The 69,728-nt window shown below is 41.5% G+C and overlaps 8 protein-coding genes and 1 pseudogene across 9 annotated transcripts in view; 7 read left to right on the top strand and 2 right to left on the bottom strand.

Annotated features, from left to right (window-relative positions):
• Positions 1-2,479, top strand: part of lclat1 (lysocardiolipin acyltransferase 1) — a 7,460-nt gene extending 4,981 nt beyond the window's left edge. Inside the window, exon 6 of the mRNA XM_083910486.1 lies at positions 435-2,479. Coding sequence (XP_083766612.1) covers positions 435-940 — 506 coding nt within the window. The 3' untranslated portion in view covers positions 941-2,479. The remainder of the gene's footprint in view (positions 1-434) is intronic.
• A 2,167-nt stretch (positions 2,480-4,646) lies between these two features.
• On the bottom strand, positions 4,647-7,741 carry LOC310944368 (protein yippee-like 5). The gene is made up of 3 exons (XM_083910136.1): positions 7,602-7,741; positions 6,641-6,801; positions 4,647-6,516 (listed from the first exon to the last, which is right to left on the bottom strand). Exons 2-3 carry the CDS (start codon positions 6,779-6,781, stop codon positions 6,292-6,294), a joined length of 366 nt encoding a protein of 121 aa, XP_083766262.1. The 5' UTR covers positions 6,782-6,801; positions 7,602-7,741; the 3' UTR covers positions 4,647-6,291.
• A 1,566-nt stretch (positions 7,742-9,307) lies between these two features.
• plb1 (phospholipase B1) lies at positions 9,308-19,951 on the top strand (the record flags this gene model as incomplete). Its single annotated transcript, XM_083906468.1, has 40 exons — positions 9,308-9,371; positions 10,289-10,352; positions 10,548-10,582; positions 11,053-11,119; positions 11,220-11,262; positions 11,639-11,704; positions 11,793-11,858; positions 11,943-11,998; positions 12,093-12,162; positions 12,235-12,342; positions 12,430-12,471; positions 12,758-12,826; positions 13,244-13,304; positions 13,393-13,451; positions 13,553-13,626; positions 13,723-13,766; positions 13,957-14,065; positions 14,149-14,200; positions 14,321-14,401; positions 14,966-15,031; positions 15,108-15,208; positions 15,448-15,529; positions 15,737-15,841; positions 15,930-16,025; positions 16,116-16,187; positions 16,261-16,338; positions 16,437-16,497; positions 16,565-16,623; positions 17,195-17,262; positions 17,336-17,379; positions 17,476-17,575; positions 17,671-17,722; positions 17,826-17,906; positions 18,621-18,686; positions 18,794-18,888; positions 19,051-19,132; positions 19,215-19,319; positions 19,401-19,496; positions 19,579-19,653; positions 19,745-19,951. The coding sequence occupies 40 exons, from the start codon at positions 9,308-9,310 to the stop codon at positions 19,949-19,951; spliced, it is 3,021 nt and encodes a 1,006-aa protein (XP_083762594.1).
• Positions 19,952-21,512: 1,561 nt separating this feature from the next.
• Positions 21,513-31,673, top strand: LOC310939324 (serine/threonine-protein phosphatase PP1-beta catalytic subunit). The gene is made up of 8 exons (XM_083904039.1): positions 21,513-21,591; positions 24,259-24,390; positions 28,358-28,588; positions 28,688-28,792; positions 28,889-28,960; positions 29,130-29,281; positions 29,947-30,081; positions 30,189-31,673. The coding sequence occupies exons 1-8, from the start codon at positions 21,540-21,542 to the stop codon at positions 30,291-30,293; spliced, it is 984 nt and encodes a 327-aa protein (XP_083760165.1). The 5' UTR covers positions 21,513-21,539; the 3' UTR covers positions 30,294-31,673.
• Positions 31,674-33,192: 1,519 nt separating this feature from the next.
• LOC310941304 (structural maintenance of chromosomes protein 6-like) lies at positions 33,193-39,967 on the bottom strand (annotated as a pseudogene). The gene is made up of 20 exons: positions 39,836-39,967; positions 38,550-38,701; positions 38,323-38,459; positions 38,105-38,166; positions 37,828-37,988; positions 37,609-37,707; positions 37,141-37,486; positions 36,806-36,984; positions 36,486-36,687; positions 36,157-36,271; positions 35,781-35,941; positions 35,404-35,539; positions 35,231-35,311; positions 34,981-35,151; positions 34,564-34,701; positions 34,313-34,462; positions 34,071-34,196; positions 33,839-33,940; positions 33,429-33,575; positions 33,193-33,294 (listed from the first exon to the last, which is right to left on the bottom strand). The product of its transcript is annotated as a structural maintenance of chromosomes protein 6-like (transcript).
• Positions 39,968-40,549: 582 nt separating this feature from the next.
• On the top strand, positions 40,550-42,846 carry manea (mannosidase, endo-alpha). The gene is made up of 4 exons (XM_083909883.1): positions 40,550-41,079; positions 41,626-41,735; positions 41,864-41,940; positions 42,064-42,846. The coding sequence occupies exons 1-4, from the start codon at positions 40,575-40,577 to the stop codon at positions 42,695-42,697; spliced, it is 1,326 nt and encodes a 441-aa protein (XP_083766009.1). The 5' UTR covers positions 40,550-40,574; the 3' UTR covers positions 42,698-42,846.
• Positions 42,847-47,196: 4,350 nt separating this feature from the next.
• On the top strand, positions 47,197-48,282 carry fut9a (fucosyltransferase 9a; the record flags this gene model as incomplete). The annotated part of the gene is made up of 1 exon (XM_083910228.1): positions 47,197-48,282. Exon 1 carries the CDS (start codon positions 47,200-47,202, stop codon positions 48,280-48,282), a length of 1,083 nt encoding a protein of 360 aa, XP_083766354.1. The 5' UTR covers positions 47,197-47,199.
• Positions 48,283-53,861: 5,579 nt separating this feature from the next.
• fhl5 (four and a half LIM domains 5) lies at positions 53,862-55,909 on the top strand. The gene is made up of 6 exons (XM_083909850.1): positions 53,862-53,944; positions 54,042-54,222; positions 54,305-54,479; positions 55,053-55,222; positions 55,309-55,495; positions 55,588-55,909. The coding sequence occupies exons 2-6, from the start codon at positions 54,061-54,063 to the stop codon at positions 55,737-55,739; spliced, it is 846 nt and encodes a 281-aa protein (XP_083765976.1). The 5' UTR covers positions 53,862-53,944; positions 54,042-54,060; the 3' UTR covers positions 55,740-55,909.
• Positions 55,910-56,684: 775 nt separating this feature from the next.
• LOC310941295 (transforming growth factor-beta receptor-associated protein 1) lies at positions 56,685-60,822 on the top strand (the record flags this gene model as incomplete). Its single annotated transcript, XM_083906446.1, has 11 exons — positions 56,685-57,348; positions 57,522-57,716; positions 57,803-57,957; positions 58,378-58,460; positions 58,536-58,883; positions 59,242-59,299; positions 59,377-59,520; positions 59,735-59,869; positions 59,953-60,103; positions 60,179-60,591; positions 60,676-60,822. 11 exons carry the CDS (start codon positions 56,685-56,687, stop codon positions 60,820-60,822), a joined length of 2,493 nt encoding a protein of 830 aa, XP_083762572.1.
• Between the last annotated feature and the right edge of the window lie 8,906 nt (positions 60,823-69,728).

Genomic DNA, 69,728 nt, shown 5'->3' with positions numbered 1-69,728 from the left:
CTTAAGGACATGCTGTGCACCTCTGAAGTCTGTTTTTACCCTGATAAACCTGAACTGCACACGATCAGACCTCAGCAGATGTCCTTTACACTCTGTTTTATTCAGCTCACCCCATGTGTTGTTAGGCTGTTGCACGTCACTGATGATGATGGTATAGCACTCATGTTAGGCAGAGAGAGGAGTGATGAAGTGTTAAGTCCCTGGGTAATTACAGGTACATGCCTACGTCAGTTAAGAGCTAGGATTTTGAAGGGCGTGTGACACGGTTTGAATAACCAGTCTGCTTGTGGAAAAAGGATAATAGTACGTCTCCTTGTAATCTCATGTCTGGAACTGCACTGTTTACATAAAGTCTGACTGAAAACGAAGTATTTTACATTGTTTAAGTCTTCATTTTCTTGAATCAAACTATGTTAGTGTTCTTCATTTCTTAGGGGACAACCTGGATGCCGTTCATGACATCACAGTGGCCTACCCCAAGACCATCCCTCAGACAGAACGCCACCTCATCCTGGGCCTTTTCCCCCCCGAGATCCACTTTCACGTCCGCCGCTACCCGGTAGCTTCCCTGCCGTCCTCGTCAGAACTACAGTCCTGGTGTCAAGAGCGCTGGGCTGAGAAGGAGATCCGTCTTCGTGATTTCTACTCAGGACAGCCCCGCGCCTTTGACAGAGACAAAGGTGCGTATGTGCCACCCTGTAAGTCAGAGTTCAGGGTGTCCCTGATCAAGGCGGCCTCGCTGCTGTCCTGGAGCAGCTTCATTGTGCTGTGCTTCACTGGCCTATGGCTGTGGACTCCATTCAGGCTCTTTCTCGTGGTCATTGTCGCAGTGTATGTGGTCCAGCACAAGCTGTTTGGAGGGATGGAGCTGATCGAGTTGGCCTGCCATCGATATTGGAAGTCCAGCGTAGCTCATGTTGGAGGCAAGAAGATGCAGTGAGGTGAGGATGGAAGACAGGATTGACTGGACCCCGAAAACTCTGTAGTCTCAGTCTGCTCCGTCCAGAGGGCTTAAAGGTTTCCTCAGACGGAACCAGAACTCCACGCCTTAGAGAGGGAGTAATAAATGCATTCCTGACAGTGAACATGGCTTCAGTGGAAAGCGCTTTCCTTTCATTTGAAGGAAGAAAAAGTAGGAATGTTGTGTACATGTATGTGTTGTTCATACATGGTGCGTCTCCTCTCTGTAATCATCACTGTTGACTCGCTTGCCATCAGATCATTTCAAGTTTTTATGTTGTTTAAGAACCTCAATGTTGACGTCTTATCATAAGATATAATGCTGTTCATGTTTTTTTTTTTATTCTGTTGCCATGTCCTTGAAGTCTTATGTTGTACTTGGTTTTATGTTCGTGTTATAAATTAAGGAGCAGAGCCATAGTACAGAGCAAATGTACATGTGATGACTTGACTCTTAAAATATTCAGATAAGCACTGTAGTTACTCAGATGAGTCAGATGAAATCAATCAGTCTCTAGCGAGAAGAGAAGGGGATTGATGTTATTTTTCCCGGAGAATTATAAAGTGTATACAGGTATGTGTACCGTTGTTTACCTTTATTGGGTATTTTTGCCCTTTTATACAAACTGGGGAAGGACATTGTCCCCAGTTTAGTCCTTAGATGCGTATTACTCTATAGGAAACATCATAGATGTTCTGCTTTTGCACAGAAAAGCCAAAGGTGAGGAAAAGCAGATGTGATCTGAAACCGTACCAAACACAGAATGTAAGTCCATCCTGTCAGGAAAATGGAGCTTCACTGTAATCAGGAACTTGACTGAGGATCTTGCATCTGGATAACTGTAGAAGCAGATGAGTGTTGTGCCCTTTCTAGGACTGAAGGGATGACTGGTAGAAGCAGGACGTGGTTGGAAGAACGTCTTGTTGGGACAACGTTACCCTCCAATGTGCAGGGGTGGCACGGACGACCTGACTTGGAGTGGAAAACTGTCCCCAAACTCGACCTAATCCAAAAAAGCCCGATAATGCCCACCTCTGCCGTTGACTGGCACTGATTTATTCCCCTGCTGAACTTCATTAGCAAGTGACAGCTGAGAAAGAAAGCTCCTCCATTTGTGCCATAAAAAAAAGAACAGAAAGTGAAGATTGAAGGTGTTACAGCCACACTTTGAGCTCACTATCCTTTTAAACCACATTAACGTGGAGGGGGTGAGGGATGATCTCTCACAGTGACTGTCATGTCAGAGACTGAGGTGTCATCGTCGTTTGTACCAATCTAAAGCTTCTGTATTTCATGTAAAAATGGGAGGCTGTTTCCAGTCACTGTGATCAGCTGTTACCAATTTTTATCAGCAGCATGTTGTAGTTTACCAAACACGGTACTCTATCCACGTTCCTTCAGAACTCAACTCAACCAGCTCAAATGTACCTTCACTTGTGCTGTTTTTTTTTTTTTTGTTTGTGTGTGTGTTGCTCATTTTACAATCACTCGCTGATGCTGGACCTCTTTACAGTCACTGTCCTCAGGTAAACACAGTGGACGCTGTTGTGAGTCTTGTCTCTTATAGGAAGAAGTATATATATATATATATATATATATGAATAAATCTATTATATCTACTCATTTGTATCTTGTATTCTTTGGATAAGTTACGCAATCGCCCTTTTTTAATGCCATGTCATAACATTGACACCGTTGTTGCTTTGCAGTGTTATGATACTAAATGACATGGGGGCTGTGACACACTGACTGCTGATTATCTCAGGTTTTATCTCAGTGCAGCGAAGATGAGTCGAGACCTCGAAGGCATTGTCGTGGTCCTTGTGTGTTCCTCGCCTGCTTTGCACACATACACGCACACAAATGCATTCTCGTCTAGCACCGGCAACTAAAAAGGTCAGGAGCTTTTGAAGGTGAAGTGCAGTTGCCATAGTAACTAATGTTGACTCCCCTGTCGCCTAGCAACAGGATATAGAGTGATGTCAATGGAAAGCATGCTATTTTCTCCCGCTGACAGAATGATGTCACTGCTTTTGTGTGTATGAGGAGGGAGGGGGTGAAAGTATTTTTGTATTATAAATATATATTTATATATATATATATGCTGAATGGATTGGTGGGGGCGATGCTAACATTGTGTGGAATTAAATTTTAAAAAAAAACTGAAATAGCTGTGTGTGTGAATGATGAATCACTGGCCAATTAAGTTTCCAATTCCACTTTTTTCTGGTCTCTTTTTTTTTTTTTACCCCATGCAAATAATTCTCTGCATCTAAATATACACAGCTTCTCATTTTTGGTGGTAGATTTCACTACCTACCTGCGTACTTCTTTCCCCCCCCTACTATTGTTAGATTTGTCTCTGAAAAACCTCGATCACAGTGATCTTAGTGATGGAACAGATAGAGGAGTGTAGGCTGCAGGAGCTTGCACTTCAAGTCTTCTGGGGATTTTGAATGTTCCATGTCCTGCCCAAGAGCACTGAGGAAGTCTCTGAAGAGAGGTGGTAAAGTGACTCCTTGTCAACACACACACACACGGACACTTAAAAGACTCTCATGTCCAGATTTGTCCAGAATTGCATGCAGACTAATAGGATCAACATGGCAGTGTAATTATCTTATCTGACCAGATGGCTATTTCAATAAAGATGGCACACAGCACCGAGGTTACGCTGGGACGTTTTGAAAAAAAAAAAAGACTAATATGAATTATAAAGTAGGACAGTCAGTGACTCCTTTTTTGCCTCAGGCGTTTAAATATGGTCATATAACAACTTCTTAATCCATTAATGCTTTAAACCGCTTTAAAAACAATAGCAGTGTCAAAAAATAGATCAGGACACTTTTGTTGTTTTATTTTTTTTGTAAAGTTTTATGCTTCAGAGTCTGAAAAGAGGCAGACCTGTTGTTTTATTTCTCCATTGTGACACACACACACACACACAGCAGCTAAGACGCCTTCCAATAGGAGCAGACCTATAAATATCTACAACGCACCACTCCGATATTAGTGGGTGGATTAGGGGGTGACTCGTCATTGCCTATTTATAACCAGAAATGCAGTCAAACCTCTGCATCGTGAGGTGATTCACACTGACGACAGAAAAGGTAAAAAAAAATGAAAAAGGATGTGAAAAATACTTTAGATGTGGTGTTTGTTCACTTTCCTTTCACGTTTCACTTGCACTTTCTTTTTGCATTCATTGGGCAATTTATTTGACTTAATAAGTAAATAATTCAGAGCAGTTCATTCATTTTTTTCCCTCAGTTCCAGTAGAGGAACATCATCTATTTCCAGGCTGCAGTTGAACCCTGGCTCAGCACACTGTCAGTGTTCTGCTGCCACCCACAGGCCAAAAACTCATGTGTGGCATTTTATTTGTGTCCTAACACTAAGCTTCAGAACCAAGCCTCACCACAAATATCTTTACAAATATCGATTATTATGGCCTTTTTTCTGAGGATGTGAGAGTCTAAGAAAGACTTATTTTAGTGGTGATGCAGATACTGATTCAGGATTCTTTTTAAACAATAACTAACCTTGCTATACAGGGGAAACACTGTGAAACTAAGACATTCATGCTTTCTCTAGTTGGAGTCACTGTGCTTCAACAGCTGTGTTCAATACGCGACAAAACAAGCACAGACATGACGGAATAATTGAACCCAGCACGACTGTTATCTTTATTTAGAAATCACGTCAAGAGAAAATCTTCCTTTAGCCATACAAGAAAACACTTTTAAAAAAAACCTCAAATCAGGAAACCATACAGTAAGTAATAATAAATGTATCAGTCGATAAAATAATAATGATAATAAGAATTATAAGGCAAATAAAATCAATAAAATACTAAAAATGCACAATAAATGATGTCTATACTATATATTGTGGACCTAGATGGTGTCTGCATCATTTTTCTTCTCCTCTGTTGAATTTACAGCTGGCTCTGTCCTGTGTGGCCTCACAAAGGTCGAGCAGAACCTTTTAACAGTGTCACGTGTGGAGGCTGCAGTGTTCTGGTGACGCCTGCAGGCATCCAGCCTCTGAAATGGCACATTGTTATACACCAACGAGCCGGTCCAGAAATACTCTCAAATGTCAGCAAAAGTGAGATAATTTCTTTTTTTAACAGCGTGACATTTTGAAAACCTTTGCAGGACAAAGACGGTAAAAAAAAAAGAGAGAGGGAGACACACAGGCTGGACTCTAACAATGTAATCTGTCATTAAAGGTTGTTTGGCTCCTTTTTTGTTAGGAATAAGTAATTTTAGAAAAACTAAAACAGCCCTGGATTACATAGAGAGAGAAATGATGACTTGGGCCGATAGCAGACAACTGTTAGAATAAAGAGAGTTCAAAAAACAGACTGAAGTATATTTTTGGTTTGTTGTTGTTTTAAAAAGACACTTCAAATTTGTGTATTCCTTCTGTCCCTCAGCTCACTTCAAATGTCCACATGATGTGAGCCTCTCTGTCTCCATCACATCTCACACACACACACACACTGTGCCCTCCTCCGTCACAGTAAACAAACAACAAACAACACACACACACACACACACACACACACACAGGTGGTAGAACTCAGTGAAACTGTGGGGTTAATTCTGTGTTTCACTTCCAACACATGAGCCAAATCGAGAAATCAAACTGCACACAAAAGTGAATATTTATGACTGTGTTGAATCTGTGTAGTTCTTGTGTGGAATCATTTGGATGAGAACAGAGATTCAAGAAAGAAAAACACCACACTAGTACATCCATTACAACACCAACTAGAAAAAAAGGTGACTGACAATTACAACTGTCATCGTCTGAATCGCTCACCAATGACAAATACAGCACAACACAACAGAAGCCCCACAAAGGAAATGTGCAGTGATATTTCTCATGTGACTGACGATGTCTATTATCATTCTGCTTTTTACTGTATATGAAAGAGGTTTGGAGCATGCCTTGTGCAGAGATGGAGAGAATTCTGTGTGACACTTTGACATAATATGAGGTTAGAGTGTGCCCAGCTGCTCTAAGAGTAAGAGGAGGAGGAGGAGGTGCCCAGGCTGTGATACGTGAATCAGGGAGTGTTTTGAGGATGCAAGCTATTCAGCAAGAATAGATCCAGCAAGCCAATCATCTAAATCAGCAGAGGTTTACGGCCAGCGGCCAGAGACAAGGAGAGGGGATGTGGGGAATGGGAGTGTCGGTCAGCCAAAAACTTCACTGACCACTAAGTCTGCAGGTGGCGCTATGCAGCCCAGTGGCGAGGAGGATAAAGGAGTACGAGGAAGGGGGAATACACAGGAGTGAGTAAATCCATTTTCAGCAGCTCAGGAGTTGTCTGAGGGGACATGCTCTTCGAAGCCCTCGCTCTCCCGAACCAGCGCCCTCTCCAGGATGACGCGTCCCTCCTTGTACCGCTGGCTGTCCTCGGTGGCAAATTCGTAGATCCAGCCCAGTTTGCTGTTGCAGTTCTTGCAGCTGACGTCTCTCACCATGTGCCTGCCGGTCAGCATCACTCTGTCCTGGACCTCGCTGTACTGGAGGTTCACCACCTGAAGGGTCGAGACACACAGGCACAGATTGAGGTTACAGTCATCAGACTGATATTTGATCTCAAACCACATACTGAAGAGACACAAATAAAGATACTGAATGTACTTTATGTGATCAGCTGACCTTATTGAAGAGGAAAGCTCTGCCCGTGGCTCCGGTGAAGCGCGTTGAGATGAGCTCAGACCGATTGGTGAGGATGGTGTCGCAGTTAGCGCAGGAGAAGAGGCGTGTCCCGCCAATGTGGTCCAAGAAGATGCGTCCCATTGTCCAAGCTCAGCGAACGACTGGAGGAGAAAACAAGAGGAGAACTAAATATGATAATATATGGACAACGACAGAGCATTATTGAGCTATCGCTGAGCATAGGGAGCAGTTAGTTGTATTTCTACAAGTGCTAATTCAAAGGCAGTGGTACAATAATATTGTTTTTCATTTTCTGAGTCAGTTATTCTTTCTCTAAAAAGCAAGGCTTTAATTTGCATTTTGTACAGTTGAGTTATGTCTACATTTGGATATGACAAAGTACCTTCATTTGTCGGATTGAAGAGTCAAGACGATACAACTTAGTGATTAAGCAGCAGTGATGAAAATACAGTGTAAAAGGTATAAAGAAAGGTCAAATAAAGTTGAATTAAATACTTAATTGTGTTGTTGTTGAGCCAATAGTTGACCAGATGTCATACAGTACAACATCTTCACCTTTAACAGACAACAAATATCATGAAATAATCCAAACACTTGTCAAAGGTGTTGTTGTCAAAGTGGCTCACGTTCTCGTTCCTGATTGGTTTGTGCTGAAAGAAGATGGCAGCACTTTGAATGGGGCCGCAAATAAAAGCCACAGTGGACGTGGAATAAACTCCATGTCAGAGGTTTCGCGTCATCTAGTCACGAAAACAACGGACCATCGGCGATGAGACAAACACGGAGGACATTTGCTGGTTTGCAGTCATTTGTCAGGTCAATAACAAACAGCGCAGGGTTAGCCGTCAAGCTAACGTCGGTTATGATAAAAAAGAAAACGTCCAGGAAAAAGAAAACAACAACACTAATACAAACGCTAACAAGACTGACGCTTTCTTACCGTTTCAGGAATGTTTAATGTTACGAGAGGACGCGGGTGTCACTAGTGTTTGAGAGGTGTTTTAGGCGAACATCTGTTGTTTGTGCTGTCGTCGTCGTGGCTTTGTTGTTCTTTTTCAGCTGTTCCTGTCTGAGCTCTGCTTCTCGCAACTATCAACATCCGGTCATGACGTAGGGCTGCACAGCCGCGCACGTCCAACAGGGGGCAGCAGAGGGCCGAGCAAAGAGCCGAGGAGAGAGCCGAGCGAGAGACGAGCAGAGACGAGTTGTGACGAGCAGTGACGAGCAGACAGTCGGGCACGTCCAAAGGCAATAAATGAATGTCAATAAAGAATGTCGTGGAAAAGTTAACTTATTTCAGTCATTCAAACCAAAAATGAGTCGCGTATGTTCGATAGAATAACCACATACCCAAGTATTTCAAGCCTGCATTTGTTTCAATTTTGATGATCAATAATGAAAATCCAAAGTCCAGTATCTACAAAAATGGCGGCCTTCTGAAAAGTACGTTCACGTGAGTTTCACTTTTTAAAATAAATTATCTTTTCCACGGGTTATCTGGCTCTGCCCACAGAAAATATCAGATTCAGTAAAACTATATTCTATATTTTATATTAAGTAAAACATGTGACAAAAACTTCACCAAGTAACTTTGTTGTTTTTTAAATTTCACACTAAAACTGTTTTTTTTGTACTGTTTTAATCTCTCCTCTTGTTTATCGCCACTAAAAGACGATGGATTCATTTAATTGAAGCAGACACAGTCCTTAATTGTTATATGAGTACATTAGAATGATTGCTGGTTCAATCCCGAGAAGTGCTCAGGGCTGGGTGCCTATGAGCAAGGCACCCAAATCCTAAAAAATTCTGCAAAGACAATATTCTGATAGATATGATGATGATAGCAGAGTAAAATGTTATGAACCATCATAAAAACATGAATAAAACAATGATAGCAAAGAGATAACTCTTTGATTCCAAGGGTCACTCTGCACACTATCTGCACCGACAATCTGAGGACAAACTTGTAAAAGTATTTAGTAATCTAATCATCATCTCATCATCTCCAAAACTCAACCTGTCCACTTCTGCTAAACTGCTGATTGTCAACATATTCTTATATAACCTTATCTTATTCTCTCTATTTATATTTATTTATAATGAGATTTTTTAAAATCCTGCTTAAATGGAAAAGTGCTGTAAGATTTATGGTTGTTTGAGGTTTCATCATGTATTCATTTCCCTGGAAAAAATCACTGTGGTTACTATCACTGTGTCCATACACTCTGCTCCATTCTTCAGCAAACCGTGTCCACTTTGTTAAATTTATGTCATTTTTTATCACTGTAAATGAATGACCATGATATATAAGCTGTAAAACAAACGTCAGACTGGATATTGTTTCTTTTATTCAGCATCTATAATACAATACAAGTGTTATGGTCATAGGCTTAAGTGTGACTTAACCTGAGGTTATTCTTCACATTTACAGGACTGTAACTGCCAATCATATGCACAGATATGGTGACGAGGGTTTGACAAAGTCATTCGGCCGATTGTTATCCAGATAATCGTCTAACGGGGAAGATATGACTGAGGATAAAAGAGTGTGTGTGCCGTTGTTGTCAAATCTTTGCCCTCTTGGATTCTCTTTTCCTTCCTGACATAGTGAACATTTACAGTAACTCTGAGTGTTTCCATCCCATCATGACTCCCAGGTCTGTGCTCCTCATTCTGGCAGCTCTGATTGGATCCTGCGCTCAGTTTACAGGTAAAGTACAAGCAATAATTATAATAATATGAATAACAGCAATAAGGACAAAATAAATGTTTCTATATTCACACAATTCATTCACAATTATTGACTTTGAATTATTGAACTGTTTATTTTATTGATTTCAATTATTGATTTGTTTTCTTGCTCACTGTAAACCACGTCATCATTGGTGTGTGATACAAATATTTCAAGGAAAGGCTCTACGTTTTAGCTTTTACAATCAGGACAAAATATACTTTAGTAAACACGTAATTACATCTTAAATGTGCTTTATTACGTCGCCATCTATTATGTTTATAAACCCACCTCGCCTATAGCAGGAGATAAACTTGTTTTAATACATTATTAACTGAATTGTTTCTCTATCTTAGAGCTGAACTAAAGTGTTACTGTTGTAAGACACACATTTAAAAAACAAAAAAGAAGGAAAAAAAAACGTGTTTTACTACATGAACATAAAGCACTTTAACCACGCTGAGGGTTTATTACACCACACTTCACTGCTCAGGCTTAGGCTGCAGGCAATAAGTAAACATCGGTAACTTGTGAATCTTTTATAACCTTAAAGGTAAAGTAAAGAAACATGAATCTTTCTTATGGCACTGTAGTGAGAAATGGAAGTGTTTTTGACTCGTTTTTCCAGAAACTGTCAGCACTGCAAGAGAAAATGAAGACTCAACAGAAACATCAGAGAAGGTAGAGTTTACTGTGAGTTCACTGTTTCATTTTCACTCATCCATACAGAAATTAAACAACAATATTTGTGTCACAGACGGACGATTACATGTCAGTACTGTGCTCGGCAACGCCTGCACCTGTGTCTCCATCAACCTCAGGTACTTGTTCCTATGAAGGATCAGTTTTATCAAATAAGTGCTGCCTTCTGAAATTGATTTGTCTCTCACGTTCAGTCGATGCTCTCACACCTGCTGAGATCTCAGCTCTTTACACCGTGGGATTACCGCTCAATCACAGGTAAGAGCTGAGAGGAATCATGGTGAAATTTTGTGTATTATTTATTATTATTAATGAGCCTGCATTCTGACAGTTTCATACTATATTCTTACAATGACAATACAGTATGTAATCTGATCTAATATATATATTTAAATCATTGGAAGTGATTTGCAGTCAGTGTTTTCTGACACTAACGTGTGTTTTCATCATCAGGGAGGAAGCGTCCAGAGTGGTCCGTAGATTAGCTGGTAAGTCTATAGAATGTCACCTAAAACAAAATACATCTTCGTCATAGAAAATACTGGGATTACAGCATTGGTAGTTGAATGGATAATAATAATAAAAGCCTCGACTCCTTGAGTCATTTTTTCTGCTCTGTTTATGGATTTTTGTCTTCGCTGACCACAATAATCCTGTCACTGATTAACTGTCTGTGGATTTAAGATAAAAGTCAAGAGCACAGGTCAGAGGTCACAGGTCACAGGTCATTGTGAGTGACTGTCAGTGAGCGACAGAAGAAGAAGAATCATATTTTTGTCTCTCAGGATAAGAACGTTGGCCATAAACACAGGTTCCTGACCCATATTTTAAATGATATTAAGCAGCAACAACACCTCAGAATGTTCATAATCCCATAATCTGACTGTGTCATATCAGGGAATAAAGATAGTAGTGATGTATATGGTTATTTAACGTCGTGTCCATGTGATTTTAATAGAGTTGCTGTCCATGTTTACTCCTGAAATCATCACTCATGGTGTGGATCAGACCTTACTACAGCCCAGGTATCACACACACACACACACTGATTAATGGAGCTGCTGAGGTGAAGTGTGTGTGTGTGTGTATGAGAGCATGAGGTTGTGTTGTGTATTTGTTTTGCAGGAGTTTGTTGGAGGAAGCTGAAGAACTGACTCTGTCACATCAGGTGCACATTAACCCTCTTATAACAGTAATAAATACATTAGGGGGAAGAAAATCAGACTTGAACAGAATCAAATGAACGATTCAATGTAAACTGCTTTCTTTTCTGCCTTATCTTTGCGACCCCACACTTCGGACATCTAAGTTCCTCCATTTGAGATAAATAACAAGTTACCGTACATCTTTGGCCTGAGAAATAGTTCCCCAAATAAAATCTATTTAACTTTGACTTGTCAAGATGTAAGGAAATCACCAGAAAACTATGATTTGGTACCTGGTGCTACAGTTACGGTCCTCTTTCTAGTATTTATTTAACTTTTTCATTTATCGTCCCACCATGCACAGAGTATTCTCACTTCAGCATGTTCTTACTGTTGCAGGTCTCAGGCTGGAAGTTTGTGCTGTTGTTTGTCTCTGCAGATTCCACGTGTGCCTGTTCACCGCATGTAAGACCTTGTGTTTCATACAAAATAATGTTAAACGTAGTTATGAATGAACAAATGGAGTTAGTGACTGTGTCTTTTTCTACTTCAGGCTGCTGCCGATGTCACAGCTGTTGTTCAGGATGTGGACGCAGCTCTGCAGACGTTACAAACAACGGTATGTTCTGACCTGGTGTGTTGACTTGAATGAAAAAAAGGGGGAGAATGAATCTCTGAATATGTTTGGTGTGTATGTTGACAGATGCACCGCGCTTTGGTTCATGTCGCAGTATGGAGCTCGTATCCTCAGCACGATAAGTAAGACTTTTCTTACTTACTAATTTATTGTATTGGAAAAATGTCCTGAGTATTGTGAGAGAAACATTGCAGCTTCCCTTTTATTTCACCGCAGGTGTGAATGTATGAGAGATGAAGGCATTAATCAACGCCTACATCGAGCCACTCTTCTAAAAACACTGCAGGTAAATATTCTGTCTTATGTTGTACATATAGTACAGATTTGATATATTGATGTTCATCTCTGTTTTCTCTAGGACTCTTTAAGTCACGTCGTGGAAAATCAACCGTGGCAAAGCGAACGTGGAGACTTCTCTGCTGTGCTACACTCAGCTCCAGTCGTCCTTGAACCCAACTCAGACTCTGTAAGAAAAGAAAAGCTTTTAACAAATATAGTGGACAGAGTAACAATGCATTTAAAACCCACTCAAATGTACCGTGTTTCTTTGTAGGACGACACGAACAAACTTGCTGTTCAGCTGTGGACAAACATGGTGAGTTATTATAAACTGAAGTGTAGATTTATCTGCTCTCATATTGAAACAATAAGTAAGATGGAACCACAGCTAACAGCAGAGATTAGATAACACAGATGTAAAGATTAACTTGGTGGGATTATTATCTACGTGATGACTTTCTCCATCTCTCTGTAATTATGAACTCCAGAGTTGTGCAATCGGTGCCCTCTGCGTTGGACACTGCATGGTTATTATTGGCTGCTCAGAGTGGCCTCACCTGTCACTGAAATCTTAACCAATCATCATTTTTCTTCCTCTTCAGCTGCAGCCAATGACAGCTCAGACTGAGGTCATGGACACAGGTGTCGTTACTATACCTTGCCCTACTGAGGTGAGGCACACAAGTCTTTTCAGTTATATGGTGTTTTAATCACACGGTGTGGATAAATAAATTAAGACTTTATGTACATGTTTTTAATGCCCTTGGACATGCATAATTTAGTCATACTAAAGCAGATAATGAGTTTGTATGATGAGGTCTTTGTTTACATATGTGCATATGTATTACTGGAAGATGATTTACTTTCTTTACTTATAATCCCAAAGGTGAACTATAGCTAACTAAGCGATATTCTTATTTCAGGATAAACCTTTCCTGCGGACTCAGATTAATTCCCCTAATGATGGAGAAAACAACAAACCTTCCACACATTCTGCTGTAAGTGTTTCTCCTCCGCTACAGACAGTTTATTATGTAACAGCACAAAATTATAATTAAGAAATACTAAAGAACACTGTGTGTTTTTAGGTTATGGGGACTGAGATGCCCTGCACAGACCGCAGTCCTTCTCCTACCACACCTGCTTCAGGTGAAGAATATTTTTGAGCTGTTGTTCTTCTTTTCTTTTTGAGGGAGGGAAATTAACTGAAATCTTTTATATTCCTGTTTCTGTGCAGTTCATGAACTCAGACCTGGAGATATCAAGGTGGTGGCAGCACTCGGCGACTCCCTGACTGTGAGCGTTCCCCTTCTCCTCTTAGTCAAATATATCTGAAAGGTCCAAATACAAACATATATACATACATATATATTCTTGTTCATGGTCTCATTCTGCAGGCAGCCAATGGTGTTGGTGCAAAGGCAGACAACCTCCTGTTAGTGATTAATGAATACAGAGGACTTTCGTGGAGGTGAGACGATCAAACCTTCTCATTTCGGTTGTTTGGTTGGTGAAAATTTCTGCTTATAAAGAATGAATCTTTGCTATTCTTCTGCGTCTTTCACAGCATTGGCGGTGATAAAAACATCACCAGTGTGACCACGCTGCCAAGTAGGTTTTGAATTTAATTACACTAAAAGCAATTTTAAAAAACAACATTAAACTATCATCAAAAGGTGTTTTACAGAGCTTTAATTTAATTTCAGCCGTTTTTATAGTCTCTTTAGCGCCTCCTGATGGTAGATGATGAATGGAAATAAAAACATATTCTTCATTATTTCCCTGTGATTGATGTTTGCAGACATACTGAGGGAGTTTAACCCCTCCCTGACTGGCTTCTCTCGGGGAACAGGGAACCAGAATAATCCCAGGGCCTTTCTCAATCAGGCTGAGGCCGGAGCTAAGAGTGGGTCAGTCGTTTTCTTTTGAATCACAACAACTCAAACCATATATAACCCAAACTAAATGATCTAAACTCTTGTTGTATCTTCAGTGACATGGTGCGACAGGTGCGCGTCCTCGTGGACAAGATGAAAAAAGACTTGGTAAATACGGCGGTGAACTTGAAGCACTCACTGATACTGACTGTTACAGAGTAACCTTTGTCACACTTTTTATGTTCATATTGTCTCTGAATGAACACACTTCTCTTATCTTCTTTATAGCGAGTCGATTTTCACAACGACTGGAAAGTGATCACCATGTTTATTGGAGGCAATGACATTTGTGATTTCTGCACGGACTCCGTAAGCATCAAGATTAGGCAAAACCTTAATATTTGACATTGTTACATTGTCATTATTACTTTTATGTGCAGTTGTTGAATTGTCTTAAAGCTGTAGGGAGTAACACCTGTCCAGTAGGGCCACATGGTTGGTGTAATTGCTGCACACAGGAAGTGAGTCAGGACAGACTGAGGCAAAAACCACATTGGGCTAGTAAAGCGAGACAGCTGGAGACAAAGAGATGCACCCACACAAAGTTCAAAAGACGTTAATTCTACTGCTCAAAAAGTTTGACAGGATGAATTCTTCATGTCTCCGCCCGCCCCTGCTTTCCTGGGGTGTACAAACAAATACTCCCTCAGTCAGGTCTGATAGTTTTGCTTGACAGAGCTTGATTTCATATGAAGGATGCAGCATTGTTTCAAAAAAACAAAAAGTTACTTACTGCAGCTTTAAATTATCATAGAGAATAAAAATAATGTCCTGAATTTTAGATTCAGACCAATTTTCCTGTCATATTTCCACTGTAAATGACAGATTTGTTTGAACTGTCGTGAAGTTCTAACCGATAATTTTTCTTCACAGATTATTTTCTCGCCCAGGAATGTGGTCAATCATATCCGCCAGGCTCTGGACATCCTCCACAGTGAAGTATGTTCCGGACTGATTATCCTGTCACACAGAAACACAGAAAGCCTCTGATCCTTGTGTTTCTTGTATCACTCAGGTGCCTCGTGCCATTGTCAATCTGGTGGAGCTGTTAAACCTCGTGCCGCTGCGAGATCTGCACAAAGACAGCTCTCTGGGCTGTCCCTCCTGGTTTGTGAGGTATGTGAGTTCACAACAAAAATGAAGAAGATCAAGTCATCACTAAAAGGTGCATGTGTGTTTGAGCAGCTGTAGAAACGTGCTGGTCCAAGATGGCTGCTTCTATAAAGCAAATATAAATAAAAAGCTTCTTCTGAGGCTACAAAAACCTAATTATATGTATTTTGACGTAATTATGCACACATACAAACATACTTAATGACTAATGTGTTTACCCAGCTGTGATATCTGTGTTATAGGTTAGTTTGCCCGTGTGTACTGAAGGCTAAAGAGGGGTCCTCTGAACTCCAGAGACTCAATGACTTCAACCGAGCTTATCAGGTACGCCAACAGATGTTTTATTTTCATCTATTTTCTTATGTTCCTAAGAAATGTCTGTAGCTTTTGCAGAGTTGCACAAAAAGATGCAAAACACAGATCGAAAGACTCTAAAAATCACTCTAAAGGTCACATCATCTGTGTGACACAGTGAAATAATTGTCAACGTCTCTGTTTATACACTAATATGTGTGGATCTTTCTCCTCCAGCATGCTATGAGGGAGCTGGTTGATTCTGGACAATACGACACTCATGACAATTTCACTGTGGTGCTGCAGCCATTCTTCAGAGAGGTTTTCCTTCCCGTATCAGAAGTAAGCGCTGTCACATATAAAATATAAAACTGTTGTTTTTGTTTATTATAGCATGTAAAATAAAATGTGCTTCGTCTTCTTTATAAAGGACGGCCGACCTGATCGCTCCTACTTCTCACCCGACTGTTTTCATCTCAGCCAGAAAGCTCACACACTCATGGCTCGTGCTCTTTGGAACAACATGGTGTGATGATTTCCTTTAGTATTATTATTATTTCCTCCTACATTTGTATTTTTTATCTAAAATATAGCACTGACTTTTATAATCTCATAGTTGGAGCCAGTGGGAAACAAGACTTTTACTCAAGACTTTACAGCCAGCATTGCTTTGAAATGTCCCTCTGAGGTAACATTCAGAAACATTCTAAATCTACATCACCACGTTGTTCTTGTATTCACATTTCTTTATTTTGTACCAGTCTCTCCCGTTCTTCCGCACTGCTGTCAACAGCAACTACACCTTTCCTGGCCCTCCACCCACTTCTGCTCCAGTAACAGTAAGTCATCATTGTTTTAGGGCTAATAAATAAATTATCACGTGTAACAGATTACAGTGTAGAAAACGCATAATTACTAAATCTGTGTTGTTCTTTAGAACTGGGGGAGTGAGTTCTCTTGTGTGAACACAGCGGTGTCTGACTCTGTGCCCACGTCAGGTAAAGTTTAACATGATGTTATTCAGGTTTTTACATCAACTATGAGCTCATGTTGATCTCTTGTTAGCTCACAGGTTACGACCTGCAGACATCAAAGTGGTTGCTGCTCTGGGAGATTCTATAACAGTAAGTAAGGTTTATTTGTTGGTATAATTCTGTAAATGTTTGATAAAAAAAAAGATCTTAACTAAATGATTAAGCACAGACTTAGCTTTATTCGCCCAGAGCTTTTAGTTCAGTTTTGCTGTGTACGACTATGTGACTATTAATATGTAACATACACTTTTCCTATTTGGGTTTCTATATCATAGAGTAGAAAATTGGGTTTGTATAAATAAATTAAAATAAAATTACAGTGGGAATACTAAATACACAATCTTCAGGTTTTAAAAAAGGCATTTTTCATCTTCTTATGTGTTGTTGAGTCAAAGTTATGATTCAATTTATGACTCTTTTTTTTCTTAGAAATAAATATGTAGAAATAATGCAGATGTCACAAAATAGAGTTTTTCTTTTATTAACTGTGTTTTATTTCCAAATTTCACAAATTCAATCCAATTTTAAAAAAAAAGAGTGCCTGGAGGTTGTGCTGAAAGACACTATATTGCACATTCTTATCGTCTCTGTATATACGGTTTAGCAAAACAGCCTAAACACGCTGAGTCCAGCCTTTACACCCATGCATCTTTTTTTGCAGACTGGTTTTGGTGCAAAGGCAAAGAGTCTGCTGGAGCTCAAAACCGAGTACAGAGGAGTGTCATGGAGGTACACAGAGTTTATAAACGACACAATCATGTGTGAACATTTGATTCATTCTTGTTTCATCTTCATTAACAAGCATTGGAGGGGACAAAACTCTTGAGACTGTCACAACTTTACCCAGTAAGTGATGTGTAATGCACACTAACACCACTGGATGACAGAGTCGGGCTGTGACACAGTTCATGTTTACTCTCTCTGTCTGTTGTTGCACATCAGACATCCTGAAGAAGTTCAATCCTCAAATCAAAGGAGTGTCAACGGGTCAGGGAAAAGGCCCCAATGGCTTTAATGTGGCTGTGTCAGGGGCTAAAGTAGCGTGAGTTCAAACCTTTCAAACCAAACATCAGGTGTTCAAACTGTCACCTTCTCAAATATGCTGTGCTTTTTACAATTATCTTTCAATTCACTCAGAGGAATCCCAGTGCAGGTGCGACGCCTGATTGACGCCATTAAAAACGACTCGGTGAGAGCTCTGCTGTCATTTCAGGTTAAAGTCACGTGTGTCAAATGAAGAGGAGATTTTTAATGTTGTGATCCTTTCTCCACCCTCTTCACGGGGGAAAAAGTCGGTGGATTTTCAGAACGACTGGAAGCTGGTGACCCTCTTCATCGGAGGCAACGACCTGTGTCAGTACTGCCATGACCGGGTGAGCTGCTTTAACGTAACGTCAACAGCATGAGTTTTCAAAGCACTCCCAATTAGTAAATGTCCGACTGACGCACAGCAGTGGAAAAGCCAACAGTGTTGTGTGACACCCTGTGTAGAATCTGCCTCATGATCTCACTGGAGCAGAATAATCAGGCTTTGTGAGCCGCCGCCCTCTGATTGTTTGATTGTGTCAGAGTGAGACGAGAGCAGACACGGTTTCCTTTCAATGAGCGACATTCTGCCACTCGACCCCTCCGTCACATAAACCCCCCCCCCCCCCCCTCTGCTGCCATCGGCCTCTGTCTGAATCACACGAACACATGGCGGCACAGTGACAGGCCTTGTTCTCTGAGAGGCATAAACAACACAAGTCAACCCCAGACTCTCTTCATCCCTCTCTCTCGCTCTCGTACTCTCCTTTCTTATTTTGCTTCCGTTCCCTTTTTTTTTCTCTCTCTCTCTCTCCATTACTCCCCTCGCTCTGCACGTCTCCACTGATGGGATGGCCTCTCCTCTAATGCTTGTGCTTTGCAGCAGAATATCAAACAGAGCATCCATTTAGACGAGCCCTGAAACGGCAATAGCGACAGCACAGGGTGGTTAGCTGCAGCGTTTACGCTCATACATGTACATGCACAGTGTCACGTCTTTTAGATGATGCATGCTTTTTGTTCATGATGAAATAATAGCCACATTTGTCTCAAAACTGCAGGCCTCTTTGTCACCGCAGAACTACAGCCATCACTTGAGGACAAGCTTGGACATGTTGTACAATGAGGTGAAGGAATGACGTCCAAAATTTTACATTTACATTTACAGTTCAATAAATGCAATACATCTGAATAAATAAATTATATTTTCTCTTTCTCTCTTTTTGGGTCCCAGGTTCCCAGGACAATAGTCAATGTCTTGGAGATCTTAGAAGTTTCAGGCCTGCGCAGAATCAAAAAGGACAGTCTTGGGTGCAGTGTGTTGCAAAAGTATGCTCTTTGATTCACTCATATTTTCATATTCTACATGTGCCAGGACCACTCAGTCCAAGGCATAATAATAATAGTGGATTAAACAGCAAATAGGGATCATTCTACATGTATTAAATGCCTTTAATTTCCCCAAAATCAGCTGCTAATCTTTACCTTCAGGTATGTCTGCGCGTGCTTCTTGGAACCGGAAGAAGATTCCCCAGAGCTGGCTGAAGTCAAACGGATCAATCGTGACCTACAGGTTAATTGACGAAGAACAGCCCAGAGCTGGATCATTGTGTTAGAAAATTATAACAAGTCACAAATTTGCTCTTTCCTTTCAGACTGAGACAGAAGCACTGGTGTACGGAGGCCGCTACGACGGCAGGGAGGACTTTGCTGTGGTTGTGCAGCCCTTTTTAAAAAACACAGTTGTTCCTTTGGATCTCGTAAGTTGTTCATTTTCTAACAAGTGTATAGAATCGTTTGGGACAAGAGAAGTACTGGGTGCTGTGTTACTTCTTTTCCAGGACGGCAGACCTGATACCACCTACTTCTCTGAGGACTGTTTCCATTTCAGTGAGCGGGGACACGCTGACATGGCCGTAGCTCTGTGGAATAACATGGTGAGTCTGGCAGACAGTGAAAGGACAAAGGAAGGGCTTCTGTGTTCATTATTTGAAATACACATTTCTATTTGATCTCTAGTTGGAACCAGTGGGCAGAAAACAGACATACAACAATTTTACAAATGCCAGAAATATCCTCAAATGCCCAACTGAGGTAAGAAAGCACATTTGTGATGTATCTGTCAGTCCATGGAAGTGGATTTGTCTGTGAGTTGATGGGCTTTTCTTCACTGTGTGACTTCCAGGAGCATCCGTACATCTTCACGAGGGTGAACAGCCAGAGCACTTCTCAGCCGCTCACCCCTTACAGCGTGCCAGTCTGGCTCACTGCCATTCTGCCAATCGCTGGTTTCCTGGCTGGCTGCGCCGTCACCTGGCTCTTCCTCTCCTGCAGAGCCAAGAGAAGCAAGAGGACGACGGCGACGGTGGACATGAGGACCACTGGGTTTTAAAGTGCCACTTACACTGAGAAGGAAAGCACATTATTTATTGTGATAAGATGTCTTTTATTATAATAATACACAGAGAGAAAGTGTCACCACAGAAAATACTGAGGGCCTCTCCGACGCATTACTGAAATCAAAGGGTTGGAAGATTGTGTGTTGAAGTGTTTTATGTTGGTTCTCTTTACAAATCGCTGTTGCGTGAACGTGTAAGGGAGATTTGGAGTGTTGTAGCTGGTCTAACAACTGAGGTAATGATGCAAAAACAAGCCACAACACAAAAGGAAAGACTGACCTTGTCGGCTGGACGTTAACTTATTTCTGCTGTGTTGTGTAAATTTAATTTAATTAAAAGAGAAAATTATTTTAAAACAATTTGAAAACGTCATATTTAGGGGTGCTTGAAATTAATGTCCTGATCTACATTTGTATATTTGTTTAAAGTTCATAATTTACAACAGTTCATACAGACTTAATGTAATATCCTTTGGTGAGACTGGGTTAATGGTGTAAGTTCATGTCTGGGTTAATGTAGCATGACACCCATATCATAAATGACACGACGCAGAAGAGAGCACCCATGCACGAGTTACTCAGCGCACATCACTCTGCATTTATTAGCTTTATCAGCAAAATGCTGGTACTGATAAAACTTGAACATGGTTGATTTATGACCGTCTTTCAGAGATGAAAGCCGGCAGCAGCTTCTGTTCATACAGTATCGCGTTACTCGTGTATATATCGTTCGCACACTGATATGTGGTTTTATACATTTTATCCTCAAGAATGTAAACTAATGTTAAATCCAACTGCGACAGCATTAAAATTATCCTCCTTAACTGAGTTGACTTTTAGGGGTCAATGATTATTTGACACAGTCATAGAGGCGTGAATAACATGTATTTTTCAATATTTAATGACAATGTATTGGACAACTAATGAGGGGGAACGTCTACATTTCTCTGGATAATGTAATTCAAGGCTAACCCCATTATAATTGCTACCTTATTAATAAACATAATGTATAATATGATCTGGCTTCATTACAGTTGCTCCAGCCAAGAACCTAAATATGTACAGGAACAAAGAATTACAATAAATAAAAATAAATATATATATATAATACAGATAAACGTATGAAAATGTGCATGAATATTTTAGAGCAGCTACAACAGAATGCACACATGTACCTTATAAAATTATCATCTCAGTGGGATACCACTGTCAGATGGAAAATATTGTATTGTGTTTTTGTACTGCATTTACTGTACGTCCTCTGTTATTAATTTTGATTTAGAAAATAGACCAAGTTTGGTAAACACCTTGGAAAATACACTTTTCACTTGTTTTATACAAGGTTGATGTTATTTGTGCACAGTACATGTCTCAATAAAATCACATTACATGACTACTCTTTACACTCTTTCTATATTATATAATATAAACTGTACATATATATGTATTTATTAGACCAAATCTAGAAATAAACTTGTAATTCAGATAAATGTGTTGAAAGTGAGTTACAGTCACAACAGCGCCTCCCCGTGTTCGCGGCGTGAACTGACCCCAGCCCAAACGCTACAGAAGTAGTTTGAAGATGGCGGAGGGTGAATTGAACGTGGACAGTCTCATCTCTCGGCTCCTGGAAGGTGAATAACACGAATACAGACTGAAGCGTTACTGTGAGCGTGTGCGACCCGGGCTCGTTAAGCTCGTCGTCGGATAAATTATGTAACTATCGCGGTTTGCTGAGAAAGCGCGGGGTGGTGGGCGGTGTTAGCTAGTGTTGCTAATGTCTGTCAATCGCAGTGCTGTGTTCGCGGCTAGCCGTGCTAGCATCGGCGTTAGCTGCCGTGTTTGTAAACACAGCGGTGAACGCCTTCATTTTTTCCATTTTGCACAGTAAGTGCTGTGTTATTGTGACAACTACATTCATCGCATCCTTGTCTTTACTTTGGCATTTTATTCAATTTTCCGAGGCGTATTCCTGGCTATTTTTTCTCCACATTCTGTGCGGATGGTGTGTGTTGGTCAAGAGGGACTGTGACTGTTGTTGTGTCCGCCTGTCATGGCGTTAAGTTGCATCGACCACCTAAGTTAAGTCATTTTGTTTTCTTCACACCAAACCTATACATCAGAGTCCCTTCTCTTGACAGGGTGATTGTTTTGCGCCATATTTGTGGAGCTAGGACTTGTCGCGATGATGCACTCTTCTGTTTAAAATGGTGGCCCAGTTAATGTCACTTTTTGGGTGGAACAGGTATATTTACATTGGTATATATGGAACGGTTTGTTGTGTAGTGTGATTTCTCTATGAGGCTGTTTTTGTCTGGGTTTGCAGGCTGTCGGATATTGTGATTCAGTGCACCCATTACAACTGTGTTAATTCATTTAGGATAGTTGTATTATATGTAGAATAAGTATCTTTAATGATTCTTAAAAATATATATACATTATTAAGTAGTTGTGAGGTTTGTGGCCAGAAGACAATGTCCTGTATGACTTCTACTTGATTGAAAGTTAAAGAAATCATTGGCAGAACATAAAAACAAGTCGAAAGTAAAACATTTGAATTAAATAAATGTGTTATGCCTCAAACTGTGTTTGGACACAATGGATGGACTTTTGGATAGATATGAACTGGATGAATGCAGATCTACACAGACATCATATCCATATTCATTCATATTTAGGGCAGCTGTGGCATTACCCTTACATTGGGTGTTAATCTAATACATTTTATAAGCATTTGTATGTTGAATATTTGTTGTAATACCATTGAAGTAAATTATATTTTGTTAATCGCTGTGTCTGGTGTATCAACCAGAACAGTTTTAGTATTTATTCACCATCACATTGTTGCTGTTGCACTTGGAAACTCAGATTCTTTGTGTTGGTGGCCCCCGCATGTGTAGACCTGGTTTTGAAGATGCTGTTGGAAAGGCTGTTCTGTTCCCCCTGTGTTCTTCTTTTCAGTCAGACCACATTCAGCTGTTCTTGGCAAACGTTTTACCAGTATTTGTGACTCTGTTTGAGCTTTAAACTTGTGCCAAGATTCAATAGCTAAGATTTGGTGTTTATTAATAATCTTTGGGAAAAAGCTGACTCACTGAAACTGCTTTGTTTTTCATGCAGTTTAATTTTCACCACACAGCAACATAATGGAAAATAAACACAAGATATAATGCAGCTGTTTTTAATCCTCTCACAGGTACAGAACAGAAAATCTGTTGTGTTACACAGGTCTGTGTGATCGTCAGTCAAATGCAAATTATTCTCATCTAGAAGTCACATTGATCTTTCACACGCTGACTGTGATTCTCTGGCACTCAGTTCACACTGCCGTGACTTGTGGATTCTGCTGCTCATATTTTTCACTATGAGTGGGACTTGCTCGTTTCATGTTTCACAAGAGGCCGGTTTTGTTTTCAACTTGTTGTGATGGTGTCTCTGTTTTCACACAAATGGAGCAGGTGACCTCACACGACTAACTGTCATCACATATGATTCCTGCATAATTATTTAGGTTGGAAAATGTATTCATAAATGAGTTGTATCTAGTGTGAAAGTAATTTTAATTTGAGTCATTTTAAAAATAGCACGCACAGGATCCAGCTTGGTTTCTCCTTACATCATCTTCCATGATTGTTAGTGTAACATAGTTCCTGGTTGATTTAGGCTGTGATGCTTATTTATAAATCTTATCTCAGCCTTAGCCCCTCAATGTCCTTAAGGGGTGTGATCTCTCTTAAAAGTGCCAGCCTGCAGAAGTGCTCACAGTGAAAGGTTGAGCAGCCTAAGCGTCTAATCTTAACTCACTCAGCTCTGATGAGGCCTGGCCAGTGACCGAAGAGCCCGACTGCTGCAATCGAATGCTTAGTGCATGCGATTGAAGCTGTGTAGTTACAGTAGACAGTAGAAAAATGTATAATGATCCGTAATTCATTCAAATAAATTCCAACCCTACACTGTCTGTGTAGCTTTAATGCCCTTTGAGTGGTTTCTCTTTCGATGCACAAACACAAATATCACGTATTCTGCTCACATATTTTTTAAACCCCTCTTTTCCTAAGGATAAGATGCATCTACTCCCAGAGCTATGGCAGAACCACAGAAAGCAGACTTAAGCTAACACAGCCAATAAACCCACACCACAACTGAAGATGTAAGCTGCTCTTGTAGTCTAAGCAGTGGGTTACTTATGTTTGCTGCTATAACCTCCAGAGACAGTATGTCCACAGCTCATCAGATCAGAGTCAGATACTACTTTGTTGTTCTACCACAACTGCTGCATTACTTTGTTCTATCCTCTCTAGTACGGGGATGTCGCCCGGGGAAGATAGTCCAGATGACCGAGGCGGAAGTGCGAGGCCTCTGCATCAAATCCAGGGAGATCTTCCTCAGTCAGCCCATCCTGCTGGAGCTTGAGGCCCCCCTGAAGATCTGTGGTCAGTGATCTGCATTTCTACCCTTCATTTACTTCATTTTCTCACCACATCGTGTTTCATGTTTACAGTCCTCGTTTTCTTTCTTTCTCTCTGGATCTTCTAAACTGGGTTGTTTACAAGCACAGGGAAACTGAAAATAACATCTTGAGAAATGAAATAAAAAATAGTAATTAACACAAGCCTTAGCTGCCTGCCAAATATAGTCCAGATTTTTTAAAACAAATGCAGTGTCACTGTGTGTTTCCCCCACTATTTGATCTGACATACTGCACCCATACTGAGTGAGTAATGAATCCTTTTAACGTTAATGACTTCTCATAGTATATTTTGTAACATTTTTATCGAATTATTTTCTTTCTTCACTGACTACAGCTTCAGTAGTTGCCTATAACCCTTGACAAATATCGAAATGGCAGCAATATCTTCCATTCTAAAGTGCAGCTCAAACAGAATCCTCCATACTTCCCCGAGAAGGGTCGAGCGGCAAACTCCTACTCTTCAGTGCACAGCCGAGAGCAGCAATCTATTTCTTTGACGCAGTTTACTTATGTAACCAGATGGGACAACATTGCTTCAGCCTGGGTCATAATATACCACTGTTATTCTCCTGACTCAACTGCCCTGTGTGTATGTTACAGAAGGATGAAAGTAAGGGAGTGTCAAACATATACACATATGTTCTCGTACATGCATGAATCAAAAAAGAGGAAAGAGCCACACGTGCATGTGTTCTCCTTCTCCACGGTTGAAATGACTCGCACACTCACTATCTCTCGCGAGCCCCTGCAGATTGCAGCAGCACACTCCCACATGGTGTATCTCTCTCTCTCCAGTGCGGTGCTGCAACTGCAAACAACATTGAATTGACAAAACGCTATATGTGCCAGTCCTTGAAAATGCTGCACACAAACTTGTGTACTGTGTATGCTCAGGCACACGCCCTCATGCTCGTCCTTCCACACACACAGTGGCTCTTCTCGTCTTGTTGTTATGTAGACCTCACATTGTACCTGATAATAGTTTGTGTTTGTCGTCAGAAGAGACAGACACTTGTGAGAGTGATGTGATGAGAAAAACTGGTTTTAAAGGGCTGAGCTCAGATTAGACCTGTGTGACACACGACTTTCAAATATGCATGAGTTTGAAATGGTGTTGTTTGTCACCGTGTGTGGGTTTTATATGTCTCCCTTTAAATTTTCATTGTTCTGCTGCTGCGTTTGAAGCACTTGCACTCGCGATAAAGACCTAACAAACAAATACCTTTCATTATTCATTAAGGTCGCACGGATCGGGTTTCTGAGTTTACGCACTCGCATAATATTCTTAATAATTAATATTTAGAGCAACATCTTTGCCATTGTGTTTGTTGTGAAAGATTGTTGTCCATTGACACAAAAAAAGATAATCACACCCTCGTTGTGAGAATAAAAGAAGCAACCTATAATCACAATCTTCAGCTACAGATAAGATGCAGAAGAACGATGAGAGAATCTCACTCATTTAGAATTGAATGTAATCGATTTTTTTAAGCATGGCTGCTTCATTTCTGCTGGTTTGAATTTTGTGGTAAAATATACTCTACATGTGCATGCACTCAGCAGTGCCAGTTGAAGGGAATGCCTTTGTCTGAGTATTTAAAAGTAGCACAAACTGTTTAAACTACAAAAGAATTTGCCAACATGTCAACTCTAAAGCCTATATTTATGATGCCAGGTGTCCTTATGGACAGTGAAGCAGGGTTTGTTTGATGTAATCATTCCTCTTACCCGTAGGTATTCCCTTCCTGTGTCACAACAACGTGACAAACAACATGATCCAGTCCGTCTTCTTTGACTAAATGCATCCTAAAGAATGTACCTCAGGTTCATGTGAGGCTTCAGCACTAGAAAGACAAGTAGTTGTCCTCCAAGGTTTAGGCTCTTTGTTCTTAAGTTTCAGATAATACTTGAAATAAATCTAAAGTCATTTTAATGCCATCGAGAATAGCTAAGACATTCTATATTACAATAACTATATTATAGTTTAGTTTGTATGTGTTCTTCATACTACTGTTTTTATGTGGGTATTTCTGGTTCAGCTGTTAATGCATGCAAGATTGTAGCTGTTATTATTGTTTTTTAATAATTAATTGAATCATTATTTCATTAATGTACCATCTCTTATGCACACTGTTATTGTTTTATTTGGGGGTGTCTTATGACCCTTTACACTGTGTTGTCTGTGGAGACAAATCTTGCTCATTTACGAGGCTATCCTCAGGTCCAGTGCCTCTGCCTTTTGCTTCGCTTTTTAAACCCTGGATCTCTGTGCTGCTATTTTTGGACTGTTTTGGCACTGCAGAGGCAGTGCTGAGTAAATAATTCACTGTCATCCTACAGCTCCTTGTGAGAAGGCAGGCAGGCAGAAGGGGCACCAAAGAGAGTGTCCTGGTGAAGCTCACAGCCATAACTTAGATTGCACTGATCCATTCAATGATGCTAGTGATCGTAGGTCTAATATGAAGCTGTAGAAATAACAACAGAATTATTACACTGCACTTAAAATACCAGCAGAGCTCAGAAGTAGCCTGTCGATGAACTGAAGTTAGTCCCGCTCTTACAAAGTTCACTAACCTTCAGCTGTGGCTGCACAGATTACAGTCTGTGTTGCCATGTGTATGTCATTTTATCCAAAATGTGGCTTTTTCTCCTTTTTCTTTTCTTTTCTGAGCAAACGGCAGCATACTTGAACAAAAGCTGATTGTTTGTTGCTTCTTGGTCGTTTATCTTTAGGTGCAGACATAGTGAAGACTTATTGTGATGTCCTCTGTGTTTACCCAGTCCTGTTTTTACTCTGTTGCTTATTATCTCACTGGAAAGACAAAAAAAAGTGTTAACAGTCTGTGTTTTTATTTTTTATTTTTTAATGTTGCATTGTGAGGTTTCAGAAGTTAACAGGTCCTTTCCCAGCTACAGTTGGATTGTATATCCAAAGACCCAATTAACATATTACTAGTTTAGCTTTTATAGTGCACTAATGTTGAAATAATTTCGAAGTGCAAAAGTGGTTTGCTCTGAAACAAAAAACAATTCTTGTTGTCACTCAATGACTTTGGGCTTCCCACCTTCCACCATCGTTTCACTTTCCTTTATGAAGGTAAACCTCAAAATAGATGACCTGGAATATGGAAGTGGAACACTGCAAATGCATCAAACTTCTAATTGCACGCTGCAGCTGCTCGTCCAGAGAAAATGATTGATCGTGAAACGCGCTCAAACTAGTAAGCCCATTGTGAGCACGAATGAGTCAAAACTGGGCTTCAAACATTCAGAACTATTCATGTAAACATTCATTTGCAGAGAACAGTGTACATTTTTATGTTGTCCTTCAACACAGGCATAAATAAGTCCAGGCCCCGTGTAGCCATGTAGGTTTGGTGCCAGCTGTGGTTTGCCATTTGGTGCCTCGATCACTGACAGACACCAGGAGGGAAAAAAGAAACGTGCCAGCCTCTTTCATAGTGGTAATTTATGTTGGTTATTTTAATCTTATGGCCAGACAGCTGCACATCATTACAAGACCTACTTTGTTTTGCATTCGTTTTCCATCTTGTAACAAAGTATTTTCATAAAAGGCCGTTGGCACTTGAGTTTTCTTTCTGTTTTTAGCTCAATAACATCAGAGGCTCTCTGCAGTGTTCTGTGTCTGAGCACTTAGCCCAGTTTGGAGCAGCTTGCTCGTTGGTGCAGGAGGATATAAAAGGAAGCAGGTCTTTGCTAGGTGTTGAAGTGAGGTGCCCCGCAGAGATCCTGTGCCTCCAGCTCCTTTCCACCTGACTGGTGACGGAGAAAGGAGAGGCTGACCCTGAATCCTTGGAGGAGCTGTTAACATTAAAGTTCTTTTCTGTGAATATGTGGATGAGCGTTGTTTATTTTTGAGATTCTAACCATTCTCACACTTCCTCTGTCCTCTTACCGCCTCTCCTCAGGTGATATCCATGGGCAGTACACAGATCTGCTGAGGCTCTTTGAGTATGGTGGCTTCCCCCCAGAGGCAAACTACCTTTTCCTGGGTGACTACGTGGACAGAGGGAAACAGTCGTTGGAAACCATCTGCCTCCTGTTGGCCTACAAGATCAAATACCCAGAGAACTTTTTCCTGCTCAGAGGCAACCACGAGTGTGCTTCAATCAACCGCATCTACGGTTTCTATGATGAGTGTGAGTTGCAGTTAACTCGTCCTGAAAACGCACACACAAATATCCCTGAGCTATGTTCATGGTTATGCGACACTAATGCACGTTTCTTTGCGATAACAGGTAAGCGCAGGTTCAACATCAAGTTGTGGAAGACCTTCACTGACTGCTTTAACTGCCTCCCCATTGCTGCTATTATTGATGAGAAGATCTTCTGCTGCCATGGAGGCAAGAGAGCTACTTTTTATCCTACTTTGAGGTTTGCACCAGTATATTTGAAGTGACGTGCTGTATTCGCTATAACCTTGTTCATTTCTGTTTCAGGACTATCGCCTGATTTGCAGTCAATGGAGCAGATCCGCAGGATCATGAGGCCAACAGATGTACCTGACACAGGTAGTGTGTGTTCATGTGTGCATACTTATCCCTTAAACTAAACAAACACTTTGACTTCCTGAGTTTCTCTGTCTCCTGAACAATGAGCTGTTACACTCTTTCTTCCTGTCGTCCATTTCTGGTCCTTGTTCAATTCCATCGCTTCTTCTCTCCATGCGTGTCTGTCCAGGCTTGCTGTGTGACTTGTTGTGGTCGGACCCAGATAAGGACGTACAAGGCTGGGGGGAGAATGACCGCGGGGTCTCCTTCACCTTCGGTGCAGATGTGGTCAGCAAGTTCCTCAACCGCCATGACCTGGACCTCATCTGCAGAGCCCACCAGGTAATTATGAAGCCAGTTAAGGCAGTTATGACTGATAGTTGAGAGCTTATTAGGGGGGGAAACAAAGCATGGAAATTGTCTAATAGCAACGATGGAACATGTATGACAGCCAGTTGCCTAGAAGAAAAACATATTTTTGATCAAAGTCATTGTTTTTCTCAGTTTTGTATTTGTATTTGATAGTTAGATGCAGATTTGTGGCCATTGAAAGTGCAGATATAGCTATTTTCCATTCATTTATGGAGGATCCTAAAATAACCTTGGGGTGTTTGCTTTACAAGGACTTTGCTGATACAAAGCCATTTACCCTATTAATAGACCTGCTGCTACACTTTAGTCCCTAATCTCTGTCCTTGTGTACCTTTTATTATTACTTTACTTAGGATTAAGTCTTTGTCCGTCTATATTTTGCATGTGTGGTAAATTTACTTGAAAAATTAGCAAACATTAATCGCCAAAATTAAACTTTTATAAACTGTTCTATTAGTCGATTTAAGCGCTAACACAATCCCTGCAGCTATTTTGGCTCTGCGTTGGCTGTCTCATATTGATTCAGGTGTAGGTTGTTTTGTACACTCAATCTTGACGGCTCTAGATTGGGTTCTTCTGTATCTTCAGTATTGATTCCTGGGGGCGTAAGAATAATGTCATGTGTCTTCTAACAGGTTGTGGAGGATGGTTATGAGTTCTTTGCCAAACGCCAACTGGTTACACTTTTCTCTGCGCCAAATTACTGCGGGGAGTTTGACAATGCAGGCGGCATGATGAGCGTGGATGAATCTCTCATGTGCTCATTCCAGGTATTATAGAAAGTCTATGATGTGTCGATGAGGGAGACGTTAGGTCAGAAACAGTCACATATTCATCCTCTCTCTCTCTCTTTGTCTCCTGCATTTGTGTTTTTAAGATCTTAAAGCCCTCAGAGAAGAAGGCCAAGTATCAGTATGGTGGAGTGAATTCTGGCCGGCCTGTGACCCCACCCCGCACCGCCCAGGCCCCCAAGAAGAGATGAACGTGCAGCCTTGATCCTCCCCCTTCTCCTTCTGTCTGTCCTTGGTCTGCCGTCATGGCAACCCCTGTAACTCCCCTGTATAGCAAAGATATGGGGCTTATCTAATTTCCCAAATCTTTCTCCTCTCCCTTGCCCACTCACTGTCTTCCCTTTTTCCCCAAATCCACTGACAGCTCTTTTCTTAATGTGTATGTGTACATAAATTTGCTGTGACCAATAGGTTTTGTTTTTGTTTGGTTTTTTGCCTGTTGGATGGTATATTTGATATCATTAACACATAATCTTTTTGGTGGGTACTTCCAATGCCATTTGAGGTTTTCTGAGGTTCTGTGTCGCGTAAGTCTTCTCTCTGCAGAGGGCAGAGGGGCAAAGTGTCCGAGTACGAGGAATTATTTCCAGCGCAACGAAAACAAAATGAACGAAGATTGTTTTGCCTTGAGAGAATTCCTCCAATCCAGTTCAATGAGACTACACAGTTCTCCCAGTTTTACTGTCCAAAGTCATTACAGCATGTGGTTGTTTTGCACAAGCTTGTTTTGTACATTTTAAGTGTTAAAAAAAAAGTCTGCCTCACTTGGAGTAGCAATCGAATGTGAAGAGAATGTGTTGAATGAAGAATGGAGGCTAAATCATTATGCTTCTGGCAGTGGACACACTCGACCCAAACACATTGCTCTCTGGGCATCAATTCCTCCGCTCTTATGTCTCCCTGTGCCTCAAGTCCACACACCCACACAGAATCGTGCTGCTTCTCAAACTGGGCTGGTGGATATTTTACTTGGTCTATTTATTTGAAATGACTTATGGAGATCGTTTCCCCCACATAATTCTATTATTGATCTATAGTGAAAAACACCAGCCGTCCGTCTTTGCCATTGTCCGAATTGTTCAGACACAGAACATTAAAAAAACCGGTGGAGTTGGAAGTGTATGCCATGATCCAGGACGTTTGGTTGTGTGATTGTGTCGCCACCTGGTGTCCAAATAAAGCATTACGCTCCAAATTAACAAATGTGATGTAAATTTCAAATCAGCGGAACATGGTTTCTTCATTTTAATGCCAGTACATGATATGTTGGTGTTCTTTCAGTTGACTTTTGAGCTGACCAGCAGTTTCCTGGTCAGATCTTCAGCTTCCTCTACTGCAAATGAGAAGCAGTTGACTTTTTTTGTGAAAATCACTCTTTCTTTTCTCTCCTATTCTTAATTTTATGTTGCACTCTGTTAATTAATTTTGTTGTATTTCTATGTTCTCTATTAACATTGTCTACTTTTTTATTCATTTGATTTATTTCCTTATAATAATAATAATAAGAAGAAGAAGAAACAACAACAAGATGTTACCAAAAGCTGTTTTGCAATTTGTACAAGTTTGTTTGAAAGTCTATAAATTGAATAAAATGGATGTAAACTAAAAAGCATCTGTTTTGTTGAAAAGTAGCATACACCTATGCTGCTTTTGTCTCAACATACATTTGTGTGCACTTATTTCAATCATATCAAGGAATGTGGGACTTACAAATTATTATTTATTTATTTTATAAGTTAACAATTACGCATTCATCTACATCCGGCTTTATTTTGAAAACCAGATGTAGATGAGTTTGCGCGGTTCTCATCTTGATCACGGAAGTACTACTTGTAAGTCCGCAGTACAATGCGTCATATCCGCCTTATATACAACATGGATGGGTCACAGCCGGTAGGCTTTCGCGGGTGGAGCATTTACAGATCTTATTGTTAGCCAATCGCACCAGAAGAGCAGGTTGTTGTGACCGTTGGCGACTTATTAAACCGCGCTTGTGTCTTGTTCACTTCGTCCCCGCAAGAGTCGCCCAAGGTACTTAATTACTTAGTTTTTACTGTTTTTTTAAAAAGAACCTGTGTGATATAAACGAAGTGTCTGACTCTCCTTGTTGAAAGGTTACTACTCCTGCTGCTATTTATAAGTTCAAAGTTCATTGATGCGGTTAGCGCTACAGTAGCTAATGTTGTTAGCCTTGGATTGACTGTCTATACGTTGCAGTTTTCTTCTCGGTAAAACAACGTGAGCTTAACTGTCACAACGGTGTTATGGACCTGACTGTGGTCATGCAAACATAACGTTGTAGCTCTCTTTTCCATGGCCGCATTAGCCTCCTAGGCTCCTAGTTACCCACCATTGTACATTGAACTCTAGGGCAGCAGTGATTTGTTGTTTCATCGTTTGACAGAAAGTTGGCAGAGAGTGTAAATATGTTCCTGTGCATCAAGTTTTGTATGATTCAAAATGTGAAACATCCTTGTTTATTGAGACAGCTGGCACAATATGTGTCTGTTTTTAAAGGTTGGTGTCTTTATTTTTATCTGTGTGTTTTACACTGTATTTACACTCTTGTACACCTTACTATTGAGGCTCCACATCGCAGATCAAAGTCCTTCTTTCTTAAATAAATATCTGTCCATTTATATACTTGCACAGGTCAGCTGCCTACAGAAATGGAATTTTTTTTTTAAAGAAAAAAAAGGATAAATACTTTCTTCTTATACAGAAGCCTGAATGTAATCCAATTTTATAGAAACAGAACAGTACACTTATTTACTCACAAAACAAAAACTAGAGCCCACTTTATGAATAAAATACGTGTTGTTGTTTTTTTTACAATTAAAGCCTTTTACTACTAAGCAACTTTCTGATGGTGAACGAAACCAGCAAGGCAGCAACCCTATTTGTCATTGTCATGATTTGTTGTTGAGTCATCCTGGCTCCGGTCTGGATCTCTCATACGTAGGATGTGGATGATTTTGCTTACAGTAACAGTGCTGCAGAAAAAACAATCCCCTGGATTAGTTGATTTGAAGAGTTATTTAACAAAGAGATTTGATATACATTACAAACAGAAGGAGGTTGTACGAGCGATTACCTCATGCTCTGTGGAGTGAGGAATATAAACTGTCTTTTGCGTTGACCAGCAGCCACTTTCAGCATCATGTCCATTGATATCCTCCTGTTTACCATGTCCTAATTAAACAAAACAAAAGCCAGGATACATTTAATTGTATGATAAATCAAGTTAGACAGTTCCTCAGTATTTACTTCACAGTTTAGGAAGTTTATTGTCCAGACTCAACAAAACAAAAACATTATCTTATTACCATGTAAATGTCAAACTCATCGAGACAGTGGAAAGGCGCGTCTGTGATGCTCCAAAGAGAGAGCACAAAGCAAACCGTGGCGAAGGAGCGCTCGCCTCCAGACAGAGAACGCATGCCGCTCAGGTCAGTCCCGCTTCCCTTGCCTGGCTGAACATACACAGCAGTGGATAAGAAGTTAATTTTGTACAAGAAAACACAATTTTTATGCATTTTAATTAACTGATACACACACAGGACATTGTATTGTTTTCCTGGTGACTTATTCTAACCATAAATACTACTGGCCAGATTCCCAACCTTAACCTAACCTTGACCTTACTTACTGGGTAAACTTTGTGTTTGACAGTTGATTATTTTCTTGATTGTGTGGTGACTTTGATCTGGCATAATGTTTCAAATGATGTTCTTACTGAAATGGAGAGTGTTTCATTCTTGTGATCAAAGGTCATACTTCCAGTGTCGCCCCTCTGTTTTAACATGCTGTCAAAGTAGTATTTACAGCCGGCAGAGAGGAATATAAAACAATAAAGAGGTGCAGAGATAATGGATCACATGGACAATGAGGGAAGGATCAAAGCATGAGAATAAACAAGGAGTCAGACCACATCTTAATGTGCCTCAGTCAGTATTATCAATTCCAACTTGCCTCTTGAGCTTGGTGTAAACATAGAATCTGCGGTTCAGCACATTGTCAAGGCATTTGATGAAGCTGTTGAGGTTGTTCACTTGATGAGTGAGGTTCTTGTAGTTCTCCATAGCCTCGTGGTACTGTCTATATGTGAAAAATGTGAAGGGAGCATCAGCAGGTGCTTGGAATGGTGGACACATCACAGTTATGTCATGTTAATGGTCACGGTTATTTCACTAACAGGAGTCAAGACAACCGGCCTTACAATGTCCTTGGGGTCACCTTGTTGGTCCTTCTGGGTCGAGATCCTAGCTTTGAGACGAGTGATCTCACTATCCAGACTTTTGGCTGTGCAACGCACTTCCATGCGCTCTGGGGAGATTTGTATAGCCTTGAATATAGATGCCTAAATCACAGAGTAAAGCGAATCATCAGACACAAAATTCAGGCAGCTATGATGCCATGATTCCATCATGGTTACGGTCACTCACTCACACCACAACACACCTGATTTTCCTGCTCCTTGCTTTTCATGTTGGCTTCAAGGGTCTGGATGTTGCGGAGATGGGTGCTGCGCTTCTCTTCGTAGTGTTTCTTGTGATGCTTGCACTTCATCACATCCTGGTCAGTCTTACTCAGCTCATCCTGTGGCAGAATTTTGAGAGGAGGGATTTTTATTAATGTGGAGCAAGATACATTGTTTTAAATCACATTTGATCTGGTGCTTGTGGAAAAATAATGCACCATATTTCAACACATCTACAGTCCAGGAAGTTTCTTTCCAAAAATGACGTGTATTGTATTCTTATTACATTGTTGGCTATACTGTTTACTATATTCAGATTAAGAACTCAGAGATTTATTTCAATGTTGACTTAATTTGAGTGTTTAAGTGAGTAGACATCTTAAACCTTGCACTTGTACCTTGATGGGGTCAGCTTCCTCTAGGATGGTGTTGATCTGCTCATTGTGTTGCTTGTACTCCTGCTCTGCCGCCTTGTAGGAAGCCTTGAGGTCGGTCATCTGATTTCTCGTCTCTTTCAACTCAGCACGCTTCGATGCAATCCTCATAATTATCTCCTGAAGTTCCTCCTCCTGTGGTGAAATGGTGTCTCAAATAAGTTAAATCATTTAAAAAGTATTGCATGTTGTGAATCACATCTTTTGTACAAACCAGAGGGTTCAAGTCCTCCGACTGAGGCTCTTCAAAATTCTGCAGGTCACTTAGCTCCAGCTGTAGCTTTGTGGCTTTATCCTAGTATTTAAACACATTTCATTATCAAACTCAGTCTGAATATTGTGTCAGAATAAGATTAATACTCATTTGTAGGAGGTAAAAATATTTGCTTCAGTTGTCTTCCGCTCCATGCAAGTTCTCCTCAGCAGCCCTTCATTCTGTTTGATGTCTTCATGTACCTTACTTATCTATTGTTGGATACGAGTTGCCTGAGCTTTCTGGTTCTCTGTCTCTTTCTGCAAATGTCTGAGAGGACAGAGAGAAACCACAGGAGGGTACAAGATTATAAAACCACTCTCTGTCGTGATATATTTTTATAACGTTTCAATTAGTTTCCAAGTTGCTGTTTTATTGTTTCAAAAACACACAGGTGATTCCCTTTATCAAACATGACAACATCAAGAAGGCAGTGGGAAATGCCACTAGTGACCAGAAGTATCCATGAGTAAATGATTAACTATTTTCACAAATTCACAGACGCGCACACCTGATTTCCTCTTCAACATCTCCAGAGAGGTAGTTGGCTCTGGTCTGGACAGTGTTATAACTGCGGTTGTTGTAGATCAGATCTCCGTCTTTAGAGATGGCCAGATTACAGTTATGGGGAGGGTTTCTGCCCTGCATCACTCTCTGAGCTTCTGTGCAATTCTACACACCCAATACAAGAAAGAAATCAGTGAAATCATACCTTCACAATACTAAAATACGTCATCATAAGAGGATTAGTGTGTCTTAATATGACAAAATGAATCAAATCAGATCATTATTGACTTTGTAGGTAGTTTGACTTCATATAATATGGTTGCATAGCATATTTTTATTTTTATTGGACTTTTATTTTGAAAAGAAAAAATAATTTTTACCTTAATGAGTAGAATATTTTCGATGCTCCGCTGTTCAATCAGGCAGTTTGCTATAACTGGGTCCTCAATCTCCAGAGCTTGAAGCACTGAGGGATACTGAGGGTGATTCACAGCCCTGACATATGAGACACAACAAACCATTATCACTTAAACATTAACCATCTGTTGACAGCTTGAGGGTACAGACACAGTCAGAACCTTACATACAGCCGTCTGCCCTATCCACGCCCATAGTGCCTAGATTATGTATTAGAACTGACAGACACCGAGTAAAACTAGAAAAGCACTCGGAGAGTGCAGACCTCCGCCAAGGCAGCTCACGTCCTCACCTCCTCCTTGTATCATGGAGTCGTGGCATGAATTGGCTGGTAATGATGGTAGGTCTGCGGCCACCTTGGTACGCTCTGGCCATGAGGCCTTGTAGTACCTTCTCATCTTCATGATTGTCACAGGTGAAGGCCTGCAGCTGGCTTTTAAGACAAACTTCTATAGCCAAAGCCAGCTCTGGGTCCTTGAGGCTGATGAGGTAACCTGTAGGAGAGACAAGTGATCATAAATCATAGTACAGTACATCATAAATAAAAATAAACTACCCCATGTGCATAGTATTTGTAGCACTATATTTGTAAAACTAGACACCAAGTCTTACCCAGAGGTCCTCTGGGTTTTTGCTTGAACTGGCCCCTTTTGTGAGCCTCCTCAATGGCAGCGAGGAGTGGAGGCATTAGCGCTCCGAAACGCCGCAGCCGATTGGAGCGACTGCTTTCCAGAGTCCGCAAGTTCCTTTCGTTGCCATCAATAGACTTTTGCAGTACTGCCAGTTCTCTCCTGAGGAGAGATGGAGGTGGACAATTTGTTATGTCAGAGGCTAATTCGGCAGTAATGATTGTTCTGCTGAGTTTAATCTGCAGAAAAATTACTGAGGGAGGGATTCACATAAAACATATCTGTTAATAAGTTTCTCTTTTATCCCAAGATCCCTACCCAATCGTTCATTGTTCTTCCTGTAATCGGGTGCAGGCATGTTGATACTGGTCAGTCTGCTGCTTCAGAGTGGAGATGTGGTGTTATGTTCTCCAGCTCAGCCTTTATCTGCTCCATATGCTCTTTCCTGGCTTGACTCTCTGCTCCCGTGTTCTGACTGATGCTAGAGAGACAACAACAATAAAAAAGTGATAACGAAAACTAAAAAAAGGATGTTAAAGACATGGGAAATGAAAACATAGACTCAACCAGAATGGTCACACAGAAGAACAAACAAGATGAAGTCAAACCTTCGCTTGAGATTATTGATCTGTTTGTACTTCTGCTCAGACTCCTCAACCTTAAGCTGCAAAATCACGATCAGGGATGGAGTCGGTTAAACAAACTTCTAATAGTAGGTTGCACAAAAAATACTAACTGGATTTATACTAACAAATACACATTTTTTTCACAAATTTACGATCATACCTTCCACTCATCAACTTTCTCATCATATTTTTCTGTGGACTTTCTGTCCAACTGCAGCTTTATCTTCATAGGCTTCAACTCCTCCTCCATTTCGGTCACCTTCAAATTCAGTTACCACACACACCAACAGCCATAAATATTTAGATGGACGCACAAACCCAATATCACTAGCACACAGGCAGACAATTGGTTTAAGAAAACAGTTAGGAATGATCTTACCAAAGCCCAAGCCATCTGCTTCTGTAACTCCTCCAGTTTGGTGAACATTTCGTCAAGAGATGACAGGCTCTTGTAACGTTCCTCTTTTTCCCGATAATTCTGCTTTATTGCTTGAAGTAATTGCTCATCTCTTGGGTCAGAACCGACATAGGATTGTTGACCTTTAAAGAACATTTAAATAGATAACATGTTTAAAAAAGAAAAAAAAAGACACAGCAAAACAGTCTCATGATTATGTTAACACCTTTGTACAGAATAAGACTTGTTTTACTCGTACCTGAATATTAAAATTGTCCAACATGGACAAAAGCTCTTCCTTCTTTGTTGAGACAATTTGACCTGCAAGAGCAAAGAAGAATTTATCAATACATTCTTAATGTGTACTTTAGGAATCTGCTAATGTAGCTGCAAACTAATGTGACAAGATATTGCCTATTTTCATATTACAATATTACGATAGCAAGTTGTTGCTCATAACCTTTCAATGGCTTTTACCTGACTTGCTCTTCAGTTTATAGGTTCTCAACCCCTCTCGTGTTATTCTGAGGTCTACAGTGATGGATGGACCAAACACTTTCGGCTTGTATGCATCCTTTCCTTTGTTACACAGGGTAACTGTTATATCAGCTGAGCTGAGGAAACAGGGATGATGCATTAAATCTATGGAGCGCCAAGTGGTGTATCATATAAAAGTCTATTTCATAGCGTTGAGTACAATTTACCTTTCTCCTTTTTTCACAAAACCTTTGAGGGATGATCCTCTGTTTGTAGCCTGTGCATTGCCACCTAAAGCAACTATGAGAGCAGTCAAGATGGCACTCTTCCCACCTTTAACATGAGCAGTTTTTGTGCAGCAAAGGTCAACACTGTTAAACTGGAGGATAGGACAATAATACAAAAATGAGTTAAACAGGAGCTTGTGTGCGATGACTGTGGTCAGCTGTTTTAAAATATCCTTATGTGACTAAAGGCTATAGTATGTGAAATTAAATTTCTAACCTGCCAAATTAAGTTAATGCACCAGTTGCCATGGTAACTGAAATATTTTCAATTAGAAAAGCACTCAGAGAGCGCAGACCTCCGCCAAGGCAGCTCAGCCCCCCACCCCCACAGATCACATCCAAAATGTAGTCACTTGTTCCTGGTCCCATTGCGGACATTTTCTGAAAATTTCATCCAAATCCATCTGTGATCTTTTCGAGTTATGTTGCTAACAGACAGACAGACATACTCATCAACATTCATGCATGTTTTCTTAATCTTACAGACACAGAGAAAGCACATGAAGTCAAAGAGATAGTAGCCTATTCAGCCTACTGATAATTTAAAAAATGTTAAAAAACATTTGAACGTGTCAAAAGTGGTGGTCTTTTGTTGCTGTAGTCCCATCCGCCTCAAACGTTGCCATGCTGTGTGTGTTCAGTGATGGTGTACGACATAACTTGGTTGTAAGTGACTGGTGTCTTTCTCCAAGTTTGAACCAGTATGCCCGTTCTCATAGGACCTCTGGCATCTGCAAGTCCAGAGAATGGACACTCATTTTAATTCTCTCTTTACCATTATCTGTAAACTCTCCAGAATAATGTAAATTTCACCATTTTCAACTTATCGTGTGGGTTTTTATCGCGATGCTAATCGTAGTAATGCATGGCCCTCGCCTTTTGCAGCAAGAAGAATCGGGTTCCTGGGTTCAAGCCCCCACTGGAACAACTTCGGAACAGGGAGTTTGTTCTCCCTGTGGGTGTTCTCCGGCTTCCTCTCACAGTCCAAAAACATGCGATATGGGGATGAGGTGAATTGGTCACTCTAAATTGACCGTAGGTGTGAGAGTGTGAGTGAATGGTTGTTTGTCTGTATATATATTGTCTGTATAATACTGGCGAATTGTCCAGGGTGTACCCCGCCTATCACTCTATGTCAGCTGAGATGGTTACCATGAGAAATAGGTGAGATAGCACCCACCCGCGACCGGTAAAACTCATCATAACATGATAGTGAACGTACACACCTGGTTTAAAAGAGGGTCGTCCCGATCGCCTTCATCAACATTGTCGTTATCGCCATCTTCATCTTCTTCCTGCACAGTTCGGACCCGTTTGTTCAGGCTTTCACTCACAGAGCTGTTTTTTCTTTTAGACATTCTAGGGGAAATGAAAATGAAACTTTAAAGCAGTGTTGAGGACAACTCCGGTCTGGACTATTTATTGAATTTGCAGTTTTCGCTGTAATATCAACTTTTTGACGGAGAAACATCAAAGACCAGTTTTTACAATGGCTTTAATCTCTGTGGTGCTTTGGTGTCGGAGTCTGTGCTTTTATGTGAGCTGTATGGAGTGTGTCAGATCCAGAAATGTGGCGAGTCGGTTGACTGTGGCTGTTTCACATTTAGAATAGGATTATGCAGCCTTGTAGCCCAGATTCTGTTGTTGTAATTCTCTCATATCGTTACACAATATTTTTTACCGAGAGCCTCTTTGGCCTCAAAGCCGTAGGTAAATTAAATAAAATATTCCACAATTTATTATAAAGTGTACCCCGCATTTTGCACACTCACATTTTATAGATCTCATATGCAGTTGACCAATCGTGGCAGTAATTAATTTACTGATGTGTATTCTTCTTATTTCTGTTTCCCTCCAGGCCGAATGACAACTCCCCGAGTTTCGATGGCATCCTCTCTAACATCGGTCCCTCGCTGCTGTCTCAACAATGAACTGTTGGAAGCCTCAAGCACAGACTGAAAAAGAATGGCAAGGTTTAGGCGAAAATCTTGCGTCGCGTTATTAGCTTTGGTGTTGCTTGTTCTTGTCATAACTGTGGTCTTGACGGTGCTCACACCAGAGGACTCTTCATTCAGGAGCCACAAGCTGTTCCCAGACAAAAGAGATGACAATCATGTCCCAAGAGAGGACGACAAAAAACACAACCCGATTAAAATGAATGAGACGTCCAAGTCAGACAAAGACAAAGAGCTGGAGGCTTCACTGAGGAAGTTTCCTCCCCCCAACTACTATCTACATGTGTTCTACTACACCTGGTATGGGAGCCCAAAATTTGATGGCAAATACATCCACTGGAACCATCCACAGCTCCCGCACTGGGACTCTGCGGTGGCTAAACGATATTCACGAGACACACACAACCCACCTGAAGACCTTGGGTCCAACTTTTACCCCTCTCTGGGACCATACAGTTCGAGGGACCCCTCCGTTTTAGAGTCTCATATGCATCAGCTACGAACAGCAGCGATCGGTAAGATTTTACTTAATTAATTTTACTTAACTTAATTACCTTAATTATGAAATGCAGTGTCTTTGCTATGATTGGGTCATGGCTCGTCACCAACGTGGACCTGGCCTCACGCTGTTCTATATAAAGAATATATAATAATAAGAGAGGAAGATGTTTTAGCTGTAAAATAACAGAGTACTGTGTCAGATTAGGCTTAAATAGTGGCAGATTAGTTCATTTATCATGATTCATATAAGTCAAGGTTAAAATAATCACAGCTCTCCAGAATGATGAAGAGTTTTCATCTGCTATGTAATAATATTTAAAACCAAAATAAAAGAAAGTAATTTTACTGAATGAAACCTTAATATACAGACAGCTATTTTGTTAAATAAATGGATGATCTAATATAACACCTTGTGTGTATTGATGTCAGAAACCCTTCATTTTTCATCATCCCCCACTGCATCACCTCATTGCACACTTACTATTTCAATGTATGAACAAATAAATAGCTGAAATTTGTTTTGTGACTCAGTTTAATTCTGAATCTGTGTTCATTCTCAGGTGTCATCGCTCTTTCCTGGTATCCTCCAAACCTGAGCGATGACAATGGTGAGCAAACAGACAACATTGTGCCTCTGCTGCTGGAAGTGGCTCACAAATACCACATTAAGGTATGTATGATGATATTATAAGCATTTGTATGATGTGCAGAACCCCTGAAAAGCCGTACATTATCGAAAATAGTCCGAAAAATAAATAAAAATATGTTTTTATGTTGATCTGTTCTCTGTGTTTGCAGGTAGCCTTTCACATTGAGCCATACAAAGGCAGAGATGAAGTCAGTGTGTACGCCAATGTCAAGTACATCCTAGAGAAGTGAGTAGTGCTCATGATCTTCCACTCTCTATTCCACCATGACTCATTGCATTTATGAATAACTCTGTTTTCACGTTCCTCTTACTTTTTTTTATTTATTGATGTGATTTCTCTCCTCTTCAGATATGGAGAGCATCCTGCTTTCTTCAGGTACCGCACAAACACTGGCAAGCTCCTTCCACTCTTCTATGTCTATGACTCGTACCTGATGAACTCTGAGCAGTGGGCCAAGCTGCTGAAACACACCCAGAGTAACAGCATCAGGGACACGGCATACGATGCCATCTTTATTGCCCTCATAGTAGAGGAGAGACATAAGTGGGATATCCTGACAGCAGGCTTTGATGGTATCTACACCTACTTTGCTACTAATGAGTTTTCCTATGGGTCCACGCAGCGAAACTGGGAGTCTCTTAAAGCATTCTGTGAAGATAACAGCCTGCTATTCATCCCCAGTGTGGGCCCGGGCTATATTGACACAAGCATCCGACCCTGGAACTTCCAAAACACTCGGAACCGCATCAACGGCAAATACTATGAAACCTCGCTGAGAGCTGCGTTAGAGGCCAAGCCTGATTTTATATCCATCACGTCTTTTAACGAGTGGCACGAAGGGACTCAGATTGAAATGGCAATTCCCAAAACAAGCCACACTGTGTACCTGGACTACCTGCCCAATAAACCCGCAGTCTACCTGGAGATAACTCGGAAATGGGCGACTATATTTGACGGAGAGCGACGCAAGTGGCAGGAATGATCCGACTCCAACAGCTGTAGTTAATGTTTCTCATTGATTATATCACATATTTACATAGAGAATAAACCAAAAACACAGAACAGTTGCAGAACAAAATCCAAAAGATATGACATTTACATGACTTGTAAGCTGTCTAATTTCACTGTGCAGCATGATTTGCCTCCCTTCTGTTCCTATGTTAAACCTCAATAGAAATAAAGGGAACCTCAGTAAAGGATGTAAAACACTATTCTTTCCTTTATATGTTTATGCATTATATGGAATCTCTTGCCTTCTTTTGTGTGCCTTTTGCCACAGAACGGAGATGAAGACTGATCCACACAGGGACATATAAGGAGTCCTGCACACAGCTGCTACAAAGAGAAGCTGCGACCCCACCTTCTTAGTCCTTGGGTTTGTATTTCTTCACAAATATGTGCTCTTCAATACAAATGTGTGGTAATATCTTCTATCTTTTGTTTTAATCACTTATAAGTGAAGACGTCTGAAGCATCGAGTCATTACAGACAGTCTAAAAAAACCATAGTGCCACTCAAATTTTGTAATATGTTATATATGTGCCTTTTAATAAGTGATTTTTATAATATATATATTAAAAAGTAACATTGTTATTTACAGAAATTATATACAATATAGAATAATTACTTTAAATTCTCAAGTTAGACACAATAATTGTACATATACGTGTGTGTGCGCAGTCTGACCAGCTGATCTGAATCAGGTATGTGTGCCCACAGCTGGCCGGCTCTGCAGCTCATGGTTGCCATGGTGACACAAACTCCTTAGTTACAGCTGGTTGAAACGGGGGATTACGGTGAAAGACACCTCTCAAACTCTTTATCTTATCTCCCAAAGACCAAAAGTCCTCCGGCCAAAAAAGAAAACTGTTAACGTAGTGTGTGAAAGGAGAGTCTGCTCAGTGAAGTGATAACAAGGATTTGTTTGAGAGATCAAGAGAGCTTTGAACATGCACATCAGTGTCAGAGATCACTGCGCACTTAAAAACCACAGAGATCGACTTCTATATCACACGACTTGACAGACAGAGTCTTGTAATTCCCCCGGTGTGCTTTTAAAAAGTGTGGAAACAGCCGGAGTGGACGTTCTTCCAAAACCTGCAGAGTCTTGACAGCTTCAGTTGTAAATAACAGCTGTGATCGAGGTCGATGAGGTTCTAATGTAAAAGAAAAGCAAACCTATATTATATTCTATCACCTCGCTGGCAGCTGTGCCTCAGCTACACACTGTTTAAAAGACGGTGAGGTCGTGGGCCAACTTTTTAATTTTAACGTGATATTAAGCAGGGGGCCACATGTAATCGATTGGGGGGCCGCATGTGGACCCTGGGCCGCCAGTTTGAGACTCCTGGTATAATGTAAAAGCTCCATTAGTCTGCTGGACATAATGGTACAAGATGGTGGCCTCCATAAAGCAGGGCCTTTACCTAAAGTACACCTAAAGGGCTTATTCTAAGGCTAAAATTATTACTTTATAGAAACATATGTATCCAATTCCTGTCAATAAAGCCTTGTCATTATTAAATAGTGGACCTTTAAGGAGTTCCCGCAGAAGAGAAGAAGAAGAAGAGAGTGCCCCATTCAATTATGCATTCATTTGCAGTTAAGGTTTAATGTTGCTTTTAGTATAAAGAGTTATAGAACAATTGTATGAGCAATTGCTTTATGTCCTGTTTGTGTCAGTGAGTGATGATGGTGCATTAGAACAGCAGGGACGGACACACACAGACACAGACACAGAATAAAACCTGCCGAGGTTTAGTTTCGTGATGAATTCTCTCTGTAGGCAAAGTGATGGAGGGAGGGTGGGGGTGGGGGTCCTCTCGTGTTTGTTCAAATGAAACGCGTGAATTGATGATTCCAGTGTGTCACGCGCTGACGCCAAAATCTGAGCATCCCTCACACACACACACACACAGAGCGTGCAGCTGCATTGACGGTAAACAGCGGAGGTAGCGCATGGGCAGCCAGCAGGGAATTATTCCACATCACATGCCTGAACATACATGGCGTCCTTATATACACAGCCATGCATCTAATGTGCAGGCTCGTGCTGTAGCATCATCGTCTTCATCAACAACAACACCGGGAATATAAATATATATATATATATATGGTGTGTTTCTGCAGCCATTATTGTGTGCGTCGGTGCAGCATCAGCAGCAGCAGAGAGGAGGATTGAGCGCACATCGCGACCATAGGTATCCTCCGGATCGAGACGATGGACGTGGGCTCGTCCGGCTCTTTCCCCGCAAACACGGTGCGCTTTTTTTTCCGCCCAGTCTCATCCGCATCTTCCCAATGTCGCAAGGTGTCTTTGAAGCGGCTGCAGGAGCTCAGCAGGAGGAGATGAGAAGAAAGGTCTATTTTGACTCACGCCTGTCAAGATGGTGAGTGAAAGGCATTTATTTTTCTTTAATGAAATCCCGGTCAGCTAATTATTAACGGGATCCCTGTCCGTGTTTTTATGACTGTGTGTGTGTGTCTGTGTGTGTTTCCTCTCTCATGTCTCCATCTTAAATGCACGCGGGCAGTTTATGCATGATGAGGGAATATGGATGATCTGTGGATGTGATCTGTGTTTTTTAGGCTGAATTCCTCTGTGTTTAAAGCGTCATTCTCCTCCATTGTTGGGCGACACATGAAATATTCCAGTGAAAAAAACCCAGGATCCTCATCAACTTCAATGCAGCTTCACACAGGAAACACAATCATTTATCACACACACACACACACACACACAGAGAGAGAGAGAGAGGCTCCACTACAGCATCACGTTTTAAAATGACCTTCAGTGCTCGGTGGATGGAGATGAATTCTCACCTGGGATGCAGTGTCAGGATGCACATGAATCAGATCAGAATCAATGTAATCCCCTGTATATTTCATTTGACCCTGTTACCTGTTTACCATATCAAAAATTTAATGCTTTCAGAATGTGTTTTTTTCTTGTGCCGGTCATTTCAAATGTAGACTTAGGCTCCCTCCTGTGCCCCAAATACATCACAATACCTTTGATAAAAAACCCTCAGCTGTGTTATTGAAATCATGTGAATGAACGCTTGCTCGCTCTGTGTGCACGTTTTTGTTTTAGTACATGGATAAATCTGTATCATCTTTATTAGCCTCCCATGTTGAACACTGGCCTCAGTGCCGTCACCATGGAGACACTTTAACTTTACCACACACAGTGCATATATGTGTGATAGGCCTTGATCTTGCCCCTGTGGTGAGTCATGTTGGGGAGCAGGAAAAACACAAATTGCAGAACACAGAAGCCAAAAAAAATAATCTAAACTTTCCACCAGCAGCAGCAGCAGCAGCACACTTCTCTCTCGTATATTGATATTGAAATATTATCCCTCCCCCAAAGAGGAAGAGAGATTTCCCTTTCAAGGAGAGCACTCTTTGAAAACTCTGCACATTGATTAGGACCCAGTGTTTCTTATCATTCTCCTTGACTCATTGCTGTATTCCTATGTACGTAAAACCTGTCAAATTACACGCGATTGAACATCATCACACAAAAAAAGAAACGCATTAACATGGACGCTCTGTGTCTTAGTCATCGGCTCCTCAAAAGCACCACCAGTGTCACTCCCCCCCCCACGTTACATCCCTGACATCATGCATGAGCACGGTTCTGCAGAACTCTGTGGAGCACAGAGCTGATATCACGGCTGCTCACAGGAGAAGCGTCATGCTTCCTCTTTGTAAGAGGATTTGCCTGCATGAAAATGTATTGATAGTGTAAGTCTTTTAAGGAGCCATGCTTTTGGACGGTGGTGATACCATACACACATATCACATATGTCATGTGGCATGGACTAAGTGGAATAATCTCTGCATGTTTACGTCTGAAGCCAGAGAGCTTTGAAAAAAGGTCTGGGGGGGCCTTTTCTCCTCCATCCTCATCCTTAAGATGGCAGCATTCTCTTAGTCTTCATGGTATAACCAAAAACTAATAAGAGCTGGAAGCTTTTAAAACAACAACAGCTGTGATCAACTGCTAATTCTGCAATAAACTCTGTGTTTGTGTTTCATTTCTCTGCATGTTGACAGCACGTAAACCTCGATGTCTTCTCTCTCTGACCTGCTTCCTCCTCCTCTCTCTCTCTCTCTTTCTCTTGGTTTCTCCTTCTCTGCTGCTGTTGACGTGAAGGAGGCATCGTTGAGAAGAGCCGTACATGCAGAATCAAACGCATCTCATTAGGACGTCATTCTCCATGAGAGCAGCCAATTTTCCGCTTCCTATGAGTGCCGATTCTCAGTGAAGACTTGATCCCACCGTCGGCCACCCAATGTAGGAACCGCTCCCCCCTTTTATTGTCACCGCGCCCACTCTCGCTTGGATTTCAGCGTTCAGTTAAATCCACCAGGTTTGTATGAAGTCTCTATGAAGTGGACTTAAATGAGGTATATAACAGATATCAATGATTTAGTCTAACTGTTTCTTCTTGCTTCTCTACCTTCTCAGAACAGAGTATGCCATCTGCACCTTTCCACAGAATCCTACGACCCCTTCTGCTCGGCACATTCATCCTGGGATGCTTCGTCACTCTGTTTTTGATGTATTTTAAACCGTCCACCAGCTGGCTGTCAGGTCCCGTCGAGTCCACCGTGTCCACCGACCGCGTCAGCAGCCTCTTCTCCACCAAGAGCGACAAGAACGTGACCACGGTGCTCATCTGGCTCTGGCCCTTTGGACAAACCTACGACCTGGGCGTGTGCAGCTCTCTGTTCAACATCGACGGCTGCTTCATCACCGCTGACAGGAACCTCTTCAACAAGTCCGATGGGGTCATCATCCACCATCGAGACATCTGCACCGACCTGTCCAACCTGCCGCCGATGCAGCGACCATCCTTCCAGAAGTGGGTATGGATGAACCTGGAGTCGCCGTCGCACTCGTCCCAGCTGCCCGGGATCGAGAACCTGTTCAACCTGACGCTCAACTATCGTCAGGACGCTGACATTGAAGTGCCTTACGGGTCCATCATCGCAGCAGAAGGTGACGAGGACTTTGTCCCGCCCAGCAAAAACAAGCTCATCTGCTGGATTGTGAGCAACTGGAACCAGGACCACGTGCGGGTCAAGTACTACAACGAGCTGTACAAACACATCGAGGTTCACGCGTATGGACAAGCCTTCGGGGAGTACATCTCTGACCAAGACTACTTCCCCACCATCGCCAGCTGTAAGTTCTACCTGGCCTTTGAGAACTCCATCCACAAAGACTACATCACGGAGAAGCTGTACAACCCGCTCTCTGTGGGCACGGTGCCCGTGGTTCTGGGGCCGTCCAGGCAGAACTACGAGAACTTCATCCAGGGAGACGCCTTCATCCACGTGGACGACTTCATGTCGCCCAAGGAGCTGGCCGACTACCTGCTGCTCCTGGACAAGAACGAGGAGATGTACCTCAGGTACTTTGAGTGGCGACGGCACTTTAAAGTAAAGAAGGCCTATTTCTGGGCAGAGCACACATGCCTGGCCTGTGATTACCTGCGGCGGCACAAGGAATATAAGGCATTCAATAACCTTGACAAGTGGTATTGGGGTGGATAGAGCTTTTAAAGGACTATGCAGTGCTTTAAGGTTCATGTTCATTGTTCTGTGTTTCTTTAGCTTCAGTGGCCCATGCTCTTCTTTTTGCCTTATTTTGCATTCTTTTTTTATTATTTGTCTTACTTTTTTTTTACAGAGAAAAAAACAAAACAAATGCACTAACTTGTGTTTTTTTATTATTATTATTTCGGCTTCTGTTTTTGCTTAACATGACAAACATTTGCTGCTATTTCTTTCCGTTGGTGTTGTTTTTATTCGTATGAAGGCAGTGATGTACGAATGTCCCTGTAAAGAAAAAAGAAAAATGGTTATATTCGAGGTAATAATGCGAGGTTGTCGGTTATTCTATAAATATCACTTTCTCTTGAGATGGCACACAGCAGCAGATCTTGGCTGCTAGCGGTGAGACGAACACAAACACACACACACACACACACACGTGGAAATATTAATGTAATATTTATTCAAAGTGAGGCATTATGTCATAAAAACAGTTCCATCTGTGCTCGTGAAGCGGTCATCTATGCAGTGTTTACTCGACTCAAATGTGAAAGTTGTTCAATCGTGTCATGTACATATTGTGTAGTTGTAAAAAAAAAATTATTGTGTAGCTGTGATTTTTTTTTTTCCTTTCTCCATATTCTTTTTTACATTCTACGTCGCACTGCTTAATCCAAACAGACCGTGACAGACCGTCACCACTTCATGTGGTCGCCCGTGGCAGATGGTGATCATTACAGCAGAGGTTACTATTTTAAACATGTCGTGGATTGTTCATCGTCATGTGTCGCGGCGTCACGATGGCACAATGCAGTGCCGTGAAACTCCCACGCAGCTCATGATGTGACATCCTGACTTGATCCAAGTCTGTAATTTTTAACTAAATACAGTGACAGGGGGGAGAAAAAAAGAAGCATCAATCTAACATATGACAGAAGCCTTTTATTAAGCTGCTTTTTCTGTGCTCACATCCTACAATTCCACCTGTTTTGTTTTGTTTTTCGGCAGTTGTTACGGAGGTAGTGAAGGCAGGTGTGAATTAGACCACGGGTCTGAGAATCCAGTGTTTGGGGAGCTGCCAGTTTGCATCATTTTCTCTCTTTTTTTTACGACTGTTTACAGCACGACGCCCTCTCATGATGATGACACTACAAACAGCTCTTCATCTGTAGATATCACACTAAACAATGCAACTCCGCAGCTATTTGACAGATGTCTTCTTGGTCAAAATCACGACACAAAAATGGTGTCAGGTTATCATTTTTGATATTTTCTCACCATCAAAAGGGACCATTGATGTAAATACTGATTATTTTTCTGATGGGATGTTTGTTCTAAACGCCATAGAGAAACTTCGTGTATATAAAGTGAATCAGCGTGTGGATGAAAAGCAGCCTAAACTAACACAGTTCTTTCTCCTGTAGAGCTCCTGTAGTGTCTGCATTTAAGGGGGAAGACAAACGGTGTACTGTATATATTTTTAATGTTGAAATCCTCGTGACATGAAGTCGTTGTCAGGCAGTGAATGTGGTGATTTGGCCGTACCTTTGTTTTGTCTGTCTGCTGCTGGTGCTTCAGTTCAGAGAGAGACACTTGAAAAGCACCCAGTCAACGGTGTTCGATTTTCATCAAGGGAGGCAATTATCTTGCACTGAAGGAGTTATTTGCAGGCTGTGATTAATTTGGCGTGACCCAAATGAAGAAGCTCTAAGTTCTGGTTCTTTTATTTGTGTGGAGTTGCCTCACTGGCTGTGCTGAGCTATTGTGAAATCAGAAACTGTCCCACAGATGAAACTGCCACTCATGCTTTCATGTTGTACAGTCTCATCTGGGAAACACAGCTATTTGGCGATTTGGAGCAAATATTACGTTTTTCATCCTCTCTTTTCCTTTTTTTTTTTTTATTTTGCACAAAAACAAACCGTGACTTTCTCAGCTCCTGTGTGTGAATCTGTGCGTGTGTCACAGCACGAGATGGTGAATCAGGATGTCTGTGGATCCTCTCTGACCCGACTTCTGCTTCAGACTGAAATCATCTCGTGTGGTTGAACGCGAAGCTTTCCTCCATGAATGCTCATTTTCTGCCACTTCACTGACCAGTAATCAGTGAGTCAATCAGTGCTTTTTTTTTGGTTTTTGTTTTCTTTCATTTTGCCAAATCAATGTATTTTCGCCAAACTGTGTAACTGTAGATGTCTGGTAGTGTCAAAGAAAATAAAAATCTGGATAAATGAGCAAAACAAGGATGCATGACTGGAGCTACTTTTGTTTTTGTTTTTTTAATGTTTCTGTTGTTGCTAAAATGCAAACCCTGTTGTGCTAAGCTAAGGCTGCTGCTGCGTACTTATTGCACATATTACTCGTTTGCTGGTGGTGACACCTTTTACACGACGCTACCTAATATAGAGGTCTTGCATCTGTATCAAATGTGATTTCCACAGCTGATACCCACGCTCTTCCTCCGTGCCATGTAATGCAGGCAGAGTTATATAAATAGCAGCCCAAAAGCCTTGATAAGTGATTGACGAGAGCCAAGAGATGGTGTTTGTGCTGGATACGCCGTGATCCTCTAACTGTTGTTAGTTACCCCAGATCCTCGCCGGCTCGCTGATATTTCTGCAGAAATCTCATCCGCTGCACGGTGAACTCGACACGTGTTTGTCCGTGGCCTCCACTCAGCGCCGCAGGTCAAACTGTGTGATGAATGTGTGTGTGTTGCCTTCATCAGTGGCATCAATAATGCATGGGTGTCAGTTGGGGATTAACGTAAAAGTTCAGGTGGTGTCAGTGGAGGTTTTTGTCTCTCTAAGACAGAGGAGAATTATTCACTTTTACCACCTCAGCATTTCCATCACAACCACAGCTTCACTGATAAAGAGAAACTAAATGCTATATTTCCTTTGTCGCCTTCAAATTGCTGGATGCGTAAGCTTGCAATCGAGGTTGTCATAGCAACGTAGTCGGCAATAATATGTCAGTGCTGTCTTCACAGCTTGTTTCTGCTGCCTCCAAAGAGCCACAGTGTTAGGTTTGACAGAGCATGTTCTTGTAAAACAGCAAGAGTAGAAAATGCTTCACTGTTTATTTATTTGTTATGTCAATTTCAAAATTGTGATTCTGGTAAACGCTGAGAATCTGGCGCAATTTCAAAAACTCCAGACTGTGAATTTGTGCTGCAGTGTTGGTGTTTTGGCACAGAGCAGTGAGGATAAAGCTGCTATTCCTGGATAGCGCTCTTAAGACATGATAAAAACAAGGTCTTCTTCAAGTACAAGCTTTAATCTTGTGATTTTGAATGCAGCCTTTATTTTGTCTCATACATCTATGACTTGTTGTTGTTGTTGTTGGTTAATCGGCAGCTTGGATTTCACTCTTAATCCAGAATCTCCGTGCCGGACGGAGGAACGCTTAACATTTTAAGGAGATGTGAATTCCCGGGAGTCAACTACTTTCACTCCTCTTTAGCGGCGCAGATCAGATGTCTGGCTCAGTCACAGCACTTGTCACCCGTGCATACCACGACTCACTTTGCCTCACAGGGCCTCCCTGAAGGGGTGTAAGGTTCTGTAAGATTGTAGACCTAATAGATTGTATCTGCTCATCCCCAGGAAGCCCCTGTGTGGCTATCCTGTTCAGCTGAATGAAACCATGTTGAAAGCAGGATCTGCGCGTCGCAGAAGACGAGCCCGAGCCTTCTCAAAGAACCAGGTCTGTGTGAGACCTCTCATTAACTACAAGAGCGGCCTCTCCTCTCAACCTAATGGAGCCCACTTATGCTGTCATCGCCATGCCAACGGTTGTCAACCCTGGTGCGCTGAGGCTTTTGTCCTCCAAAGAAACTGCGACTGTGTCGCGTTGATCTGTCTCAGTCTGCAACGAGTCAACACCTCAAAGGAGCCACCAAAGTAAATGCTTCTCTTCTTCTCAGAGATCATTTCATGAAGAGCGAGAAAACAGCCACTGACACCTGATTGTAAAGCCTGAATACGTTAAGATAAGAGGATATCTGAGTCCAGGTCAAATAAAGGCCTATTTATTGGGGCGAGACAGGCCGCATACGAAGTCTGCTGGCAGCTGCTCACTGGGCGACTTCAGAGGATTAAGCAGGCAAAAAGGAATATGCAAGATCAGCAGGCTTTTTGCTCTGCAGCGTTGGCACCGTGTGGTGCAGAGAGGTTCATAATCCACCAGACAAAGATCAGCACCTGTTCTCTATCAGATCACAGCAGTTATATCTATACAGGATCAAAAAAAAACACACAAACACGCATGCATGACTACAGATTAAACGCGACAGCATAAACACAACATACAATAATCTCTGCTCTGATGCCACACGTTGAGATGCAATTTATTTTGCTCCATTTTCATATTGTGAGAGATGAGTTTTTGTTTGTTTGAACACATGCAACAAAGATTAGAAGAATTTGACTTCAAGGGCAAAATATATGTTTATTTAATCCATAGGCTCCAGAACTTGTTAAATGACATCACACTAGTGTTACTGATATGATTAACTTTGTGCTGAAAGGACGACATGACAACATAACAAACGTCTTGTAGGTCAAAAATAACACGATCCTTAAGAGGTTTGTAAAAACCACCAAAGAGCCATGTTCCAAAATAATCTGCTTGTCCAAAGAGGGACCTCAGTGTATTTGTGATCAGATTATATTTTTTACGAGATGACAGAGGTCACGCAGTCAGAGCTACAGAATTCCTCTCCACCTCATCCCTGTCACTGACCTTCCTCTGTGTGTATACAAGGGATTAAGCGTGTGGGCTGGGCTGGTGGTCTTCCCAGGCTATTTATATGAAGACGTCCACTCGCTGATCCTTTCCTGAAAACTGATATGAACACATGCTACAATAATCAAACATAAACTGACCACTGTCAGTCAAAGTTAAGGTAGAAAAGTATTTATTTGTTCTGTGAGTGGATATCAGAGTGGATGATTGAACTCCAACATTAAACACTTTATGATGATACAGTCTCAGTCTCTGTAAGAAAAACAGCATTTTAATGAAGTTATCGCTATTAATCCGTCATTTCTGCTTCTCCTCTTTCATGTCATTGTGGACGGATTGAACATCCACAGGCCTGCACAGTTTCCCGTGCTCTGAGGAGCTGCCAAAGCACTCACAATAGCCACTGAGAGGCTCTGGCACTGTGGTTCAGTACCTGGCAAACACTCCTCTAAGCCATCTGCAACTGTTTGTGTGTTCGACAGCGATCGGACAAATGCCACAAGCATGTCCAGACGTGGCCAACCGCTCCTACTGTAGCAATGATATCCAAACAGATATGTGACTGATGATGGGATTATATTTCATGTTTTAAATGATATGAAATGATCTGCGTCGACATAGAACTCTGTGTAATCCGTCGTTTGCATTTCCCCGTTGCTTCAGGATAAATCTACGATGGTTGAAATCACTTCAAAGTGCTCAGTGATGTGTTGCCCACCAGTTCCCTTAAAAGGTGCAGAATGATGCAGTGGAGCGCGTCCATTCTCCCCGGAGATTATCACTAATATGAGAGACAGTATTTATAGACGATGGCCCACAGTGGATACCTCACTGCTTTTCATCCCTGCCCCTGTGACTGCTCTCTCTCTGCTCTGCAGACCCCAGCTTTAGCCTCATCCTCATATCCATTGAGGTAGAGACTCTTGTGAAAGAAGTGCAGAACATTTCTTCCTTGCCTGGACTACAGCGCGGTGTTTTCCTGTCCCTTTTTTTTTCTCTTTGACCTGCAGCTAAGAAAAGCAAACAACAATGTCCACCGGCGACCGCTTCGACTGCCATTACTGCAAAGATTCCCTGCTGGGGAAGAAGTACATCATGAAAGAGGACACACAGTACTGCACCAAGTGCTATGAGAACCTGTTCGCCAATTGCTGTGAGGAATGCTCTGTGCCCATTGGCTGTAACTGCAAGGTAAGAAAACGTGCTGTTATTCCCACATCAATCTAACCTTAGTGTCCACAAGTGCAATTTAATAACGTGTCAAACTCTACAGGACCTGTCCTACAAGGATCACCACTGGCACGAGCAGTGCTTCAAGTGTGCCAAGTGCAGCCGCTCTTTGGTGGAAAAGGCCTTTGCTGCAAAGGACGATTTGCTGCTCTGCACCGAATGCTACGCTAATGATTACTCGTCCAAATGCACCACCTGCAAGAAAACCATCATGCCAGGTACGTCGTCGTCGTACACGGTCACATTTACTGTCATTCAGTCATGACCTTTTTGCACTCACTGACCCTTAAAGTTCGTTCATAAATCTGAACATAAAACTTCTGAGCTTGGAGATAAGATGGATTGTGAGTTTGTCTCTCAGCTGATCGACAAATACAAAGCTACTAAGATTGCAGATGTGGATGCAGTACACAGATCTGTACACATGTAAATGAATCCTTTCTTGAATGAATCCAACTTTGAGACGCAAAACAACATAAACAGAGGGCAAAAACAAAGACACACATGAGTTTATTGTGGGAACTGTTTAGGTAAAACAGTCGACGATGCCTGCAGATACACATGCTCTTGTTTCCATGGAGCTGTAAAGAAAGAAAAAAGTAAAAAATAGAAGTACACAAAACACTGGACAGCAGCTTCAGTTTCATCCTCTCCCCAAATTCTTACCAGGATGATTAAGATTACACTGTCCCTGCCTGAAGATAAAGCAGCAGGACTGTTTCAGGTCGCTGTGTTTTCCTGTCATGGAGGCGCCATATGCTGACTAAGCTGCTCTCATCCCCGTGTGCCAGGTTCCCGCAAAATGGAATACAAGGGGAACAGCTGGCATGAGACCTGCTTCCTGTGCCACCGCTGCCAGCAGCCAATAGGAACCAAGTCCTTCATCCCCAAAGATGCCGGCTACTTCTGTGTGGCCTGCTTTGAGAAGCAGTTTGCCTACCAGTGCTGTGCCTGTAAGAAGGTAGGATCACAGCCAAGTGTTTTCACTGCAGCAGACAGCAGTCAACCATATATGACTGAATGTCACTGAGTGTCTTCTTCTTGTAGGCCATCACAACAGGTGGAGTGACTTACCAAGACAAGCCCTGGCACCGCGAGTGCTTCCTGTGCATCGGCTGCAGAAAGCAGCTGTCGGGTCAGCGCTTCACCTCCAGGGAGAACTACCCGTACTGCTTGGACTGTTTCAGCAACCTGTACGCGAAGAAGTGTGTGGGCTGCACCAAGCCCATCACCAGTGAGTGACATTTTTTTATTTTCATTGATGCAGGACCTGTCTGATAAACAAGGTGCAAAAGCACTGAACTTGTGTGTGTTTGCTGTCTGCAGGCCTGGCCGGGGCTAAGTACATCTCGTTTGAGGAGCGCCAGTGGCACAGCGAGTGTTTCACCTGCATGCACTGCGCCATGTCGCTGGTGGGGCGCGGCTTCCTCACGCAGCGGGACAACATCTTGTGCACCGACTGTGGCAGGGAGAAGTGAGAAGGAATTGCCAGGAATGCTCGATGTTCTGATAGAGGTTCTCTGTGTTCATGGATAACCTGTGATGTTTTCATATAGATGAACATGTATCTTTAAAGATGTATGCTTCTCTCATCTGAAATACTCAACTTTCCAAAGATTGCTCCAATAAACACCTGCACATGTGCATCAGGCTGAGCTGGATGTCAGGTTAGGCTCTGTATGTGTTGTCTTATTCGCTGCACTGATGCCATCCAGGGGAGTGTGCGTGCATCTGTTTATATGAGATTCCTCAGAGGAGACAGACAACGCAGGGTTCAAAAATAACACTAGCTGTGGTTGTGGAAGGTTTAAATTCCACATCTTTTATGGTCACATTGTCCGATGTCAGCAGCCCTTCAGACGATCACCGCTGTAAAACAAACCTCTGTTGTGCCTTGGTTGCCTCTTGACCTCAACTCAAAGCACACTGTAAACAACAATATAGTGCAACTATATACGGTTTTTATCAGCAGGTCACTTGCTCTCCTACTTGTCCATTATCCGCTGACCAAAGCCACCACTTTGTCCGTGCACAAGCCAAGAATGCATGGGGCTGTAAATACTGTTGCCTCCAAATTATCCGTCTTCTTCACCGCTCCTTTTTCATTCTTGTAAAAGCTGCTTTTCTTGGTGGATGAGTTGTGTAAGTGTCCTCACATGGCAGGATGAGCAACACAAAGTGCTGACACAGACTTCCAGGCAGGATGCAGTCACATGGGGAGGTGAAACTACTTAATCTCTCGCACTTAATGTTGTGAAGGATCCAGAGAAGAAGGGGGGGGACAAGAGCGAGGTAGGGAAATCTTTATTTTATTTCACTAAGGAGCAATGTTTTTGATTTGGGCAGATTAGAGAGAAAGAGGAACTCTGTTTTCGCGTTGGAGAGCTGTTATTTTTTAATTACAAGAGTAATAAACTTCTGCAATGGCTTTTAAAGCGTTCATAAAAACACATGTCTACACGAAACAAGAAGCCTCAAAAGCGAAGGACAAAAGCAGCATCCAGTGCCTTGAGTGCTATGATCGAAATGTGTATGTCGGGAGCAAGAATGCGACAGTGCAGCACCTCATCCTGAGTCCTGACCACGACCAAACCAGAGATGGCAGAACCAAAAAACTGGGATCAAACAATCCTGTCGTCCAGCTGAGAGCAGTCCCACTCTTCAATCATCTGCTGGTTTTGTGGGATCGAAGCGTCGTTGCCCTCAACATGTTCTCCTTAGATCCTGTTCCTGCTCTGAAGAAGATCCAGCACGTGTCTTTGTTTGAGGTGAGCGAGTCGTCGTCCACAGGTCAGGGAGGAAGTGTGAGCATGGTGACGTCCTCCAGCCGCAGGAAAGTCATCCACATACACGTGGTGGGAGTGGACAGGTGGGAGGTCGTAAAGGAAGTGCCACTGCTTCAGGATCCTTTGGCCCTGGCAGTCGATGGCACTGTTCTGTGTTTAGCCACCTGTGACAGGTATCTCCTTTGTGATGTGGAGACTGGGAGAGGTGACGAGCTTTTTCCTCACAACCACAACAGACAGCGCATCGTCGTGACCTCAGCGGGGCGAGGGGAATTCCTCCTGAATGGGCCTGAATCGCTGGGTAAGCACTGCCAACATATTTATGGTACATTTTGTTCTTCAGGCAGCCAAGTATAGACATCTCCACGCATCACAGAGGGTTGCCTTTCCAAAAACATCTCATATAAGCTCCCCATAAGCCAGGGGATATTTGTTTTGCCAAGTTATAATACCGTCACCACCATTGTCCCTCAGGCATGTTTGTGATGAAGACAGGGACTTGCCAGCGTCCTCCCCTGCAGTGGTCTCCGGACGTGCTGGCAGCCAAAGTGTGTTTCCCTTACGTCGTCACCATGCAGCCCCACATGCTCTCTGTCTACAGCGTTCTAGATCAGCAGTGCAAACAGACTGTGAGTCTCCACGGAGCCAAGGGTCTGCTCTCCACACCAGGTAAACCAGGCAGAATCATCTGGCAGATGTTGAAAAGTGTGGTCTTCTTTTAAATCTTTTAAAAGATGGTGATATCTCCCCCTCAGGTGGTGTGATCGTGTTCACAGAGAGAGAACTCTTCAGCCTGTGTCTGGTGCCGCTGGAGGAGCAGATCCAGGCGCTCGTAGGACAAGAGAAGGTCGAGGAGGCCTTGCTGCTGCTGAATGGTGTTCAGAGCGAGCGTCCACTTGACTCATACAAGGTGAAAAGTACAACATAAACATCTCCCTGCTCTCAAATCAAAAGTTTACAACACAATATCCAACTTCTACCGCTTTATCCTCCACATGAGGGTCACGCCAGTCCATCACAGGCCAAAGAACATGCAAACTCCATGCAGAAAGGCCATTTTAACATCATGCAAATGTTAAAACAGCATGCTATATAGCATATTAGCATGCTATTTAGCAGGTTTGAGAGGGGGATTTGTTTTCAATCCAACTGTCTCCACAATCACAGCTGTTTTATTTCAACTACATTTTATATTGAGGTTTTTTTTTATTGTCCTCGGGTGTAAAAATGCGTTGCCCCAGAGATTTAAGACACAGTCTGCCTTTCAGCTCACACATTAGCGCATTAAATACAGTGTTCGTGTCAAGTATGTGTGGTTCTTCACTAACAGGATCTGCAGAAGACCATCACGTGTCTCGCTGGATTTGTCCAGTTTTACCAGGAGGGTTTTTCAGAGGCCAAAGAATTATTCATGTAAGCGTGAATTCCCCCAAAACAAGTGTGTATAATGACTTTATTTATACTAAACACAATTCCATACTTGAACAGAAAAGGTGAGCTGGACCCCAGAGAAATCCTCGTCCTCTACCCGGACACACGGACATGTCTCAGCGAAGACTTCCACTCACAGTTTGACCACGAGAGCAGAGGGAGAGATCTCCAGTTGCTCTGGCAGAAGGACGCAAACACACTTCATCACTACCTGACCTTCCTGGGAGACTTCCTCAGAGCAGTCAGGGGGACGGAGCAGGACCTGAAGGGCTCAGCAGAGGTGGACTGCGCCCTCCTGAGGCTGTACGCAGAACTGGGAGATGCTGACAATCTGCAGCAGCTTGTGATGTCTCCTAATGAGTGCAGGCTGGACTACTGTGTCCCTGTTTTGGAGCAATATAAAAGGTGAGAAATAGACATAGATCCCCTGCAATCACTTGTTTATACACTTTTGGGTAACACTTTAGATTAGGGAACACTTATTCACCATTAACGAGGTGCTTTCTGACATATGTAAGTAGCATACTAGTCCTTTATTAGTAATCATTAAGCACGTATTCTACATAACCTCTACCTCTTTTCTGACATATGGTGTTAATATGTGCTTAATCTTTACTAATAAAGGGCTAGTATGCTACGTACATGCATGTTAGTAAGCGCCTAGTTAATGGTGAATATGTGTTCCCTAATGTAGAGTGTTACCAAACTTGTTATTTGTTAGAACTTGCTGAGTGTTTGCTCTTTAATCTCGTCTTATTTTCAGATGGTTTGCATTAGGTTCCCTTTATCAAAGTTATGGGAAGCAAACTGATGCACTCCAGGTAACATCCATCACTCATACAGTGTTATATTGTCTAGATGTTGTGTGATTTATAACACGTTGTATTGGTTTGTTCAGACCTGGGTGCAAGTTGCAGACGGCTCCCACACAGACTCCTCCTGCTCAGACGCGTACGCTCACGTCGTGTGGACGCTCAGTCAGCTGCACGACAAAGACACGGTGTGGACATTTGCAGACTGGACTCTGCAGAGAAACCAAGAGGTGTTTTTATTTATTTTATTTTTTTTACCAGGGTTTCATGCTCTCAGTGTGACTGCAGAGGGCAGAGTTGCACAATACAATTACACAGTTTGTGATATAGCCTCAGAAATAAATGGCAGCCACTTAATCATATTAAGTAGATTGCCTTGATTATGGGGCAATTATTGGTTATCATATATCATCAATAACAGTTGTTTTTGTTAATGTGAAAAAGATAGGAGTGCAGATTTTCACCAAACGTCCTCCTGAGGATCGACTGCAAACACAAGACATCCTTGTTCTTTTGGAGAATCACCCGCTGGCGTTGGTGTTGTATCTTGAGTTCCTGGTCCATGATTTTAGCAGCGAGGTGAGCAACAGCAGCTACCTCATGGAATTCCCTGACGTTTTTATTAAATGCACTGAGAAAAGATTGATTTGATCTGCCCTCAGGAGGAAAGCCATCACAGCCGTCTGGCCATGGCATATGTTGCTCAGATGCTGCGAGAGGAAGAGGAAGAGGAAGCAGATCTGAGGCTGACCAGGGGGAAGCTGCAACATCTGTTGTGGGAATCTGAATTCTATGACGTCTCCACTGTATATGGTGTGTGTGTAAGATCATAAATCACTGTAGAATCACCCAGAAGTTGCTGTTACAGTCATTTCCCCCTCATTTCAGAGAGAGTCAAGTTGACAGGCCTGCACAGAGAGAAGGCCATTCTCCTCGGTAGGAGAGGGGAACACTTCCAGGCTCTGCAGGTGCTCGTACACCAGGAGCGAGACCTCCAGGCTGCAGAAGCCTACTGCTTTAGGGCTGCTCAGGGCCGGGACCCTCAGGACCTGCTGCTCACCTTACTCCAAATCTATCTGAGCTCCGAGGATCTCATCGGCACTGTGGTAGACCTGCTCAACAACAACCCTCAGGCTTTTGATGTGGAGAAGGTGATCCAGCTGCTGCCGGACTCCTGGTCTGTTCAGCTGATTGCACAGTTCTTAGTCAGATCAGTCAGGGCAACCGTTCACCAGAGACGCATGGTGAAGATGGAAAAGGCCCTGGCCCAGGCTCAGCTCACACAGCACAAGGTCATCTGGGTGAGTTTTTACTTCAGCAAACATTAATGTGTCGTCTTGTTTGTCATTATTTTTCATACCGTTACCTTGCCCTCTTCTCTGCAGATGCAGGCCTCGAAAACAAAGTTCAGACTGGACATGGATCAGAAGTGTCAGGTTTGTCACAGAGTCCTCACAGAGCCGGAGTTTGCTTGCAGCACACATGGTGAGCTGATGCACACCAGCTGCACCGGGGTTCTTCCAGCACCATAAAGACACGGATGGACCAGAGAACGTGTCTACACAGTGTCTGCTTCCTACCTGATCATTCATCCTGGCCAGGATCCACTTCATGGTTCCCCAATTAGAAAAAGGAAAATACATTGTGTAAATAACTGGTTTCAGAAAATGTGAAAGAGCATGCTTTGCACTTTTTCAGGGCGGCGATGTCTGAGCCTTTTCTTAGAGACACTGTGGACAGCAATAACTCTAAAGTGGATTGTGGAGGACACTCAGGACTCAGGGATATATATTCACTGATCAGACACTGGTGTTTTACATGAAAACCATTTGTGGTCGCCCTGGTGACCCGAGGGAATTTGACCATCCGCCAGCGCTGTATATATGCATCTCCACCATCACGGTTTCCACTGACTGTGTATATTTGTCTTCATAGAGCTGCGAATAGAAAGTCAACAAACTGCACGTGAGAGACTTCTTTTTTAGATTCTGAACTTTTATATACATTTATAACCAAGAACGTGTTTAAACGTGAAAGGTAAACAAAGAGAGGAAGTGCGGAGTTTCCGTACTTAAATAATTTAACAAGTAACCACATGACCTGTCTGTGCTTTGTATAGAATATGAATTTTTTTTTCATTATGTATCATTACAGAACATCCCAACATGTTATCTGAATAATCACACACAAGTCCATGTGTCCAAATTACAATATCCTGGAAATAAACATAAACACATATCATCAGTTGGATGACAGCGGACTTTAGATTTGTCTATTTTTGTCAGAATTTAATCACTGAGGTTAACCCCAAAGCCTTAGGGGCTGGAACAGTGACTTGGCTGCGCTGCCGATAAGTTCTTGGCCTTGGAAAAGTGACTAATTGCAATGTAGATAAATAGAGAATAATGAGCATCTATTTGTGATGCTCTTGCCAAGAGTTCCTCCAAATGAGGTTCATGTAAGAGTTTGACATTGTTGTCGCGGAGGGTCAAAGGTGAACGAGAGTTACAGCGAAGAAGATGTAAATATGTCTCACTTTGTCTCTGCACTTAATTTGAGTCATGCATCGACAACCGTGTGCAAAATAAGCTGGAAGAAAGCATCATTCCAAGCTTATTTCTTTTATTCTTTTATGTTTTTGCAGGAGAAACTGCCAACTGAGCTCCTCCATGTTGGCTCCCTGTTATTTTATCTCATTTCAGCTCATTGTAAACAGCCCTGGATAAACAGAAATGTATCTGTGTAGAAAAGGCATCAAGTCTAGTTCCCATGTTTCAAGATGTGAGGTCTATGGTCTGTGAGGGCTGCTGTTTCACTCCTTACCCTTCTTGGACATCCTTTAGGGACATTAATGTTGTTTTGAACACTTGAGGTCATGCTGCGGCTCAGAAATGTTCTCACTTTGATGTTGACCAATGGCGTTAAGTGACCAAAAGGTAAAAATTCTCAGACACAAGTACAAATATACCAAAAAAGTAAAACTTTGTGTATTTACAAAGTTTGTTTTTCACTTTTCTTATCTGATTCAACTTGTAATCAACAGTTCAGTGTAGTGTGGATCACGACATGCTGCATGGCCAGATGGTCACTTTACACATGAGGGGAATGAATTGGATGCAAAGATCAACAGTTGGAGGAAAGTATGGTGGGTAACCAGACATTGGTCTCCTATTATAAATATCCATGTCACCACAGAGTCAGTGCTAGGAGGGAAAATAGGAACAGTTTCTTCCTGTGCTTTTCTAAATTTAAGGGGAAAAATGTCTGCTGTCTGGACTGCAGGACGTAATTGTTTACATGTTAACATAGTTTTCATGGAGGCGTGAAGGACGCACTTACGAGAGCTCTTTTACCTATACAGCATTTTATATAAATGAGTCACTGTGTCTCATATATAAGCGAGCCGCCACGAGGAAACCAGCAACAAGTCGAGTAAACAAAGAATATGCAAGTTGAGATCACAAAGAAGCCACTACATGCTTCAAATCACAGTATTGTGGTCATTAAAACCATAAACTTTGTATTTGTGTTGTTTTGATCACTGTGAACAGTCATTGTGAGGGTGTGTGTTTTTCAGCCAATCAGCTGCACCATCACAGAGCGGAAACACATGGCTAATTAATATGCATAAGGCTTGTTACTGTTACTGCTGCGTGTTTTCATCGTTGAATGAATATGGGCAAAGGAAAAACTCATTGTAGAAAAACTAAATCGTGGCTGTTGCAGCGCAGATATTTGGCTGTACTTCTTGACGAAGTCAGACGCCTCTGGAGCTCACTGCTGCTACGGAAGTGCTACGGAAATGCTACGGAAGAAGAAGAAGCCGCAAAGCATATCCGCAAACTTTCTCCAGAGATTATGAACCTCTTATTAACCTCCTATCGCCTTCTGGGGTGAGTTTTCATTAACGTCGCTAATCTACGTGATGTTAGTTTTCATTCGAAGTCACTTACAGGGATTAAAACATTTTTTTTTCATGCTAGACGCTATGTGACGTTATGTGGCTAACATTAGCATGCGTTATTAGCTAGCTCAGTAGTGTTGTTTTAAAATGTTACACACATCGAATCTTGTGTAATAAGCTGTAACGGGAGCGTGTGAACATCTGCTATTAATGTGACTGACAACCCAAACTCCTGATGTGCTTGAATAATGTGCGAATGATACAGTTTTGTAAATGAAGTATTGACTGTGATGCTAATGATTTAGTAACTAGCTGTGGATAAGCACATCATCAGACTTATCCATCCCCACTGCACCACAGAGCCACTTGAATGGATTTGATTTGATTTATATTAGAAATATGTATCTATATTTGATGCTTCTAACTCATTAATTATATTACCTTTCTTGTTTTTTAATTTTTTCATGTATATTCATATTTCATTTCATTCAGATTAGATAATCTTCATGACAAATATACACATTTTATGTTTGTTATAGTAATTTTGTGCGATGGGATTTAAATAAAATCACAGATTTTGCAATTATATAACATGAAGAAGGCCACACGAAAGAGAACGTTAGACCACAGGAGTAAAATTGTGTGGTTTTTAATATTAATATATTTGAACCATCATAAAGTTTTATGAACATATGTTTTCCAGTCCTTGGCATCAAGTCTAAAAAAAAAAAAAAAAGGCTGTGGAGAAAGTGCTGCCTCAAGATGATGAAAATTGTAGCAGGTACCTCACTAAATAAAGCCTTTGGGAAAGATGAATACACAATGCTTTTCTGTGCATCATATTTATAGTCAAAGCCACAAATTACTGTATCGTGTCCCTTGTGACGCATTTTTCAGTCTTTTAGTGGTTGCTGAAAGACAAGGAGTATCTTAATTTGCAGCCCTTTTGGTAGCAATAATGGTAAGTTTGTGGAAAACCTAAATGATTGAACTTTAATTCCCACTTTTACCCCAGCAATACTAATTCTGTAGATATAGCAAGTATGGGAAGAAATAGCCAAAGAGGATGATCAAAGCAAATCTTTTTTAAACCCCTAAAGCAACACTCTCATTTTCATGACTTGCTACCTTGAGGTTTGGCAGAATGCCACTGGGAGAAAATGTGTGGGGTGGCCCACTGGAGACACACAGGGCAGGGACAGTGACCACAGACTCCCACCCTGTCCCTGTCCGTGGACGCTTGGCTTATAGACATGATTATATACATCCTACTTTATGCTATAGAGGGAAACACCACGTCAACAGGGCTGCGATTGTCCACTGCTTGTTTGACTTTGATGTTTTCACTGAGATGGGTGTTTTCGTTTTCTTTATAACTGGCACATTTATGCTGCAAAAATGTCCTTTATTTGCTTTTATTTTCATAATCGATGACTCTGTGGATTATTAATTTCTCGATTAATTGAGTAATCGTTTGCTCCATAAAATGTCAGTGTTCTTCAAACCTAGAAAGGATGATGATCTCAAATGTCAAAAACTATTCTGTTTTAATGATTTCGTTATATGGAGCAAAGAAACCAGAACATTTTTTCACATTTAAAGGTGAAGTAAGTAGTTTATAGTGCCATCTAGAGGTCTGCTACCGCGGCCGTAGCAGACGAAGCGGAGAGAGTGGAGGCGGGACTTCCGCTACAAGTAAAGCGACGCTTGATTTGTTCTCTCGCGTTTGTCTATACAGGCTCCCGTAGAAACATGGCGTCGTGGCAATGCAGTAGCGGCCCGCGACCATGTTATTTTACATGACTTTTTGAAACACTACGAAAATGAAACAAAGAATATTATACAGCGACTAGACAATGCAGGAGCACATAATATGTATACAAAAGTGGATTTTGGGTCATATAAACCCATAAATACTACACAGTGTCCCTTTAAGAAGTTGAAAAATCTGAAAACGTTTTATTCCGATTAATCGTTCAAAAAAGTTGACGATTAGTTTAGTCATCGATTAATTGAGTAAATGCTTCAGGATTATATGAAATATATATGTACAATATTTTTCTTAATGGCATCAGTTTGACATGTGTAACTTTTTATCGGCTCCACATGACTCTCTCTGTGTGTGTTTCTCACTGTAGTCTGTTTCCGTGTCTGTGGAGACATCGTCTTTACATCATGACTGACGGAGGGAAGGACGAAGCATAACGGTGAGATGCCAGTGACTTTTAGATTAAGGAATCTTTCGGTTCTGTGAAACAAGAGCGAGGCAGTGATGTGTTCACTTAAAGCAGTGGAAACAATAACCTTTTGTTTGTTGATGCTAAATAATGAAAATTTTGTCACATATCTACACTTTCAACATTGAATTTCTGACCCCCTGATGATTTTAAATCCACAATATACTTCTTTATTTTCAACTCTGTTGGGTCGAATCCAGTCGGTTGCTAATTGTGTTGCTGTGCTGTTTTGCGTGGTGACATCGTGTGCAATGCTTTTCTTGGAGCTGTTTTTTTTTTCCTCTCCTGAAAATAAATAGCTGCCGCAGCTGAAACCAATGCAATGTGAGTTGACGAGAGCAAAGCTAAACAGTGGAGTTGCCTGGCAACATGTTGGAATTTGCTGTAAAATTGAGGGGAGTGGCAGATTTTGATTATTTTCTGTGGCTTCATTGTTATTATAAAAACAAACACACGCAGAAAAGCATTTAATTTCTTTTGTTTTAGGTGTTGAAATGAAAACTATGGGCCATAAGTGTGTTTTATTAACTTCTATTAGCTTCACTCAGTCAATCAGAAGGAATTTTTCAAGCCTCTAAATATAAATACAGAAATATCAAACTGTATTAAGATGTTTTTTAGTCCTTAAAAACACAAACATACCTCAATCTTGCCCTTGCATGTTCATGTCTTATTGTAAAAGGCATAAAAAAACCCTCTTAAATGCTTTGCTTATTATCTGTCGTTTTGCACATATGCCCACATTCCCTTGTGCCTAAAAATGAGTCACAAAAGGCTCAGGTGTTGGACGCAGTTTAAAACTAAAACAGAAGTGGAGCATAATTTACCGCCATCATTTTCATACAGAATATCAGAGGTAGAAATCTCACAAGAATATCAAACTTCACTCTCCAACCCAAAGGGCAGCAGCAGCCACAAATAGATTCCTGAGCAACTTAACATAATGACCTGTACTGCGTATGAGTAATGACTGCATTTTAGACCAGGAATGAGCCTTTGCTTTTGGATTTTTCTGGCAATCTTGTGTGTTTATAGTGTTCCTTTTCCAAGAGTGGAGGCGGAGAGTTAAATACACGACCCGAGGGGTCCACTTGTGGTTGTCCACCTGTTTTTCTTTCTTTTCTCGTGTGTCTCGTGTCCAGGTCTAACAGTCGTTATCTATGGACCATTTGGAGTTGTTGGAACAGAAACAAAAACCTGCTTGGTCAGAACCACCATCTGCTACTGCTTCACCGGCACGTCATTATCTGCTACTTATATTGTGTTATCTTTTAATCATCGGGACAAGCGCCGGTCAGTCGGTCTAATATAGATAGAGTTTTCAGACTTCACTGTTGAAAATGAAAGTGAAGGGGCCTAAAGGATCCGCGCTGTGCTCCTCAGGGTCCCTGATATTTCCTGAGCTCTCTATCTGTGAGGCTGCGCCTCATGCCGTGTTTGACATCACTGATTACAGAGCGTGGGCCACAAGTTACTGTTACTGTACCATGGGAAAGTTGAGAACATAGGATCATGCATAATTAGACATTTAGCGCCAATCCTCCCCACAGATGAACACACCCTTCACCACAACAGATAGGCCAGGGAGTTAAAAACGTCCCCTGATATCAACCGCGGGAGTCTAAAACGCCTTCTCTGTGCTATCTAAGACTGAATGCACTCTAACCCACACAATAAAGGCCCCAGGGGAGAAAGAAATTCAACACTAACCCCAAAACGCCTCTTTGACCTTCAAACTAAAGCATCCGCACCAGGAATCTTCAGTAATCTGTATTTAGAGCCGAAAAAGTCCCATGAACCATCATAAACTATCATAAACTCAGACAAATTAGAGGTATATTGTGTTTTAGCATAGAATTACAATTCTATTTCTACAGATCGAACATCTCTGGAACCATTGAATGAAGGTTATTTCAAGGCTTTCATTAAATCTTTCATGAACCCTAACTACCAAGGAGCGCAGAAGAATGGAGCGATTCTCAGCTGACGTGAATTGCACGACATTTCGGCATTTTGTGGTTTCATAAAGCAACACATAGCCATGCTGGAGGGTATTTCAGGCGTGCCCGAGCATCACCATCCAAAACAAAATGCAAATAACAATTAACTCCAAGCACAAAATGTTTTCCAAACAAAATGTAGCCGTAAAAAATATATATATTTGCTTTTGCAAACTTTTTGAGACATTTGTCAACCTGGTCCCACTGAGGACAGCACAGAGGAGTGAGACAAGTGAAGCCTTTTGAGGCGGTATCACCGTTTGATCATACTAAAAACATAGTTTTTATATTAATAAACAGAGGATAGTTTAATAAAAGCTGTTGTTTTTGTACAGTTTTCTTTTTACAACTTTGAAAAAGCCACTTCTAACACTTCAGATGGCAGGATTTTATCAAAGGCTTTCATTTAAATAACGACTCAAAGCTCATTGTCACATATTTATTAGTTAAAAAACACAACCTTGTATAGCAAACATAGTTTTTTCTTCATTTTCTAACCATTAAACTAATTTCTAAAACCTCCAAATGTATATTTAAACCCGATTAAACCTGAAAAAGCTCTATTTCCAGCGTCTTAACAACAAAACCAACTCAAAGCTCTGTAACTTAATGTTATATATTATACAACGTGTTGTTTAATGAAGCAACAACACCATGGCAACAGCTCCTACTATTATATATGTATGACTAAACCAGACCAAGCATGTTCTCAAGTCTCATAAAAACATGGAGGGGGGGGATTTTATTTTTAAATCCTCTTTGTCTCTGTGCACAATGACATTTAAGAGTATGTTGTAGCAACAGACACAACAACTGAACCGGTATAAATAACTTTATTTGTCTGTATTCTGTCACTAAAAATCCCTGTATCACTGCACTATGAATATAAATCATCACTTCTAATACAATTTTTTTTAACCATATTTAAATGAAAAGCCTTTGCATATAAGGATTAATTATCCCTGATGCTGGTGGTTAGTGATGTCAGTCGTATATCTCACAGCTGTCTGTGTTGAGAGTGTGTTTGATGTGTCTGTGCTCTCCTGAGCAGTCTTTTTTCACCCCCCTTATCCTCAAGGTGATTACTGACATTTGCAGTTTATTGCTGAGTTTTTATCACATTTACAGCCCTGAATCGTCTGGAGCACTTTGCCGCACCTCAGCTCTGAGAAGACGACTGATTCACAACAAGCCGGAGATTATGTGAAGCCAAACTGGAGCGAGGGCTGACTCGCTGCAGAGACTGGGCAGCTTTTTTATTCCCCAAAAAGCTCCCCGGCTTATAATGTCAGGTTTTGGCACATTTCCGACCTTTAATTTGAGAGGGTGTTTCACTGTCACGAAAACCTTCGAGATAATGGTGGGTGAAAGTATAGCCTGCTGTGGCTGCATGTGTACAAGGCGTGGAATATAATTAGTTTAATTTCAATGAGGCAAACTGTTTGTGTGCGAGGTAAAGGTGGGTTCGTAATGTGCTGAGGGGGCTTCACACCATGGTGGTGAGGACCTTTTTAAATTAGACTCATAATCACTCATTTTGGTTTGAATTCAGAGTATTTTTTACACTGGTTTTAGCAGCAGAGAAACAGGAAGGAGAAGAAAGACGGAGCTCTGTCATTAGGACTGTAATGAAATCACGTCTGACGTCAAACATTTAACTTTGGGTCAACTAAACATTCTAGAATGCTCGTTATTCTGAGTACCAATCAGGATATGACCACGGATGTGTACAGTGGTGAATATTTTCAATCTGAAGTACCCTGGGCCTTTAGTGTTCACCCCGTACTACTAATAATGAGGCATATTTTTGTAACTCAAATGACTGAAATATCAATTGACAAATCTTTGTTAAGAATCATGCTGTGATATTATTAGAGCTGAAACGATTAATCAGTTTGAAGCTTTTTCCATCATTAAAAAAAAGATTTCTGATTGTTTTAGCTTCTAAAATGTGAATGTTTTCTTTGCTCCACGTAACAAAGTAATCATTAAAACTGCTGACATTTTATGGACAAAACAATTAATCGAGAAAATAATCGTTAGTTGTAGCTCAAGATATTATTGCTCTAGTGCAGAGGTTCTCAAACCATTTATTAGGGCTGAAACAATTACTCGATTATAATTCCGTTACTAAATAAATCGTCAACTGTTTTTGATAACCGATGAATCGGTTTGAGTGTTTTTAAGGTATTAAAACAGGTTTTATGATTTCTCAGCTTCTTAAATGTGACTAATTTCTGGTCTCTTTGCTCTGTACGCCAAAGCAATCATTAAAACTGAATCAAATTTATAAATTT

The sequence above is a fragment of the Microchirus variegatus genome (genome assembly GCF_963457635.1).
Source record: "Microchirus variegatus genome assembly, chromosome: 2".
NCBI classification, from domain to species: domain Eukaryota; kingdom Metazoa; phylum Chordata; class Actinopteri; order Pleuronectiformes; family Soleidae; genus Microchirus; species Microchirus variegatus.
The sequence above is the reverse complement of the archived record's forward strand: the minus strand, read 5'-3'. Positions and strand labels throughout refer to the sequence as shown.

Excerpts from the sequence above, each read along its gene's own strand:
- fhl5 (XM_083909850.1), top strand. The coding sequence starts at position 54,061 with ATGTCCACCGGCGACCGCTTCGACTGCCATTACTGCAAAGATTCCCTG. Across the intron at positions 54,223-54,304 it reads CCATTGGCTGTAACTGCAAG|GACCTGTCCTACAAGGATCA; the intron begins GTAAGAAAACGT and ends CAAACTCTACAG. Across the intron at positions 55,496-55,587 it reads CTGCACCAAGCCCATCACCA|GCCTGGCCGGGGCTAAGTAC; the intron begins GTGAGTGACATT and ends TGCTGTCTGCAG.
- LOC310939324 (XM_083904039.1), top strand. The coding sequence starts at position 21,540 with ATGGCGGAGGGTGAATTGAACGTGGACAGTCTCATCTCTCGGCTCCTG. Across the intron at positions 24,391-28,357 it reads GGCCCCCCTGAAGATCTGTG|GTGATATCCATGGGCAGTAC; the intron begins GTCAGTGATCTG and ends GCCTCTCCTCAG. Across the intron at positions 28,589-28,687 it reads CTACGGTTTCTATGATGAGT|GTAAGCGCAGGTTCAACATC; the intron begins GTGAGTTGCAGT and ends TTGCGATAACAG.
- manea (XM_083909883.1), top strand. The coding sequence starts at position 40,575 with ATGGCAAGGTTTAGGCGAAAATCTTGCGTCGCGTTATTAGCTTTGGTG. Across the intron at positions 41,736-41,863 it reads CTCACAAATACCACATTAAG|GTAGCCTTTCACATTGAGCC; the intron begins GTATGTATGATG and ends CTGTGTTTGCAG. Across the intron at positions 41,941-42,063 it reads GTCAAGTACATCCTAGAGAA|ATATGGAGAGCATCCTGCTT; the intron begins GTGAGTAGTGCT and ends TCTCCTCTTCAG.
- LOC310944368 (XM_083910136.1), bottom strand. The coding sequence starts at position 6,781 with ATGGGACGCATCTTCTTGGACCACATTGGCGGGACACGCCTCTTCTCC. Across the intron at positions 6,517-6,640 it reads GAGCTTTCCTCTTCAATAAG|GTGGTGAACCTCCAGTACAG; the intron begins GTCAGCTGATCA and ends TCGACCCTTCAG.